The sequence below is a fragment of the Panthera uncia genome, chromosome D1, assembly GCF_023721935.1.
Source record: "Panthera uncia isolate 11264 chromosome D1, Puncia_PCG_1.0, whole genome shotgun sequence".
NCBI lineage: Eukaryota > Metazoa > Chordata > Mammalia > Carnivora > Felidae > Panthera > Panthera uncia.
Window position 1 is genome coordinate 4,974,625 of NC_064808.1, and position 67,712 is coordinate 5,042,336.

The 67,712-nt window shown below is 51.2% G+C and overlaps 5 protein-coding genes and 1 long non-coding RNA gene across 8 annotated transcripts in view; 4 read left to right on the top strand and 2 right to left on the bottom strand.

Moving 5' to 3' along the window:
• Positions 1 to 2,479, top strand: part of CCDC87 (coiled-coil domain containing 87) — a 3,048-nt gene extending 569 nt beyond the window's left edge. Inside the window, 2 exon segments of the mRNA XM_049615775.1 lie at positions 1 to 2,039; positions 2,041 to 2,479. The exon segment at positions 1 to 2,039 is cut by the window's left edge and continues 569 nt beyond it. Coding sequence (XP_049471732.1) covers positions 1 to 2,039; positions 2,041 to 2,064 — 2,063 coding nt within the window. The 3' untranslated portion in view covers positions 2,065 to 2,479.
• A 22,733-nt stretch (positions 2,480 to 25,212) lies between these two features.
• On the top strand, positions 25,213 to 30,317 carry CTSF (cathepsin F). Its single transcript, XM_049615935.1, has 14 exons — positions 25,213 to 25,579; positions 25,796 to 25,894; positions 26,189 to 26,273; positions 26,366 to 26,427; positions 26,554 to 26,629; positions 27,235 to 27,348; positions 27,468 to 27,613; positions 27,702 to 27,798; positions 27,878 to 27,958; positions 28,757 to 28,876; positions 28,956 to 29,020; positions 29,123 to 29,213; positions 29,619 to 29,677; positions 29,760 to 30,317. Exons 1-14 carry the CDS (start codon positions 25,370 to 25,372, stop codon positions 29,832 to 29,834), a joined length of 1,380 nt encoding a protein of 459 aa, XP_049471892.1. The 5' UTR covers positions 25,213 to 25,369; the 3' UTR covers positions 29,835 to 30,317.
• A 159-nt stretch (positions 30,318 to 30,476) lies between these two features.
• Positions 30,477 to 43,893, bottom strand: ACTN3 (actinin alpha 3). Its single transcript, XM_049616218.1, has 21 exons — positions 43,747 to 43,893; positions 39,960 to 40,074; positions 39,665 to 39,784; positions 39,263 to 39,349; positions 39,093 to 39,180; positions 38,557 to 38,635; positions 38,392 to 38,473; positions 37,298 to 37,383; positions 36,923 to 37,015; positions 36,240 to 36,470; positions 35,968 to 36,115; positions 34,658 to 34,808; positions 33,949 to 34,057; positions 33,713 to 33,853; positions 33,267 to 33,449; positions 32,688 to 32,822; positions 32,420 to 32,599; positions 31,849 to 31,995; positions 31,691 to 31,756; positions 30,830 to 30,988; positions 30,477 to 30,746 (listed from the first exon to the last, which is right to left on the bottom strand). The coding sequence occupies exons 1-21, from the start codon at positions 43,891 to 43,893 to the stop codon at positions 30,588 to 30,590; spliced, it is 2,706 nt and encodes a 901-aa protein (XP_049472175.1). The 3' UTR covers positions 30,477 to 30,587.
• Positions 38,319 to 39,997, top strand: LOC125911985 (uncharacterized). The gene is made up of 2 exons (XR_007454565.1): positions 38,319 to 39,124; positions 39,272 to 39,997. It is a non-coding gene; the product is annotated as an uncharacterized LOC125911985 (long non-coding RNA).
• A 580-nt stretch (positions 43,894 to 44,473) lies between the features above and the next one.
• On the top strand, positions 44,474 to 52,306 carry ZDHHC24 (zinc finger DHHC-type containing 24). Of its 2 annotated transcripts, none has more exons than XM_049616142.1 (3): positions 44,474 to 45,090; positions 46,186 to 46,463; positions 49,804 to 52,306. In XM_049616142.1, the coding sequence occupies exons 1-3, from the start codon at positions 44,810 to 44,812 to the stop codon at positions 50,097 to 50,099; spliced, it is 855 nt and encodes a 284-aa protein (XP_049472099.1). In that variant the 5' UTR covers positions 44,474 to 44,809; the 3' UTR covers positions 50,100 to 52,306. The 2 variants fall into 2 exon arrangements, with proteins under 2 accessions (XP_049472099.1, XP_049472108.1); XM_049616151.1 differs by having other exon boundaries at positions 44,994 to 45,299.
• A 3,354-nt stretch (positions 52,307 to 55,660) lies between these two features.
• The window catches only part of BBS1 (Bardet-Biedl syndrome 1), a 20,344-nt gene continuing 8,292 nt past the window's right edge, over positions 55,661 to 67,712 (bottom strand). Inside the window, exons 9-17 of one of the 2 annotated variants that reach the window (XM_049615925.1) lie at positions 67,502 to 67,608; positions 65,555 to 65,675; positions 65,230 to 65,388; positions 63,749 to 63,818; positions 63,107 to 63,265; positions 60,345 to 60,478; positions 59,208 to 59,342; positions 58,502 to 58,588; positions 55,661 to 58,273 (exon numbers count right to left, since the gene is read on the bottom strand). In XM_049615925.1, the coding sequence (XP_049471882.1) occupies positions 58,187 to 58,273; positions 58,502 to 58,588; positions 59,208 to 59,342; positions 60,345 to 60,478; positions 63,107 to 63,265; positions 63,749 to 63,818; positions 65,230 to 65,388; positions 65,555 to 65,675; positions 67,502 to 67,608 (1,059 nt within the window). In that variant the 3' untranslated portion in view covers positions 55,661 to 58,186. Of the gene's footprint in view, positions 58,274 to 58,501; positions 58,589 to 59,128; positions 59,343 to 60,344; positions 60,479 to 63,106; positions 63,266 to 63,748; positions 63,819 to 65,229; positions 65,389 to 65,554; positions 65,676 to 67,501; positions 67,609 to 67,712 lie in introns of those variants that run through there. The other variant, XM_049615916.1, reaches the window with a different exon arrangement.

Genomic DNA, 67,712 nt, shown 5'->3' on the forward strand with positions numbered 1-67,712 from the left:
TTCTTACCAGCCCTGAGGTCTATCATTGCTTGCTCGCCGACTTCCTCACCCTGCTGAAGATAGAGCAGGCCCACCGCGGCATGCACAAGCTGCGCCCTGCAGGCTCTACTGGGGCTTTCAAGCTTTTCCCTAGCCCATTGCTTCACAGCTCCGGCTTCGCCCAAGTACCGTGCTGCACCCTCAACCTGAACTATCTCATCCAACTCAGCCGCCCGCGGGAGTTTCTCAGTGAGCCTGAACTGGATCCACTGAAGGAACTGAAGTCCATCCCGCAACTGAAGAAGAAGAAGCCTCTCCAATGGCTGTCCTCCGTGCAGAAGAAGAGAGAAAGCGACTTCAGTTCCGCACAGATTGTGTCACCGCCCAGGTACTCTGTGACTCCCACCAGCGGGGCTCCCCCTACCTCCCACTTGCCCCTCTGCTCCCAGTTCCAGAGGGGCCAGTCCATGCCCTCTCTGCGGGAGGGCTGGAAGCTAGCAGATGAATTGGGCGTCCCTCCACTCCCCCCTCGCCCCTTAACCCCGTTGGTCCTGGCTCCAGAGAGCAAACCAGAGCTGGCAGGGGACACGGTGGCTGAGGACCTGAAGCAGATGATAAATAATATGAAATTGGAGAGGACTCACTACTCATCACTGGACACAGGCCTGCCCCCACTCGTAGGGGCCCTGACCCGCCGCCCAGCTGCAGCACATCGCCTGGAGGAGCTGCAGAGAATGTTGAAGGGCCTCGAAGAGGAAGAAGCCACTGGGCAGTGCGGCCTCCAGTGCCCCAAATCCCTTCCATTTCAACCACAGCCGGTGACTGTTACTTTGAAGCTAGGAAATCAGGTTGTGGTCCAAGCAGCTGCTGTGCAGGTCTCTGAGAGAAACTTTTTGGACTCCTTCCACATTGACAGGGCCGGAGTTCTATACAACCACCTGGCTGGTGAACTAGAACCCAAACTTATTGAGGAAATGGATGTTGGTTGCTTTGTTGGCAATAACATCAGGGAGGTCTACAAGGAGTTGATGAGCCGTGTCTCTCTTGACCACTTCTCTTTTGACCAGGGACCCCTCATTGAGCCTGCAGCCAATAAAGACTGGTCAACGTATCTGTCCTCGGCCTTTCTACATCAAGAAAAACAGTATCGCATCATCAATCCCAAGTTAGCTGGACTTTATTCCCAGAGAGCAAACATGTTACAGTCCACCTCTGATAAGATATCCTCCCTCACATCACTGCAAGCAAGCAAAGGCTGGGAGAAGTGGTCAAACAAAGCCTCACGGGTGAACTGGTGGAAAACCACCTTGTCTGTGAGTGACTACTTCAAGTACCTCACCAGCCAGGAGACGGATTTCCTCCACGTCATCTTCCAAATGTATGAAGAGGATGTTCCTGTGGAGGTCAAGGCCCCTGTCAGAGAGTCCATAAAGATTCGGCGCCCACCTCCCTTGCAGGAAGATGAAGAACCAGACTTTGTGCCAGGAGAGTGGGACTGGAACACCGTGCTGGGGCACAGGCTAGGAACTAAGAGGAGCGGCCCCCTGGGAGAACCCTACAAAATCCTGAATCTGCAGAAGCGTCTGGAGCGGCTGTGGTCCATGCTTGAGGTCCCGGACAAGGATCGGCTGGACATGGCCATCAAGTACAGCTCCAACGCTCGTCTGAGGCAGCTGCCTTCGTTGGTGAGTGCCTGGGAGCAAGCCCTGAAACCCATTCAGCTGCGGGAAATGTTGATGGGGAAACTGGAATGGTTTGAGCGACAAGCCTCTGACCCCAACCGCTTCTTCCAAAAGACTGACATGGACCTGAGTCGCTTCCTGGAGGAGAATCGGTTCCGCAGCCACCTACACAGAAAGATCAGTCTAGTGCAGACCCCTCTGGCTTCCCTCCTGGAGGAGATTGAGTTAGTTTTTGGTGAGCCAGTGACCTTTAAGGGGCGGCGGTACTTGGACAAGATGAAGCATGACAAGGTGGAGATGCTCTACTGGCTACAGCAGCGGCGACGGGTCCGCCACCTGGCCCGGGCTCAGAAAGCCTCCCACCAGCCAGGGCTGTTCCAGAAGCTCAGCAGCCAGCCTCTGATAGCTCCTGGGAATACTCCCATTATTCTTTGACAAGGCCAAGTGCCCTCAAATCTCCCCCTCACCCCCAAGCATCCAGCAGATCCTCCAGACCCCTTGGGTGCTTTAGAAGATAAAATATCTAGGAGTGCAGGGTTCAGGAACATTGTTTTCCAACTACCAAGGGACTGAGATTAATACTTTATTTTGACGTGAGGTTCTCATAATGCATCCCCAAGCCCAGAAGCCCAGTATACCCCTTTATTTCAAGCCATGCACAATAGAGCCAAAATCTCATATATCAAAAGAACCGAGACCCTCCCTTGGAGTTCATTGTAATGGGAAATGTCAGACAGAGGAAAACCTTCACCTTTGGAACACCTCAGCTTAGCATTTATCATACTACATTAAATTGGCTGATTAGAGTCCCAAATCAAGAGGTTCTGTGGCATGATGCTTATGAGCTATTGCTCTTGGGGTGTCAGGGTGGCTCAGTCAAGCATCTGACTCTTGATTTCAGGTAATGATCTCACGGTTCATGGGCTCGAGCCCCACGTAAGGCTCTGTGCTGACTGCATGGAGCCTGCTTGGGATCCTTTCTTCTTCTCTCTCAGCCTCTCCCCTGCTCATGTGCGTGCTCTCCCTCAAAAATAAATGAATAAACGTTAAGAAAATGATAATAAAAGAGCTGGGGCCCTGGAGTAGGAAATATGGATTTAAATCCTGGCTTTGTAACCTCAGCCAAATTACCTAACTCCTCTGTACCTGGACCATCATATGTCAGATAAAGGGGCTAGGTCCAGCTTGTTACTTACACTTCTAGGATCCTGTTGGTTGAGGTAAAAATCTGTATTACATTTTTACCAGTTAACACAAGCACGTGGTACAAAGAACAAAAGGGTATATACTGAAAAGTGAGTCTCCTTCCCATCCCTACCTCCCATACCCCAGTTCCCCCACTGTGGGACCATCACCAGTTCTTGTGCATCTTTCCATTCTCTTATTCAGCAAATAGTCACCGAGCACCTACTAGGTGACACATGCTTGGTCTGTATCACTAAACAACAAAGATCCCTACCCTTCGTAGAGTATATACCTACGTTACTTGGGAGAAACAGACCATAAACCGTAAACATAGTACCTAAGCACACAGACTAATAGAATGTTAGAAGGCGATAAGCACTGTGGACTAAAGAAAAAGGAGAGTAGGGTAAGAGGAAACAGGGTGAGGGATGTCATTTTAATTAGGGTGGTCAGTGCAGGCCTCACTGGGAAGGTAAGGATTGAACAACGTCTTGAAGGAGGGAAGAAGTGAGCCCTGTAGACATTGAGGATAACCTCCTTGACACCCACTACAAAGCCCTAAGGCAGGCAGGTACCTAGAGTGTTCCAGAAAAGCAAGGAGGATAACTTCGTTGACACCCACTGCACAGCCCTAAGGCAGGTGGGTGCCTGGAGTGTTCCAGAAAAGCAAGGTAGCCAGTGCAGGTGCAGTGGAGCACAGGGGAGATGAGTCAGAGGAGTCAACATGATGCCAAGGGGTAGGTTAGATTATGTAAGGCCTCGTAGGCTAATGTATGAACTAGTTCAGAGAGACCCTGTACATATATGAGCATATATGCTTATGTTATCTATGCATATGTTTATAACTACACCAATAGTAGTAACGCCCTACACTGCTCTCTTGCCCCATTTCTTATTTCACGTAACATGCCTTGAGCTCATTCCATATCCATACACATAGAGCTGCCTTATTCTCTTTGATAGCTATACAGTATTCCACGGTGTGTAATTTTATTTTATTTAACTAGTTCCTCATTCATGGACATTTAAAATGCAAAATGTTCTAGAAAACATCCTTGTTCACCTATTTAGAAGGTGCATCTATTTCTATAGTTTAAATTCCTGGAAGTGGAATTATGTCTAAGCATAAGCATTTGGTGGTAACAATTTGCAGTATCATCAACACTGCATGAGTATATTTCTTTCCCCACTCTCACCAACAGAATGTTATCAAATTTTTCAACCTTTACCATCCAGCAGGTGAAAAACAGTAACTCATTTGAGTTGTGTTCTCATTTCTCTTATGAGTGAAGTTGCATCTTTTCTGTTTAAAAACTGTATTTCCTTCTCTGTAAAACGTCCATGCGCTTTGCCCACTTTGCAACTGGTTTTGACTATTTTTTTCTTGATTTTTCAGAGCTCTTTACGTATTCAGGAAATTTAGCTGACATGTTAGTAGTTAACACTTACTAAGTTCTTACCTTGTTCAGAACACTTTCCTGCATGTTAATCACCATTTTATGCTAAGGAAATGAAGGCTCGAGTAAGTAAAGTTGCTTCCCCAGGGTCATAAAGGTACTAAGTGGGGGATCCAGGACTCAAGCCCAGGACTGACCCCAAAACTCAGAAGCCTGCGTGTGCCTTTTTGGTGTACTGATTCTGTGAGATATGGTAAAAGAGCTCTTAGATACAGCCTGCCTCACCTGCCGGCATAGCATAGGTAGTGTGAACGCCTTCACTCAGCAAACTTTTTCTGTAGAGGGCCAGATAGTAAATATTTTAGGCTTTGTGAGCTATGTGTTCTCTCTCGTGAGCCTCAATTTTGCTTTTGTGGTGTGAAAGCAGTTATAGACAATGTATAGGTACATGGGCGGGGCTGTGTTCCAATAAAATCGTATTTACCAACACAGGGCCAGATTTTGCCCTCATGCTGTAGTTTGCTAACCAAAACGCCAGCACATCAGCCCCTGTAAGAAGCAAAAGACACTCAGGAGGAGTGAGACAGGAAGCTTAGTGTGGCATTTCCCAAAGTGTGTTGCACAGTAAACTAATCCTGGGTGATAGTCCTGGAATAAGGTTTCCATGGTCAAACATTTTTGGGAAACATCACATACACATTTCCGCATTCCCTCAGAGATTGACAGTACGTATTGGCATATTGAAAGCTCTGATAAATCTTGCAAAAAAGACACTTCTTTAACTTTGACCAAAGAACCCTCTTATTGCTCGATAACCATTATGATTACTGGAAAAGTCTTGGGGGAAACAGTATCTCACTGTGAATTAGTCCTTTGGAATTCTCATTGACAGTTCTAGATAGTGTTAGTGCCCAGAGATAGGACAAAGAGGGTACATTCCTAGACACACAGGTCTACTTGGGATATCTGGGCCTCAAGTGGCATAAAAGGGTATCTTAAAACCCAAGACAGGCTTGAGGATGAGAAGCCACAGGAGATGGAGACTCTTAGACCTGCTTCAAAGCACTCCCTCAGTAGATTCTGCCCTTCTACCCGGCATTCAGATGTGGAAATATACAGACCTAGGACCACCTCTCCCAAAGTTCCAGACCTAAACCCGTGGCTGTGTGATCCTCCCTGTGCTGATCCTATTTATGGTTTATGAAGTGCTTTTCACATTCATTCAGCTGAGAATCAGTTGAGTGTAACTTGCTCCTAAAGTGGTAGAGTCTTGACTCAAACCCAGGTTTGGAGACTTCAAATCCTTTGCCTTGGTTGTCTGGCTGCAGTGAGGACCCTTGCTCTGTGCCAAGCCTCCAAGCAGCCACGAGGCCCCTGAGCCCATCCCAGCAAACTCAGCTGTGCTGAGAACTGTTTGTGAAGTGTCATGCTCGGGTGCTTTAGGGATATTATTTCATTTAATCCTGAGAAACAATCTTGCAAAGAAAGAGAAGGCTTTATTACCTCCCTCTAGGGAGACTGGACTCCAGGAAAACTGGATGAAAATCAATCCTCTAAATTCCTGAGGATTTTTGTAGACATTTCAGTTTTGCCCCTGCCAGAGGCCATCAGAAAAATACATTAAATCTGGCTGGGGTGATTTGCTGCAGGCTTTTTGCTGCCCAGGCAAGGGGCAGGGCCTAAGCCCATAAAAGCCCAACGTCTTCTCTATTTGCTACGACATTAAAAGGATGATTTGTTCATTTGTCTGTTTAAGTATATATATTTAGGGGCGCCTGGGTGGCTCAGTTGGTTGAGCATCCAACTTCAGCTCAGGTCTGATCTCACTATTCATGGGTTTCAGCTCTGCGTTGGTCTCTGGGCTGACAGCTTGGAGCCTGGAGGCTGCTTCGGATTCTGGGTCTCCCTCTGTCTCTGCTGCTCCCCTGCTTGCGCTCGGTCTCTCTCTTTCTCAAAACTAAATAAACATTAAACAATTTTTTTAATATATATATTTACCAGTTATCTAAATTAACATTCATCTCATCATATATTAACAGAAATAACACAGTTTTGTAAAAACTAACTTTTCCAAAACAAAAACTGTAGGGAAGACTGGCTGTTTTAGTCTTTTGCAAATCTTTTTAATGTCTGGCTTAATGGGAGATCGCTGGATTCTCCTATCTGTTTCTGCATACATCTGTTGTAATATCAGGGGTCACATAGCCTCTGGAAAAACCCTACTCTTGAAAGAGTGAGGTAGAAAAGGCAAATAATGTCTTAGCAGTATTATGAAAATAGTTTTGACACCATGAAACCCTAGAAAGGGTCTGGGGGCCCTATTTGTAATATTTTGTTGTTGTTTTAAGTAGAAGAAGGGGCAGACGTGGGGCAAGGGCAGTGGTGAGGGTAGTGGTAGGGGCAGAGAGACATTACTGGATCAGGGAACTACTGGGCAGTTGCTGGGGCAACGGCAGTAGAAGCAGGGAGACGGGGAGGGGGGCAGGTTGATCAGGAATATCGGTTTGTTTATAGAATGTCAAGGGCAAGGCCAGAGGGAAAACCACCACTTAAAAGAAAAAAATTGATCATCTGCTGGTCAAACAGACTGGTTTTTGGTGATCTGGCCACTCTGGGAAGCTGAGAACCCGAGAGCCGAAAGCGAGTGCTGAGGCACACGGGTGCTGGTGGGGACCAGATTTGAGCCCAGGTACTTCTAACTCCACTAAGCCCACAGCCCCACCCCTCCTGGCCTTGAGGTTTCTGCGTTTGGTCCACCTTTTCCTTGTACTGTCAATCACCAAGCACTTTTCTTCATGCTGACTCACTTTTTAAGCTTATTTTTTTAAAAAGCAATTTAAACCATATTACCAAATACCTATATAGTGATTGATTATGAAACGCCAGCCTCGGTTCTACACACCTTACATACAGTAATTCATTTAGTCCTCATGGCAATGCAATGAAGCAGGTACTACTATTATTTCAAGGTCCAGATGAGGGAGCTGAGGCACAGAGTGGTTATATAACTTGCCCAAGGTCACACAACTAGGATCATGGCAGAGTCTGAATTCAGACCCAGGGTTCTGACTCCCAAGTACATGCTCCTAACCGCTACACTGTCTCTTATCTTAAAATATAGAAAACAAGTCTGCCCAGTTGAGGCCCACGGGATGAAGCTTCATATGATCAAATTTTACTTTCATTATTGGCTAAACACTGAGGTAATCAGGCTTTCTCGCAGCTCACCTGATTCCCAGAAATGACTCTGAGGCCCTTATCGCTATTCTCTCAGATTTAGAGTGCATTCCCTGAGCCTCTCCCAAGGGCCAGAGGCTCTGCCAGGAGGAGGGAGGTAGGGAACTGGAGGAAATCAGAGAGACGCAGTCCCTGTTGCTGATGAATCTAAAGTTTGGTGAGGAATATAATTTCAACAATGTAGCAAGCGAAGGGTACAGTGGGACCCCACAAAAAGGCCATTCAACAGAGCTGGGGGGGGGGCGGGGTAGGAACAGTGGTAAGTGTGAGAAGTGAGGGAGATGATTCATTTTCAGAAATACCAAATAAAAGCTGTGCTGTCTAGTTAACAATAGGTTTACCACCTATGGGAAATATGTACGAACCTCCCCAACAATGGAGTCCCAAAGCCTTAGACCTTCACTTCCTGGTTCTTCTTCCCCTTTCCGTTTTGCAGGCTTGTTTTTCTCAGGCTTTGCAAAGAGCATGTGCCAAAGAACAAAAGGAGGAGGGAACTGAAAGTCTCTGCATCACCTCAGGGAATATACATTTGTTCCAACCAGACTATGTTTTGCCTTACATGGGCATAGGTGACTTCCGGGTAAGGCTGTAACCTCTGCTGTACTCAGCCAATGAGGAACCAGGGGAGAGATTTGCATTCTAGGAAATAAATTGTCTGCTGTAGCTGCCCTGAGTGTGTCTGTCCATCAGACACCTGCTCTTGCAAGAATGTTGATTAAAGCCCGGCTTCACTGTGCTCCAAGTCTCTGCATCCCTCCTTTGATTGGGTCAGTGGGCTTCCTTCTCGCAGTGAGGGAGAGCTTTCCTGGAGGAGGATACATTCAAGCAAGATCTAGTTTCTAGAAGATTGAGCAGGAGTTGTCAGACACATGGTAGCAGAGGAGAAAGGGAGAACATTCTTTGCTTTCTTGCTTTCTTTCTTTCTTTCTCGGTCTCTCTCTCTCTCTCTCTCTCTCTTTCAGTAGGCTCCATGCCCAACGTGGGACCTGAACTCATGACCGTCACATCAATAGTCACATGCCCTACTGACTGAGCTAGCCAGAAGCCCCAAGGAGGAAAGCTTTCTAAGCCCAGAATGAGCAAAGGTATGGATCACGAGCATGGTGTATGTGGAGGAAATACACATTAACAACCATGAAAGTTCCTGGAAGGAAATGAGGCTGGAGGGGGAGGCAGGGCTTTGTTGTGTGGGTGGTGGCAAGCCATGTATTCCTCAGCAAATGCCTACTGAACACCTGCTCTGTGAAACCACACTAAACAACACAGACAAGGATCCCTCACATTCTGGTGGGCGACACACAGTGGTCATGCAGGTATAACAAATCATCTCTGAGATGGTGACAAATGTTATGAGGGGTAAGAAAAAAAAAGCAAAAAGGGCAATAGAAAGTTCAGAGACTAGCAATTTAAAATAGGGGATCAGAAGAAACACAATAGATGAACATAGGGGAAGGGAAGGAAAAATAAGATAAAAACAGAGAGGGAGGCAAACCATAAGAGATTCTTAAATATGGAGAACAAACTGAGGGAGGTGGGTGGGGAGATGAGCTAAATAGGTGATAGGCATTGAGGGGGGCACTTGTTGGGATGAGCCCTGGGTGTTGTATGTCAGTGATGAATCACTGGGTTCTACTCCTAAAACCAATACTACACTGTGTGTTAACTAACTTGAATTTAAATAAACAATTTTTAAAAATAAATAAATAAAATAGGGATCAGAGGAAGGAGTATTTGAGCAAAGACTGGAAGGAGTGGGAGGAGTCATGTGATATCTGGAGAAAAAACATTCTAGGCGGGGAACTCATGTAAGTGCAAAAGCCCGGAAGTAGGTGTCTGCCTGGTGGGTCTACAGATGCCGGAGTTGCTGGAATGGAGTGAACCAGGTGGAGAAGGCTTGGGAATTAGGTCAGAGAAATAATGGGGTTTAACAGGCTTTAGTCGGAGAGGTGACATTTGGCTGGGCCACGGGTGACGGTTAGCAGGCTGCCAGGCTAGAGGTAAGCAGACCAGGGCAGAGGCTGCCCTGGGGGGAGCAGAACCACTGTGTTGGGCCGATGAACAGGAATAGAGTGTTTTGGAGGCAAATTTGCCAGCATTTGGTGATGAGTGGGTATGGGGAATGGGAGCAGGGAGTCAAGGGTACCTCCTGGGTGTGCCTGGCTTGGGCCGCTGGTGGAGCCCTTCTTGAAATGGGAGTCTGGAGGGCGTGGTGGGAGTGGGGTGGAATGGGGTGAGGGAAGGTGATGAGTTCAGCCCTGAAAAGGTTAAGTTGCCTGCAGAACATCCGAGTGGAGATCCAAGGGCAGATGTTTCTCCTTAGACTCTGCTAAAGATAGGAGCCCTCTCTGAGCAGCACGCTTATACACGTATGTCTTGTGTAGCTCCTCTCATATCTTAAGTCTGTAATTTTCCTAGCTATTTTTAGACTGAAAGTGTCTATCTGGGGCCTAAAATATGTGTAGAAATGATTGGTTTGAAATTTTACCAAGGCTACACTTTTTTAAAAAGCTGTTAATTACTGGGGTGCCTGGGTGGCTCAGTCAGTTAAGTGTCAGACTTCAGCTCAGGTCATGATCTCGTGGTTCATGAGCTCAAGCCCTGCATCAGGCTCTGTGCTGACAGCTCAGAGCCTGGAGACTGCCTTGGATTCTGTGCCTCCCTCTCTGCCCTCCCCCGCTCATGCTCTCTCTTTCTCAAAAATAAATAAATATTTTTTAAAAAGGCTATTAATTATAAACACAAAGTTCACCTAATACCACGGAGTTAGGCATTGCTGTGGACTAAATGTTTGTATCCCCCTAAAGCTCATGTATTGAACCTCTAACCCCCAATGTGACAGTATTTTGGAGATGGGGCCTTTGGGAGGTAATTAGGGTTAGATGAGATGATGAATGAGCCCCCCCCTAAAAAGCAGAGGAAACCAGAGCACCGCCCCACCCCTACGTGAGGACAGAGCAAGAAGGCAGCCAATGGCAAAACAGGAAGTTAGCCTTCACTGGACACCAAATCTTCTGGCATCTGGGGATCTTGGACTTTCCAGCCTCCAGAACCATGAGAAACAAATGTGTGTTGTTTAAGCCACCCAGTCTTTGGTATCTTGTTACTGCAGCCCAAGCTGACCGAAATAGGCATCATCAAGGTATACCCTGGCCAGGAAGCTAGAAGTCCCGCGTTCCGTTCCTTGTGTGACCTTGGGCAAGGGATTTCTTCTCCTTTTCATTCATTCATTTGTTACATATTTGATAAGCACTCTCCGGGTCTGGTGCTGTGCTAGGCCCTGAGGGCACAACAATGAGCAAAGCCAACAAGGTTCCTGACTTCAGGGAGCTCCTGCTCTGGTGGATGAAGACCACAAACAGAGAGTAGAAGTTATGGGGAGAGCGGCCTGGGGAGGCCTGTGGCTCACCCTGACCTGGAGCCTCAGAGACACTCCCCTCCTGCCCTGAAGGGCTCAGCAGAGTGTAGGTTTTGTCCCGGCCCAACCAACCCCTGTGATCTGGGCTTTCTGTGACTCTCCTCTCATTGTACTGTCATCACATTCCCTTAAGACTTCATTAGGCTCACTCGGCAGATGAAGAAATGCTCAAAGACGCAGAGCAATCTGCTGAAGGTCTTATAGTTAATAAGTGATACGTAACAATTTAAAACATGTGCGTCCATGGACACCATCAAGAATATGAAAGACAACTCACAGAATAGAAAGAAATATTTGCAAATTATATATCTGATAAGGGAATTGTAACTAGAATATATTAAAAAAAACCTTACAACTCAACAATAAAAAGACAACCCTTTTTTTTTTTAAATAGGCAAAGCATTTGAGAAAACATTTCTTCAAAGAAGAGATACAAGTGGCCAGTAAACACATAATACGATGCTCAATATCATTATTCATTAGAGAAATGCAAATCAAAATTATCGTGACAGGGGCACCGGGGTGGCTCAGTCGGTTAAGCGTCCGACTTCAGCTCCGATCACGATCTCACGGTTCGTGAGTTCGAGCCCTGTGTCAGGCTCTGTGCTGACAGCTCAGAGCCTAGAGCCTGCCTTGGATTCTGTGTCTCCCTCTCTCTCTCTGTCCCTCCCCTGCTTGCACTGTGTGTGTGTGTCTCTCTCTCAAAAATAAATAAACAGTGAAAAGAATATATCATGAGAAACCATTTCACAAACAAGTGGGTGGCTATGATAATAAAAAGACAACAAGTGTTGACAAAGATGTGGAGAAACTGGAACCCTCAGTAAAGCAGGGCGGCCGCTGTGGTTAATGGCCTGGCAGTTCCCCAGAGTGTTAAACGCGGGGTCACCGCATGTCCTAGCAATTCCAACTTGTAGGGATACACCCAAGGGAAATGAAAGCATATGTCTGCACAAAAATTTGCACACGCATGTTCACAGCAGCGGTACACCCAATGTGGTGGCTCCATCCAGTCAAAAGCTACTCAGCAGCAAAAAGGCACGAAGTGAGGACACACACGACGTCACAGGTGAACCTTGAAGACACGATGCTCCGTGAAAGGAGCCAGGCACAAGAGAACACATATCGTATAATTCCCTTTGTACGAAATACCGAGGGGCGCCTGGGTGGCTCAGCTGGTTAACGTCCCGCTCTTGATTCTGGCTCAGGTCATGACCTTGAGGTTCGTGAGATCGATCCCCCTGTCAGACTCTGTGCTGACAGCGCGGAGCCTGCTTGGGATTCTTCCTCTCCCTCTTTCTCTCTCTCTCTCAAAATAAATAAATAAAGTTAAAAAAAATCCCAGAATAAGCAAATTCATAGAAAAAGTAGAGTAGCAGTTGCCGAGGTCTGAGGGAAGACGGGGAAAATGGGTGGGAAACTGTCAACATTAAAAAGATAAGTGGTAGAGGGCACCTGGGTGGCTCAGTGGGTTAAGCATCTGAATTCAGCTCAGGTCATGATCTCGAAGTTCGCGGGTTCAAGCCCTGTGTTGTGCTCTCTGCTGTCAGCACAGAGCCGCTTCAGATCCTCTGTTTCCCCCTCTCTCTGACCCTCCCTTGCTCGTGCTCTCTCGTTCTCTTTCTTTCTGTGTCTCAAAAATAAATAAATATTAAAAAAATAATAATAAATCATGGTAGAGTCTGGGCAACTCCAGAGCCTGTGTCTTTCTGTTACCATGTGGGGAGGGGAGAATGACACACTGGAAGGTCCTTTTTGACATGGGTACCCCCTTACCTCTGCCAGGGCCCTGTACCCATTGGCTGTCCAGTGGTCCCCATTACCCTTCCCACTCCCCCCCCTCCCCACACCAAACTGTCCTCCAGTCTCCTGATTTGTGTCAGCTTTTACCTCCGAACTCAGTGAAGAGACTAGAGTACTGGTCTGGGAGGGAAGAAGAAAAACCAACCTTAATGACTATCTACTGTATGCTGGACAAGTCACTGTGCCCGGTAGGGAGTTTCCCACAATCCTCTCACTTAATGCTCACAAAGACCTCCTAAATCTCAGGGCTCATATTCTGTTCTCAGCACCAAGCTGCCTTGAAGGCAGTGAGCTGATAGCAGATCCTTTCTTCTTGGTTTACATTCACCAACTGAAGGGGTGGCCGTGGACCGTCTCAGAGGTCCACTCCAGTTCTGACCTGCTCTGTAAACAAGTCAATGAAAGCTACTCACAAAAGTGGGAAGGATTTATGACGCAATAACAACTAATAATTTGAAGGATTTGCCACGTGCCAGGTCATGTTCTGAGGGTGTTTCAGGCATGAACTCCTTCATTCTTCACAATAACCTGCGTAGCATGGACACCAGCCCCTGTTTTGGAGATGAGGAGAAGAGGCGCGCATGGTCAAGTCCCACTGTAGGTAGCCTGATCCAGGGCAAGAACGCAGGCTCTAGGGGAGCTTTGCTGTAGACTTTAGACAACTTAATCTCAGAGTCTCAGAGGCCACGAGCTCAGAGGAACTAGTCTCTGGTGACAAAGGAGCTCCCCTCTGAAACACAGGACTGGCTCAGGTGTTATTTGGAGAATCTGTTTATAGAAAGATACCCACAGAAGACCAAGATTTGGCCCGTGGGGAAGGAGACTGCTGCCTGGAGTCTGGAGCCAGCCTGAGGATTGGGGCAGGAGGGAGCATGGTAGGAGGGCTTCCCAGGGAGGGGCGAGGAGGCTGGCACTGAAGCACACCGTGGGCATACAAGGGAGCCCGGCCCCCAGGGCTCTGGACCAGGACTTGGGGATGTGTGTGCTCTGTGCTTACCTCCAGCAGATGAAAGTCAAGTGACTGTCATTTCCCCCGGGTCTGTATTCCCCCACCCCAGGAGAGTCTCTATGCCAGCCTACCCCACGCCACCTGCCAACAGCTTGGCCCGTGACCGGTCCCACCATGCTGTCAGACAAACCGGACAAATTGGTTTCTTGTGGCCCTTGCACGCAGACTCCCACACTTGCTCGCCACACTCCCACCCCACGAACGGTGGTATTAGCCTAGACTTGGGTCTAGTTTCAGGTTTTAAATTGCTGTACCTCATTTGACCAAATCCTCCAAAATAACAACTTGCTGGCTAGTTAAAACAGAGACTTAAGTGGCTTCCGTTGTGAAAGTTCTTAAGATGTCAGCCTTTCCTTCTAGGCCTGAAGGCCTCACATCTCCTGGAGATGACTTTTTTAAATCAAAAGATGATTCCCGTGGAAGGTGTAGCACAGGGGCACTGAGTAAGCACTAGGTATGCATTATCATTGCTGTTATTGGATGACCTTTCCTAGTTATGCAAGCAGGAGTTAAGGTCATTCTGGGACGAGGGTGTAACAGGAATTTTGGGGGGGCCCTCCAAAGCTGCAGTAGCCTGAGATTTTGGCCACAAAGCAGGGAAGATATGAATCAATTTACGCACGAAGATATAGAGCACTTGCGATTGGAGGCAAGGAAGGTCATTACGCTAACCCTTGGCCTGATGATTCAGCCAGGGAGACCTGCAGGTGGACCATAGCTGTTCAGTCAAGGCTGAGAGATAAACCCACCTCCAGGAAAAAGAGTTTGGGCTGAAGTCCTGGGGCCCAGAATCTCCATCCATCCAGCCATCTGTCCGTCCATCCATCCATCCATCCATCCAGTCACTCAACAAATACTAGGGGAAACCCACTAATGGCCAAGGCAACATCATTTTTTGGCCCTTTTTGGTTCCTCACCCCATATCTTATCATATCTTATAAAATGCACCAATGTCCCATATTAAATAATATTTTGCTATAAAATTTTTTGAAAGGAGTGTTATAATTTTGTTTTTGAAATGATCTGACTTCGTGTAACTTGTTTAAATTGTGATTTGCTGTGAATTTTTAAAATGTTTATTTATATTTGAGAAAAAGAGAGAGTGCGAGTGGGGAGCACAAGCAGGGGAGGGGCAGGGAGAGAGGGGGACAGAGGTTCCAAAACAGGCTCCGTGTGACCTGAGCCAAAGTGGGATGCTTAACCAATTGAGTCACGCAGGCGCCCCTGCTGTGATATTTGTAAGAAATCATCCTATATACTCCAGATGGTCTTGGGTCGAGAAATTATAACTCAAAAATCCTTCTCAGTTATACCAAAATATTTATGAATATCAAGTTTAACAATAAAGTCAATGAGGCATTTAATGAAATATATAGCAATTTTTATTTTTAAGAAACCTGTGGACTCTGTAAAATTTTTTTCCAGACTCTAACATCTTCATAGGCCTTGGAAAGCTAAGAGGCCTAGGGTGTCTGATGGGGAAAATGGCCCCAAGGGTCAGGCATATGAGGATGAAGACAGAAGGGAATCATATAACCAAGGTCCTTGCTCTCAGAAGTTTCCAGTCCAGTGGGAATAAGCAAATAAGGGCATGTTATGATAAATGCTGAAATATATAGTGTTTTGAGAAAAGGGTGGGTTCTTTAGATATCAGTGGTCCTACTCTGAAGAAACAGCATTTAGGCAGAGACTGGACAGTTGGGAAGAAATGTGACCTCTGCAGAGCAAGATGTGACCTCTGCCTTTCTCTCCAGGCAGAAAGGGATGGACAGTACAAAGGCCCTGAGACAGGAGAGCAGTCAGCTTGTAGACAGGGAAGGGGTCACGGTGGCAGGGGCATAGTGAAGGGTAGCACAGGAGACAGGAGATGAGTTCAGACAGGAGGGAGGGACCAGATTGTGCCCAACCTAACAGGTCATGGTATGGAGCTTGGATTTCATTCCAAGTACATGGTATCACTTAGGTTGGGATCTGCAGGGAGCAGATTCTAAGACAGAGTTTGGCAGGCAGGATGTCTGTGAGGGGTGCTCTCAGGACCAACACCAAGAAAAGAGAGGGAAAGTCAAGACCGGGCGGAGATATCGAACGGCTATGCAATTTCAGTGGATATTATTCCTCACCCCTCAGGGGGTTCTGAGGCTAAGGTGACCCTTCAGATTTGTCATTAGGTAGCAGCTGCTTGGGGAGGGGAGCACGACAATCCCTGAGGAGTTGACAGCCGAAGGCAGCTCTCCCAGTAGCTGGACACCAAGTCCATTCACAAAAGGGGCTCTGGTCTGCACACCACAGCCCACACTTGGTCCCGTTTATGTTTAAGGAGGTCCCTCTGGTTGCTTCAGGGAGAGTAAATTATTGGAGGCAAGAGTGGATCCAGTCAGGCAAGCAGTGATTGTGGCTTGGCCATGAAGGGTGGCCATGGGAACGGAGATAAGTGGATGAATTGGGAGATACTGAGAGGTGGAATCCAGATCATTTGAAAATGGGTTAGATGTGGGACATGAAGGAAAGGGAAGAATCACGGACACTTCTGGTCTCTGGACCGAACAACTGGGGGAAACAGCGATGCCATACGCTAAGATAGAGGATTCCGGAAGTGTGGTGGGGATTAAAACGATATGCAGTTTTGGCCAAGTTTGAGATGCAAGAGTTGACGTCAAGAAGGTGGTGTGAGGCTCCGATGCCAGAACTTGGCTTTAATTTTTAGATGCGTGTAGGGAGTGTAAATTCGGGCTAATTTTCGTCCGGTGAGGCCAGACTCTTCTCTGGTCCTGCCTTCCTAAGCCCAGCGATCATGCTTGGGAAGACAGTGGTTGCGTGAGAGGTGGGCGGGCACAGGAATAGGCGTCCCTGAAGTTCTTGCCGGGATGGTGACGCTCGCAACGTCCGGGACCAAACCTCAACAGCGCCACCGCGTGGCGATGATGCGTCACAACAGCAGTGGACTCCCACTCCGGGGCCCTGAGTGGTACCGGAAGACGTCGCCCAGAGCCAGGGCCCTCAAAAATCAGGCCCCACCACTCTGTTTGGCACTGAATAAATCACTGGGGATTCTGGACGACTTAGAGCCCGGAGGGAGAGGAGGAGCCTCAAAATGCAGAGATAGCTAGGCAATGGAGTTTGAGGAATTATCTGAGAAAGAGAAAATGGTTTTAGTATACCGATACCATAAAGAAATCGATTTGCATAGTAATAATGCTGACAACTCCCATTCAATGAGCACATATTCCGGGAGGCTTGATCTCATTCAGTCTACAAGGACGCTGAGGCTCAGAGAGGTGAAAAGATGTGTCTCAAGTCACATACTAGTCAATGGTTGTGGGGCTAGGATTAAAATCCAGTTTAGCCTACCAGTGGATCTTGACTGTGTCCAACAGGCCTTTTAACAACAAATATTTTGCAATGCCCTGTCACATCCCCAGCATCTAGATAGTGCCTAATACATAGCATGCACTTGGTCTATATTTTTTAATGAATGAAGTGAAATTTATAGATAATATCCTATCTACCCACATCATTTTAAAAATCAAGGAAAAATGAAGTGAAAGTAATTTGTGCTACAGAAACCTGCATTTCCACATGCACGTGCTCAGTCAGGATCACATGAGAAGACATAACTGAAGCCATCATTGTGAACTGGGATGGCTCCAAATACAGACTCGTGTTGCCTACAGAGACACAATCTTCTGAAACGGTGAATGTCTTTTGTAAAGATCTGGATTCATACAAGGGAAATTCTCGTAATAAATGCTTCAGTAGAATTCTTGAATAATTCACTGTGTACTAAAACTATGTATGTAATATTATGTGTGTACATATAAACAGAGTTAAGGGTCTCAGTGCAGAGGATTATCAACAGGTTTTTTTCTTTTTCTTTTTTTTTAATGTCTTTTTTTGAGAGAGAGAGAGAGAGAGAGAGAGAGCGTGCGAGCAGAGAAGGGCAGAGAGCGAGGGAGACACAGAATCTGAAGCAGGCTCCAGGCTCTGAGCTGTCAGCACAGAGCCCAATGCAGGGTTCAAACTCACGAACCGTGAGATCATGACCTGAGCTGAAGTTGGACACTTAACCGACTGAACCACCCAGGCACCCCTCAACACGTTTTTTTTTTCCACTTACATATAAATGACCAGTGGGACATTAGAAACTCGTGCAGGACATGGAAGAATTCTCGGTAATGTGGGTCTGTCCCAAACACTGAAGGATGTTAGGAATCTCTGGTCCCCGTCTGCTAAGGACCAGAAGAGCCCCATCAAAGTGAAAACCAAAAGTGCCCCTACAAATTCCCAAATCCCAATTTCCAGGGACAGCAGATCTGCCTTTGAGACCTCTGATCTGTTAAAGCCCCGATGCCTAAACTTTGCTTTGATGGTCTTGTCCTCTTTCGGGGCCCTCCCAAAGACCTGGGCTCCCACACTCTCACTTCTTTATCCCTCCCTTCAGCATTCTCTGCAAGTCGTTTGGTTTTAGTTTGTTTTTCTTTTTTTGTTTTGTTTTTTCGCTAGAAGGTTAGAACTGATGTGATAAATGAGGTACATTTCTATCTTCCTACTTCTACAAAAAAGTCTCGGGCAGGTGAAGTAACTTGCTCATAGACACAGAGCCAATCCGAAGTGGCAGAACCAGAATGAGAACCCAGGTGAGTCAATTTGACTCTAAAGCCTGTGAGTTTTGCCATCTTTTCTAATCCCTCCTCACTGTCTTCCACCTCCCAGTCCCAGAAGATTTCTTTTGTCATGGGGAACCAAGGCTGAAGAAACCCAAGTATCTCACTTACTGGGTAACGTTTCTGTAAGTTGTCCACCACTCTCAAAAGTCAGGAGGTGGGTAGGAGGGGTCTGGAATGAGTTCAGACCGTATAGTTGTTAATTGTCATTCTCATAAAACATTGCTGGAAGGAAACCCTGCTGTTTGCTCCCTTGTCCTAGGAAGGTCAGTTCCATCTGGTCGTGACCTGTGTATTGGGGTCATCTCCTAGATGCTCTCATTTCTTTTTTTTTTTTAAATTTTTTTTCAACGTTTTTTATTTATTTTTGGGACAGAGAGAGACAGAGCATGAACAGGGGAGGGGCAGAGAGAGAGGGAGACACAGAATCGGAAACAGGCTCCGAGCCATCAGCCCAGAGCCTGACGCGGGGCTCGAACTCACGGACCGCGAGATCGTGACCTGAGCTGAAGTCGGACGCTTAACCGACTGAGCCACCCAGGCGCCCCAAAGGATGAAGTTCATTTTAAATTTATGTTCTAGGGGCACCAGGGCGGCTCAGTCAGTTAAGTGTCCAGCTTCAGTTTAGGTGGTGATCTCGCGGTTTGGGAGTTCCAGCCCCGCATCGGGCTCTGTGCTGGCAGCTCAGAGCCTAGAGCCTGCTTCAGATTCTCTCTCTCCCTCGCTCTCTGCCCCTCCCCCACTCGTGCTCTGTCTCTCTCTGTCTTTCAAAAATAAATGCTAAATGGGGCGCCTGGGTGGCTCAGTGGGTTAAGCGTCCGACTTCAGCTCAGGTCATGATCTTGCACTCCGTGAGTTCGAGGCCCGCATCAGGCTCTGGGCTGATGGCTCGGAGCCTGGAGCCTGCTTCTGATTCTGTGTCCCTCTCTCTCTGCCCTTCCCCTGTTCATGCTCTGTCTCTCTCTGTCTCAAAAATAAATAAACGTTAAAAAAAAATTAAAACAAAACAAAACAAAAATAAATACTAAAAACAACTAAAAATAATCAATAAAATATTAAAAAATATATTTAATTTTAATATATATTTAATAAATTTAATATATATTTAATTTAATTTTAATATAAAATATTTTTAAAAATATTTAAAAAATTAAAAAAGTATGAAAAGCATACTTTTTCAAACATGAGTGCTCCTAAGATTGACCACATGTTCCAAATTCCTTACCTAGACCTCCTGAAACAGAACCTGGGACCTTGCATTGTCAATGCCTTTCCCCCCCCTCCCCCACACCCTGTACCTCCCAGCGACAGATCCCTTAGTCCATTTCTTAGTCCATTTCGCCTGCTTGGAGGAAAAATGCTCCCTTTATGCTTTCAATAGCCCTGAGGGGTCTGCAGAGGCCGGTGTGAGAAGCAGAATCCTTACTGGTATTAGGACTGGTTTCAAACCCAGCTCCCATTTACCATTTCTGCAACTTGGGCAAGTTACGGATTCTCTTGTTGCCTGAGTTTCCTCCTGATGGGAAATGTGGGGGTTCAGGAGTGAATGGTCAAGAAAGAATTCTTGAGACGTCTTCGGTGCAAAAAGGGTGTTTTTATTAAACTATGGGGACAGGACCTGTGAGCAGAAAGAGGTGCAGTGGGGTGGTGAGAGTGGATGGTTTTATACCTTCAAGTTGGGAGGGGGTTAGGGCTAGCTGTTGTTGGGAAAAGGTCATTTACTACTGCCTAGTAAAACTCTAGTCACGAGACCCTTCAGAAGTGTGTCAGTGCACCATATGCTTGGAGGATGATCGCTGACATATATGGGGAACCGGGGAGAGAGAGATAAAGGAAGTTTCCCAAGGAATTTTTTACAGGATCCTGGTGGTTGGGCTAATGTCAAGCTAAGGTTGCCTGTTGCTTTTTGCCTGCAGCAACATGTTAACATTGAGGCAGCTGAGCTTTTAAAAAAAATTTTTAAGTTTATTTATTTTGAGAGAGAGAGAGAGAGAGAGAGAGAGAGGGAGGGCATGAGAATGATTGGGGGAGGGGCAGAGAGAGAATCCCAAGCAGGTTCCAAATACGGAGCCCCATGCAGGGCTCGAACCCATGAATCCTGAAATCTTGACGGGAGCCCTAACCAACTGAGCCACCCAGGTACCCTTAATCTAGATTTCTTGATGAGTAAATAACAATGTATACAAGGGTGACTTTCAGTTTCTACTCTCTGTAGTTTTGCTCTTTTCATACGTACACTTCATTCTCCTGTGTCTAAATAGGGGCACCTGGGTGGCTCAGTCTGTTAAGTGTCTGACTGTACCTCAGGTCATGATCTTACATTTCATGACTTTGAGCCCCACATCAGGGTCTGTGCTGACAGCTCAAAGCCTGGAGCCTGCTTTGGATTCTGTGTCTCCCTCTCTCTCTGCCCCTCCCCTGCTCACATGCTCTCTCTCTCTCTCTCTCAAAAATAAATAAACATTAAAAATTAAAAAAAAAAACTAATCTAGACTGCAGACATGCTGTAATCAAAACTGTGGAGTATAGAAAAGCTAACTTAAGTATAAGTGCTTAAACTATGAAATTTCTAAAAAGAAAACAGTAAATAATTTTGATCTTAGGGACGATTATCTTTTCATAAATTGTTACTGAAGTATAATTGACATACTATGTGACATTAGTTTCAGGTTGAGACAATTTTCTTAGATATGACACCAAAAGCGTGATCTATAAAAGAAAAAATATGATAAATTGGATTTCATCAAAATTTAAGTGTAAAAGGTGCATAATCTTTGATCCAGAAATGCCTGGAGCCAGGAATATCTTGTTACACCAGATAGCAAAAAGCTATCAAAGAGGGGGTGGGGCAGAGAGAGAGAGGGAGAGAATCCCAAGCAGTCTCTGCACTGCCAGCGGGGAGCCCGACCAGGGTATGTAACTCACAAACCACAAGATCGTGACCCAAGCCGAAATCAAGAGTCAGACACTTAACCAACTGAGCCACCCAGGTGCCCCAGAGGTAGCTGAACTTCTTGAGGAAGTTCACTCTGCCTGTGTCAAGTACTTCCCCATGGGCTGTAAGTTGTAAGGAAATTTAATTTTTTTCTTTTGCCTTTGTTTTCCCCATCAGTCAGTGGCAGCATACCTGTCTCATAGGGTTGTTGTGGGTTAAATGGGCTAATGCATATACGTGCTGAGAACACTGAGGGCCTAGCACGTAGTTAGTGCTCACGAGATGTGAGCTATCATTTTTACTGTTGTTAATGTTTTTATGTGTGGGGCGCTCTTCTGGGGAACACCAGAACAGATGCTCAGGTGACCCCGATGACCCCCACCTCCTGGTGTCCACATCTTTGTGTAGGCTCTCCCCTCCCCCCTCCCTTGAGTGTGAGAAGCACCTGTGACTTCCTCCAAAACCAGTAGAGTACAGCAGAGTTGACGGACACCAGATCATGTGTATGTGATTATACAAGATTGCAATATCTTTACTTCCCCTTACTGGCTTTGAGGAAGCAAGTGGCCATGTTGGGAAGGCCCACACGGGAAAAAACTGGGGGCAGCTGATAGCCATCAGCCAGCAAACAACTGAGGCCTCAGTCTGGCAGTCCTCAAGGAACCGAATGCTGCCATTAACCACTGAGCTTCCGAGCAGATTCTTCCCGAGGCCAGCCTCCCATGAGACTGCAGGCCTGGCCGTTCATTTTGTGATCATGTTTCACACAGTAACAGATAACTAATATACAACCCCTCACCTCCTGATCTCTTTGCTCCTGCAACTGTCTCCTCTTTCTCCTAAATCATCAACATCCCCCTTTCCATTTGGTCATTCACACCAACCCATAAGCATGCTCGAGTGTCTCGTATCTTAAAAAATACTCTTCCGATGCCTGATGCCTCTTACCTGGCTAGCTACCACCCCGTTTCTCTACTCTCCTCCATGGCAAAACTTCCTGAGATCCTTGTCTCCAGCCATGTCCACATTTCTCAGATTCTCCCCTCAACCCACTGCCGTTAGTGAGGGCTCCGGTGACCTACATGTCAGCCAATCCAAAGGTCACGTGTCTCTCCTCATTATATTGCCTTTTCCGTGGCATTCGACGTAGCCGGCCACTTCCTTTCCTTGAGATGCACTCTCTTCTCCCACTCTGTTGACATCCCCTTCTCGTCCAATGTCGTCTTCTTCCCAGTGTCCTCTGTGGCCTCCCTCTTCCGTCCTCAGCTTCTGAATGTTGGCATGCCCCCGGTTTCGATGCAGGCAGGCCGGGTCCGAGGACACAGAGGGGTGTCTCCTGCAGGACCAGCCAAGAGGGTCCTTGGCTTCATGCGGGATGGAAACCAAACACGGGCCAGCAGCAGGCGAAAGCAGAGTTTACTGAACATAAAGAGCAGATACAGATGGAGTGCCCGGGGAGGCTTGGAAAGGAAAAAAGGAGCATGAGTCTCGTCTTTGCTTGTGATCTGGTCCTCGCCTCCCACCAGGCGTCCAGGAACTGATGGGGCGAGGACAAGTGCTCAGGCGTCCTCCTTAACTCATTCAGGCCCTGAGTCAGGGGTCTTGAAGTGTATGGCCCCTCCCAGTTACTCCTTAGCTGTTATCTCTCATGCTGGAAGACTCCAAAGAAATCATGAACTCCTCAACCTTCACAAGGAGGACACATTTTAAGGCATATGTAAGGTGGGGGTGTGGGTTCTGGCCTGAAGAGAAGGAGGAAAAGGAGCAAAGAAAACTCAGCTTTTTCTCTCAGGAGGTCCCATCAGCTTCCTCCCTGGTGAGATTTCCCTTCCAGGTTGTTGTGAGAATTGCCCAAGGGAACATATGTGCTCCTTAAAAAAATATGCCTCACCTCCACCCACTCTATTAATTATAATTATGCTCTCTTGCCTCACTCTGGTGAGAAAATGAGCCACCCTCCCCCCCCCCACCCCAGACACTTGTCAAGTGGCTCCAGTGTCAAGGGAACAAACTTTGAGGAAGATGACTGTTTCCCACAAAGGCCAATGTGGATTTCTGTTATCCTGAGTCTAAGAAAAGCCCATGGCTTCTGCTGGTGCCTTAGAAATCCCTATTTTAAATTCATTCAGCCTCAGACCTCTCAGGAGATGAAGTGTGTGTGAGCGTGGGTATGTGATCTTCCGTAGACACAGGTAGGAGGCCTGGGTCAACGATAGCAGGCGTTTCCGAGATTCTTCTAGCCATAGTAACACCATTTTATCCTTCTAGAAAGTGAAGCTATGCATTAAACAACAGTTGGGTGACATCATGCCCACTCCGGGGCATGCCAAAGGAGTCACTAATTCATTCAACAAACATTTATTATGCAGGTTTTGTGTCCGGCGCTGTACTATGTGTTGAGGAAACAGCAGTGAGCAGGACAAGGTCCCAGCCCTTACAAGCTCCTGGCCAACTGGAAGACATCCACAAGTGAAGAGGAAATTGCAGTCCAGCATGAAAGGAAGTTCACAGGGCTTGGCATCTAGGAGTACAGCGACAGTGGCGGCTAGTCCGGCCAGGGGCAGTGGGGTGGATCAAGGATGGCTTCCTGTTGGAAGTGTCCTCTCAACTGAGAACTGAAAGATGTCTGGGTGTAGGGCAGAGGGAAGAGCAGTGTGAAGCTTCCGAGGTGTGCCTGACCTTGAACTTCTGAGGAGATGCAAATAGATCGAGGCTGGGGTTTCAAGTGTGAGGCACAGGGTAAGGACCCAGGCAAGACGGAACCTCGAGGGGCTTGGGAAGCCGCATTAAGGATCTGGGACTGTCTCCTGTAAGACACACAAGGGGAGCCCCCGGGAGCTTAAACTGGGAACAGCATAACTGGGAGAGAAAAGTATCTGCTGGAATCCTTCAGGCCATGCCCTCTCAGACCACAGCCAGGAAGGAGCTCAAAGCTGGCCCTGGTCTGGCTCCAGCACTTATTTCTGAGTAGCTGGACAGTCACTTCACCTTTTTAGACCTCTGCTGCTGTAACAAGTCAGATTTGGATCAGGTGACCTTTGATATTAGTTCTTCACACTCTCCAAGCCCACACACCCTCCATCCCCTTCTGGGATTTCCTCAATTCCCTTAAACTCTCACTTCCCTGCTTCTCTCCCTAGCTGGGAACACCTTGTGGGACAATTTCTCTTTCTCATCTGGCTCTCACTAGAGTGGGAGCTCCAAGCAGTCAGCACTATGCCTAACACATCTGTTCATGCATCCTCTTACCAGGCCCTGGAACACAGCTGTGAACGCTTGAATGAACCAAAGACAACCTCCCACCTTCCTTTAGTAGTTACCTAATGCTTGCATGTTTGTGTTTGATCCTCACAATGGCCTGAGGCACTGCCAGTCCAGGGGAGATTACCTGCCATTTTGCTGATTGGCAAAGGGGCCTCAAAGAGGGGCAGCTGAGCCGTGAACCCAGGTTCTAAAGCCAACTCTCCAGGTTCAAGTCCAGCTCTATCACTTACCGGGTGTTTAGTAAACCATTTAATCTCGCTAAGCTTCTATTTCCTCAATTATAAAATGAGGATAATACCTACTTCACGGATTGCTACAACGATAAAAGGGAGATGGGATATAATGAGTAACATACAATAAGCATGCAATAAATGTTAGTTACCATTTTCATTCTCAGCCTAGCGTCCGTTCCTCTCCCCAAACAATAGCTCTAAGACCCAAAAGGATTATTCCAAGACTGCAGCGCGGGCCATGGGTCTACGTACAGAACTGCTGCCAGGCTGCGTTGTACCCCCTCCTCCCGCCCCCCACCCTACCTCTCCCCGCCCCCTCCCCATCTCCTCCCCGTTCCCTTTCCCCTCCCCGCTGTGGCTCCAATCCGCCTTGCGGCCAGCGCGCCCCACGTGCCTCACGTAAATAACCGAGTGCGCAGGCGCCCGGGACCCGCGCCCGTTGGCCGGCGCCCCGCCGCCCCGGGATCAGGGGGAGGGACGCTGGCCCCTCTGGCCGCGGGCCGCTCCGCCCCGTCGGTTGGTCCCGGTCTGTCCGTCGGTGCGTCCGGGCCTCCGGCTTCGCCCTCGCCATGGCGCCCTGGCTGCCGCTGCTGTCGCTGCTGGGGTTGCTCCCCGGCGCTTCTCCCGCCCCGCCCCACCGAGCAGCCGACGCTCGGGCCCGGGAGGCGGCGTACCCGGAGCTACTGGGGCCCGCCCGCTTCGCCCTGGAGATGTACAACCGCGGCCGGGCTGCCGGGACGCGGGCGGCGCTGGGGGCCGTGCGCGGTCGCGTCCGCCGGGTGAGGACGCGCCGGGGGCGGGGGCTCCCCAGTGCGGGTGCGCGGGGCCCCGGTCAGTGGGTTGGCAACTTTGGTCTGGACCAGGGGTGTGGGCGCTGGACGCCCGAGAGACGAACCTCTGGTAATCGGGGAAAGGGAAGGGGGTACGGCGGGGTCGTGGGAAGGACGGGCTGAGGAGGGAATGGATGTGCCTACTTCGCCCGCCGCTCCATCCAGGCGGGCGAGGGGTCCCTGTACTCCCTGAAGGCGACCCTGGAGGAGCCTCCCTGCAACGACCCCACGGTGTGCCAGCTCCCGGTGTCCAAGAAAACCCTGGTGAGTGACGGGGCTCCTGTAATTCCCCGCCCCCACAATGCGTCTGGGTCAAGTCAAGGGGAAGGGATGAGAGGCACCAACTATCCAGCGTCGAGTCACTTCACAGGCCCTGAAGGCTAGAGACTGAAATGCTCTAAAAGGGGGTGGTGGTGACAGGGTGCTGGGTGTGCCTCACTCTACACTGTGGGGGCGATTGCCTTGGAGGCGGTCTTCACCTGAGGACCTTCCAGCTGCATCTTGCCAAGGCCTTGTTCCCATACCAGCCCCCAGACTCGCTTCCTCCTCTCCCTCCAGCTCTGCAGCTTTGAAGTCCTGGATGAGCTGGGAAAACACATGCTGCTGAGGCGGGACTGTGGCCCAGTGGATACCAAGGTTACAGGTGCTGGGATAGCCCAAGGATACTGGCATAGTTCAGATAAGACTTCATTCAGGGTTCAGCCTTGATTTCTCCTCTGTTCCAACCCCATTCAGATGACAGAAATGAGACTTTAAGTTCAGTCCTTCCACTGTTGAACAAGGACCCCCTACCCCAGGTGAGGAACCGATTTCCATGTAGGAAGTTGGCTGCTGCTTTATTTACCCCCTCTTTCCCTCACCCTGGCCTGGGCTCCCTGGTCAACTGAGAAGGACTCCTTGTGAAGACCCCTGTGCCTTTCCAGGATTTTTCTGTGAAGATGGCTTCAATCTTCAAGGAGTTTGTTACCACCTATAATCGGACATATGGGACACAGGAAGGTGAGGACCCAGCCTTGGCTGTACCTGTCCCAATCAGATCAGGACATTCCCCTCCCCCCACTTGGTATCTTGGTGTTGGGAAGGGGAAGGACACAAGAGGCAGTGCCTCCTTTCAGAGACCCCTAAGTCCCCGAGTTCTTGCCCACCCTTCCAGGACTGGACAGCTACCTCAGGTACCTGGTCCCTTCTCCCATCTGATTTTCCTGGTCAGAAAGCATGGGCCTTAATCATTCTGGATAGAGTGGAATGGGGCAAAGACCAGATTTTCTCTGCTGGTGCCCCCACTTCCCTGGCATGGTAGCCGTTCCCCATGACCTCCTATCTAAGGATGCCCTTAGGAGACCATTTTGGTTCTGCCTTCACTCCTAGGATACCGTCACCCCAGCGTTGCCCCCAAAGTTGATCACACCTCCTGCTCATCGCTTGTGGGTCTGGGCCTCCCCTCACCTCCAGCCCTCCCCAGGGTCTGTCCTTAAAAAGAGCTTCAGGCCTGATCCTGAGCCCACCTCCTCCCAAGGGAGACAAGTGCTAGTTAGTCCTAGTGCCCCTCCTTTTATGATCTGCCTGGGGTCTGAGACTTTCCTCTCCTGCTCCTTGGTTCTCAGAAGCCCAGTGGCGCATGTCTGTCTTTTCCAACAACATGGTCCGAGCGCAGAAGATCCAGGCACTGGACCGTGGCACAGCTCAGTATGGGATCACCAAGTTCAGTGACCTTACAGGTAGAAGTGGTGGCCAGAGCTCTCGTGGAGCCTGAAAGAGTCAGGGCCTACTCCCACAGCCCCGGATCAGGGCTGCCTAATACTTTTCCCTGCCATCCCCTGCCCACCTTTGCCCACAGAGGAGGAGTTCCGCACCATCTATCTGAATCCTCTCCTAAAAGAGAACCACAACAAGATGATGCGTCTGGCCAAATCCATTGGTGACCGTGCCCCACCTGAGTGGGACTGGAGGACCAAGGGGGCTGTCACCAACGTCAAGAATCAGGTTGGACCCCTAAGAAGCAATGGTGGGACAGGAAGACTACCTTGGGGTTGGGAAGGGACCCAGGCCTGACTTTGTCCATATCTTGCAGGGCATGTGTGGCTCCTGCTGGGCCTTCTCAGTCACCGGCAATGTGGAGGGCCAGTGGTTCCTAAAACAGGGGGACCTGCTCTCCCTCTCTGAGCAGGGTGAGCATCCCACTCTACATACCTGTCCCCAGCCCAGCCCCTCCAGAGGGCTCCTCAGGACCAGCCTTCTGTCTCCTAGAGCTCTTGGACTGTGACAAGGTGGACAAGGCCTGCCTGGGTGGCTTGCCCTCCAACGCCTACTTGGCCATAAAGAATCTGGGTATGCATTCATGGGATCAGGATGGGCAGTGGGAGCCACTTTTGCCTCCAAAAGAAGTCACTTTGTGAGGGGGAGATATAGGAGCATGGAAGTCATGTGAACTGGGTTCAGGTCTTAATGCTGGCCCTTAACAAAGACCTTGAGCAAGGCAGCTCTTTGAGAGCCTCGGTTGCCTCCTCTGTGAAATGGGGATGATCTTGCTCACTTCATAGGATTGCCTTGAGTATCAAGTGAGGAAATACATATAAAGTTTCCGGTGCATAGCAGGGGTTCTTGGTGTTTTTGCTGCTTGGAGGTCTGTATTTCCGTAATACCACTAACCCAAGTAGCACACACCTCACCCTTTAGAAGAGGTATTAAACTGGCAATTCAGTTCAGGGGTGGGCTGCAGTGGCACAGGGCTGAGGGGCTGAGGGACTGAGGTGGCTGTACAGAGACTGGGGACCTGGCAGGTGTCTGGACCAAATTGGGAACAGACTGTCTGAGCAGGACAAGCAAGCCATGGTGAAGAGTCCCAGGAATGCCAGGATGAATGAAGATCAGAAGTTGGGAATTGAGTTCCATCTTAGCCACATTTCTCGCTGGTTACTCCCCCATCCCGCTTAGTCTCTGTTTTGTCATCTCTAGAGAGAGGCTGTTGTTCAGAGGGCATGGCCTTGGTCTGGGATGGACGAGGACCTTGAGACCTCACATATAAGGGGCTGATTATAGCTCCTGGCCAGAAGACAAGTGTATGGTAAACGGGGGTCCATCTTTTCTCTCCCCTCCCCACCCCACCCCACCCCCACCATTCCCTAGGAGGGCTGGAGACAGAGGATGACTACAGCTACAGTGGCCACTTGCAGACCTGCAGTTTCTCTGCAAAGAAGGCCAAGGTCTACATCAACGACTCAGTAGAGCTGAGCCAGAATGAGCAGAGTGAGTAAGGGACAGGGTAGGGACAGGCCAGGTGGGGCTGGGGCCTGTGTGTCCCTGATGCTGTCCCTCCCCGTCTCAGAGCTGGCGGCCTGGCTGGCCAAGAAGGGCCCCATCTCCGTTGCCATCAATGCCTTTGGCATGCAGGTAAGGTCCCTGTCTCTTGCCTGTCTCTTGCTGACTCCTTTCCCACTTCTCCTTGGAGTTGGCTCCCTACTCCTTATTCTCGCCTCCCCCCCCCCACCCCAGTTCTACCGCCGCGGGATCTCCCACCCACTGCGGCCCCTCTGCAGCCCCTGGCTCATCGACCATGCAGTGCTGCTCGTGGGCTACGGCAACCGTGAGTTCCACTGACGCCCTCTCTGCCCATCCGCCCCAGCTACAGGCAGAGATTGGACCACAGCAGCTCAGGGCCTTTGGAGGGGGAAATTGAGGGAATGCCTAGGAACCCTGTCCTACTCCTGCTTTGGGCCACGGGCCAGGCAGGAGCCCTCGGTCCCTTCTGTGGATGGCAAAGCTGAGGTAGTGGAAGGTTGAACTGAACTGTTACAGATGAATAATCTGCCAGAGGAAGACGGCCGGGTGCCCTCCCCAAGCCCCAGAGCCGCACCAGGAGGGTGGCAGGTGTGGGCCTGTCTTGTTTTCTGCTCTTTTCCTAGTGTCTGTCACAGTAGGCTACAGCAGATACTGGGAGAGGGCCAAGTGCTGGGGGCCCTGACTCCTTGCCCTCTGCCCTGCTCCTCAGGCTCTGGCATCCCCTTCTGGGCCATCAAGAACAGTTGGGGCACTGACTGGGGTGAGGAGGTGAGTCTTGTCCCCTTGGCCGTGGCTCTCCAGCTCCTATCCTGCCCTAGTGCCCTTACCAGCTCCCCTGACTCTCTGCCAGGGTTACTACTACTTGTATCGTGGGTCTGGGGCCTGTGGCGTGAACGCCATGGCCAGCTCGGCCGTGGTGAACTGAGGAGCATCAGCACAGGACCTGGTGCTGACCAGAGCAGCCCCTTCCTCAGCCTGACCTGCGTGTCCAGGCCCCTCCCCGGGAGGCACAGCTGGCTGAGTGATGGCCACCGGCTTACCTCAGGGTGAGAAGGCACTGGGCTAGGGCAAAACCCCTACCCCTCTCCACTCCACCCCACTCCTACCCTGAAGTTCCCCAGCTGCACCTTTGTAGACTTGTGGTAGCTAGGAGGCTCTTGAGCTGAAGGATGATGCCCCTGCAGTTGATGCTGGGGCAAGAACCTTGGGCTTGGATAAGGAATGGGTGGGAAGAAAATATTCTGGTCTTAAACCCAGCTCTGTCTTCAGCTGGCTCTGGCTTCCCGTCCCGGCTTTCCTCTGATGCTATAAATTCCCCTGGATTTAGGGACAGTGTTTCCTTCCACATCTAGAGAAACTGTTGTAACTACCTTTTTCTAACAGCAATAAAGAGGTGTCCTAGGCCCCAGTGTGGTGTGATTGTTCAGTACCTTTGGGCAAAGAGGGGTGGTAGGGATCCCTGGAAGGTTAAGGTTGGGCAGCTGATCCTGCTCAGGAGCATGAGGGCCCAGTGTCTGCTTCTGGAACCAAAAGGAGATGGAGAGAGGCTCACGGATGGCTCTTTATTCAGAAGTACGTGGCTGGCCGTTCTCTGAGGCCTTTGCTCCAAGAGATGGATGGAATCAGCCAGAGGGAGTCTCCTCTCTCTGACTCACGTAGAGAACCTTAGGGATTGAGGTCAGAGGTCACTCTCCCCATAGAGGGCACTGGAGAAGGCCACATAGTCCAGAGCACCAGCTGGAGCCCCGGAGCCTTTGTAGGGTGCCATACGGCGGATGCAATACTCGGCCTGCTCAGCTGGGAGCTCCCGCCGCAGCTCCTCAGGGGTGATGTAGTTCTGGGGGAGAAAAGGTTATTGAGGACCCCCAGATCCTGTTCCCTGTCCCAGCCCGCCAGCCCTCTCCACCACCCAGGACTCACCTTATCTCCTGCCAGGATCTTGAAGGAGGCCACAACTTGCTCAGCTGTGTCGGTCTCGGCTGTCTCTCGTGTCATGAAGTCAATGAATGCCTGGAAGGTCACAACTCCGGCTGCGTTGGGGTCCACCATGGTCATAATGCGAGCAAACTCCACTTCTCCCTGCAGGGATAGAGGCCAGGCACCATGCCCATGGGTGCTGAAGCCAGAGGACTCCTGATGTCCCTTTCTGGGGACTGTCCAGCTTTGGCTTGATGACCCCAGTTACAAAGTGCTCTCTTCCCTCCATAGATGGTGCCGCAGCTTAGCTCTGGCTTTATAGGAAGTCCTTTCTACTAAGCTAAAAACTGCTTCCTGTTCCTGGCAATGTCCCCTATTGCCCTTTGGTCCTGATCTTTTTTTCTGGAGCTCTCTGTAGTGCTGTTTCTCTGGGGGGAAATGTTGCAAGCTGAGGCGCTTTTGTTTTTTTCTTTTAAAACTTATTTTTATTTTTGAGAGAGAATCTTAAGCAGGCTCCATGCTCAGCACAGAGCCCAACACAGGGCTCAGTCCCAGGACCCTGGGATCGTGACAGCCAAAATCAAGAGTTAGACACTCAAACAACTGAGGCACCCAGGGATACCACAAGCTCAGGCTTTCGAGTCACGTAGAACCAGATCCAAATGCTAGCTGTGTCCTTGAGCAAGTTAATTCACCTCTCTGAGCCTTTGATGGCCCTGCGTGAAATGAGGTAATTCTGCCCAGCCCGGGTGGGTTTGATGAGGAGATGAAGTGCACGTGGAGGGGGGAGGGGTGCAGTAGGTGATCGGTATGCAGGAGAGAGGCACTGATGGGGCTCCTGCGATGCGGGCTGGGGGCACTCACCAGGTCATAGCCCATGGAGATGAGGCAAGCTCGGAAGTCGTCAGGCTCCATCATCCCATTCCGCTTCTGTAGCGCATGAGTGGATGTCAGGCTTGGCCTGCCAACCCCCCGCCCTGGCCCCCAGGTCCACCACCCCACAGGGCTGGGCCCCTGCTGACCCGGTCAAAGTGGTTGAAGGACGCCCGGAACTCGTTGAGCTGCTCCTGGCTCAGGCCCTTGGCGTCTCGGGTCAGTACCTGGTTCTCCACCTCATTGATAGTGCGGGCGATGGAGGTGAGCAGCTGCTCCCAGCCTACGCGGATGTGCTGCGGGGTCGGCGGTGGGCCAAGTCAGCGGGCGGCCAGTGCCTGGCCGCTGGCGCTAGCTTCACTTCCAATCTGCTGTGTGCCCCTGGGAGAGTCTTCCACCTTATTGGGGCTGTGTCCCTATCTGGAGGTTCCACTGAGTGGCCTCCAGCAGCCCTTCCTGCCTTGCAGTCTGGCGACTTGTTTCGTATTAAGTGTTGATCAACCGATCGTGGCGAGCCCTGGCCTGGCTTTAGACTCCTGTGTGACTCTGGACTGGTCACTTCCCCTCTCCAGATCTCAGTATCCCCATGGATACACTGGGGGACCTGGACAAGCTGAACTGGGGACCCTCCTGCGGCAGACGTGCTGTGTCCGGCCACGGCTGCCCCAGGCTTCCCTGGCCAGTGCCACTTCCCCTCTCTCCTCAGCAAGTGGATCCCACCTCCATGCTGTAGACGGTGTGCTTGTTGTCGAACACCAGGCTCTCCTGCAGAAGCTGATGGTCGCCCTCCAGCCGGTCAATGTTGCTCTTGTAGTTGATGATGTTCTGCTCCTGTTGCCGCAGCCCAGCCATCTGTTCCTCCAGAGACCCGGCCATCCCTGCTGCTAGGCGCCCCACCTCCTGTAGGGGGACCCAGGCGGGATGTGAGCTCCCTGTGGCCTGGCCCTGGCCCCACTCCCCCAGCTCGACCGCACCACCCAGGCCTTACCTCCACCTTCGCCTGGATCCAGGGCCCAACAGCATTGGCTTGAGCTGCAAACTGTCTCCGGAGCCTCTCGTTCACCTGCTGCCGGGCCAGCTCCTCCTGCAGCGTCTGGTCACGGCTGGGCACCAGCTTTCGGACCTAGGAAGGAGGGTGCTTGTGCGTGGGTCAGCTCTGGGAGCGAGAAAATGGCTTTGAGGGGAGGTGGGCTCCGACCCCTAAAACAGCCCCTGCAGCTCTGAGCCAAGATGTCTGGGCTATATGGACAAGCTCTTGGACAAGTCATTTGACCTCTTGTTTCCTCATCTGGGAAATGGTGCTGATGATATAACTGATAGCTAACCTAGGTTGTTTTATAAAGATGTCCACACTCAGGCTCAATACAGGAAAATGCTGCTGTTATAGCCATTTTACAGATGGGGCCATGACAGGAAGGGTGACTTATCCAGGGCTACATGAAGTCTGAGAGACCCCAGATCCCAAGGCGGACTTGGTTCTCCATATCTTGGGACATCTGAGGTTTCAGGGCAGTTAGAATGCACAGGAGTGGGTGGGAGGCAGGGAGAGGTCACAGGCAGTACTGACCATATCCCACTTAGCGTTGATGTCCTGCGGTGTGAGGTTGATGTAGGGGTTGGTGGAGCTGGGCCGCAGCCCGTACGTTTGGCAGATCTTCTGGATCTCACCCTGGATACCCAGGATGGCCCCTCTTTCTCGGTCAGCCTCGGGCAACGTAGCCTTGAATTGGTCGTGTGCAGTCAGCAGGCTCTGGGAACGACAGGAAGGAAGCGTCAGCCAGCACCCTTCACTTCCCACAGGCAACAGGGCAGCAGCGTGCTCCAGGCCACCCAGCAGGTCCCCGGCAGGGCTGGCTCAACCCAGGCCTCCAGTCTCCCAGCCTAACACTTGGGAACTGGGGTTTCCCTCCCACCCCCCTTCCCCAGGAACCCAAAAGAACGGCTGACGGGATTCGAGGCCAGCTTCCCCATCATCCCATCCAGCACCCCCGCACCCAGAACCCCCATGTCCACCTGGGTCTCCTCCACTGAGTGCACCAGCCACACATCCTGCAGGTCCTCCACGGCACCATCCAGCCAGTTGTTGAAGGGTGCCGCCCGCCGGGCAAACTCCAGCTGCAGCTGGTCAATGGTCTCCAGGAGCTTCTCCATCCGCTAGGAGCCATGGGGATGGTGAGTCAGCAGCCTGCCCACAGGCCCCTCACCAGCCTCCGGTCTCCAGCCCCCAGTTCCCTGGCCCCCAAGCCCACCTCCAGCGCGTCCCTCCTCTTCTGGGTCAGTGTGCCCAGGTTGTCCCACTGGTCACAGATGGCCTGGCAACGGCTGTTCACCGAGGCCGCATCATGGTAGTCCAGCTCACTGGGGGCGAGAAAAGGGATGATGGTGGGGTCAGACCACAGCCCAGATTTCCACCTGACTGTCCTCCTGGGACTGGAACCTGTGCCCCAGATGAAGGCGGGGGTGTCAGGGGAGGTGTGGGGGAAGCAGGGCAGTCCTGGGGGGGAGATGGGGGTTCCAGTGCGATCCCTGGGTAGGGGGTGTCGGCAGATCCTCAGCTCCGGTCCCTCGGGGAGCTCGGATGTGGGAGGTGGGTCGTGTTTGAAGGGTGGGATTGCTCGAGAAGGGGCGGATGTCCTGGAGGTGGGGGGCGTGGTCAAGGCTGACGGGGAGGTTTTGGGAGAACCGGCCACGGAGCTGAAGGGGGCTGAAGGGGGCGGTCAGGTTAGGGGTGGCCCAGGAGGGTGAGGCAGGCCAAGCACGGGTAGGAAGTGCGGGTCCCAGGTGGGGACAGGACAGGATTACGGGAGGAGGGGAGGAGCAAGTGGTGACGGGGAAAGACGTGAGCACCAAGGCAGGGCTGCTGACTTGAGGAGGGCAGCGGGGAGCCCGGCGGGCGGAGGGACGAAGCCAGGTAGGGGCGTTGTCACCGGGGCGAGCCGGGAGGCGGGCCACGCCTACTTGAGCTCCTGGGCCAGAGCGGCGATGTGCTCCACGCGGTCCTGGTGCGCCGCCAGGTCGCTCTCAAAGGCCTCGTGGCGCCGCAGCAACGCCCGCACCTCCTGCAGCGAGGCCGACTCGTAGTCGCGCTGGCTCAGCATGTCCTCCTTCCCTGCTCAGAGAAAGGACCGGCTCGGGTCACCCAGCGGCGGCCACGGCGGGAGAGGGGGTTCGAGCGAGGCTGCGTGACCTTGGAGATTCCTCATCTGTGAAATGCAGGTGATCACACCTGCCCGGCCTATCGGCCTATCGGCCTATCGTAGGGGTTTGTTCTGCGGCGCTAGGGTGATAAAGTGAAGTGAAGCTCCTGTTCCAGGGCATGACCTGTAAATCACGTCAGGGTCCCCGGATCCTGCACGTTTCAGGGTGGCCCTTGGTACAGTTCGGGTATTACTGCATATCGAACTACCTCCAAGCGACTAATGAGCCCCTGACCTTTGCTCACCAGTTTCCCCAGTGCCTGCCACAGTGCCTGACCCTTGGTAGACCTTCTAGGAATATTTGTTGGATGAATGAATGATGAATATAAAAGTGCTTTCAGAGTGAATTATCATAATTACACAGATAAAACTATAATAATAATAATTGCAGCAGCGACAATTTGTTGAGTACCTTTGCATCTTGCCGAGCTGGTAACAGGCTTAAAGATTCAGAAACCCCTTAAGAGTCACAAAATAGCTGTATATTTAGGGAGTTTTTATATCAAAGCATTGTTATTCTTTGTGCCCATAATCCATTATCAGATGTTTGTTCATTATTTTTATTTGTTTGTTTGTTTGTTTGTTTATATATTTATTTATTTTGTTCATTATTTTTGACAGAATTCATTTATTTGTAGGATTAACATCCCTGGTAGAGTACGGAATGAATGTTTTCGTACAGAGTGTTATATTTGACTCGTGCAGTATTTTGCCATCAATACGCTTTGAGTATAACATAATTGCTGTTAGCATTGAGGACTCACCTGCTACATGTACAAATAAAATGCTAAATGACAGATTAATCAGAGCAGACCTACAGAAGGCCAGAGCTGGGAGACAGGGGGTGAAGTTCACAGATGAAGAAACCGTGGCACAAAGAGGAGAAGGGACTTGGTCGCACAGCAAGTCAGGGTAGGACTAGAAAACAGGTCCCCGTCCCCACCCCCACCCCACCTCCCTAGCTCCTGGCAGAACAAGTGCTCCTGACCTGCGCATTTTGCCAGGATCCCCCCTCCCCCACCTGCCAGTTTTCACCCCAGGACAGACCCGAGCCCCATGAGGTGTACCCACCCCGGGTCCAGGTTTCGTGCAAGGAGGCCTTCTGCTGGAATTTCTCAGCCAGGTGCTGGAGCCGCTGCAGGCGACGGATCTCCGAGAGCAGCCAGTCCTCGTAGCCTTTCTCCACCTGCTCCAGCCCACGCCATGCGTTGGCGATGTCCTGTGGGACAGGCAGAGGTGTCTTCCATCATGGTATGCCCATTGTACAGACGGGGACACAGAGCCCAATGTCGCCCAGAGGATGTGGGCAGAACGGGGGTCACCCCATCCCCGGCCTGGCTCACCGAGACGAGCTTGCCCTCCGAGGGCATGAAGGCGGGCCGGTGGCTCAGCCGCAGCTTGGTCTGCAGCGTATTGAAGTTGATTTCCAGCTGGCACTTCTCCTGCACTCGGGGCGGCTTGTGCAGGCGCCGGTAGTCCCGGAAGTCCTCCAGCTTGCGCTGCATGGCACTCATGCTGGGCTCGCCCGCACGGTTCTCCAGCCACGGTATGGTGCGGCGGATCCACTCCAGCAGCTGCCGGGGCCAGGCAGGTGCAGCGCAGAGAGCTCTGAGCCAGTCTGCTCACCCCTTCCACCCCTGTCCACCCACACCCCGGGCTGTGGCCGGAAGGAGGGGCCTCCAGCAGAATGGGGGTCCCGGCTAATCAGGGAAGGAGTGGGATGGTAAATGTCTGAGTCCAGGGACCAGCATAGGCTAGCACAGAGCAAAGGGTCATGAGATTGCCTAAATGTGAGTGAACAGATAAATGAATGAGTAAAGCAATGAGTGATGAGGGAATCAGTGAATGACCAGGAGCTCGGACAGGCAGCAGAGGGCAGGAGACGAGTGAAGACGGCAGGAAGAGGCTGGAGGAGGCCAAGGCCAAGGCCCTGGGGTGAGGGAGGCTCTGTGGGCCCGGGCTTGGGCCAGGGTTGGCGGAGCACAGGTAGGGGAAGGGGAAGGGCCCTCTCTGGCCTCAGTCTCACCTCACTGGCAAGCTTCTCGTACTCCTCCATCAGCTTCTCGTTCTCCTGGTTCACAGCCAGCACCTTACAGATCCTGTTGGCAGCCGTCTCTGCCTGTCACGGGAGGCCGAAAAGGTGGGCACTAGAATGAGCTACTGCTTTCCCTGACACAGCTTTCCTCTGTAAAGCCCTTAAAATTTGGCTCCGTGCAGATAGGGGAGCACATCTTTCAGGATGAGGAGGGAGCTCCCAGACCAGATGCCTCTGCTTCTGAGTTCCCCAGAGCCTGAGCATATGTGGCTGGGACAGTGGCACTCCCACCCACATGGGGCCCAGCACCTCCAAATGTCGGACCACAAGCCCAGCCCAGGCAGCAGGAGCGGGGGGCCCCCTTACCTGCTCAGCCCCGGCGAAGGCGTGGTAGAAGCAGGAAACGTAGGTCATGATGGCCTTCTCATCAGGCTTTGGGGTGTTCACGATGTCTAGGGGACAGCAGCGAGATACAGGTATTTATTGCCCAAAGCCAGGCTTGAGGAATGGGCTCACGCCCCTAACAAGGCAGAGAGCTCCCTCGAGACGGTAAGGGTGGAGACATCTAGTCACAGTTACCAACCGCCAGCGACCCCAAACCTAGCGTCTGCCTCTTCCCTGGAGCCCTCCCCAATCACCCCAGTGTCCAGCAACCTGCCCCTCTGTGGGGTGAGAAAAGCGTAAGGGAGCGGGTGAGTGAGCAGACACGCGGCCCTCAAGAAGCACCAGCCCACACTGCCCGGTGTCTCTAACCATCCCATCCCTCTGTGGGTCCACCTGTCTTCTGTCTTTTCCCCAAGTCCTCATCCATTGGTGTCCACAGACCCAGGGCACGAGGCACAGTAGGTGCTCAGAAAATGTTTGCTGCGGGGCGCCTGGGTGGCTCAGTCGGTTAAGCGTCCGACTTCGGCTCAGGTCACGATCTCGCGGTCTGTGAGTTCGAGCCCCGCGTCGGGCTCTGTGCTGACTGCTCAGAGCCTGGAGCCCGTTTCGGATTCTGTGTCTCCCTCTCTCTCTCTGACCCTCCCCCGTTCATGCTCTGTCTCTCTCTGTCTCAAAAATAAATAAATGTTAAAAAAAATTTTAAAAAAAAAAAAAAAGAAAATGTTTGCTGCTTCAATTGACTGAAGACTTGACTGGGCACAGGGACAAGAGGCAGGGCCTGCCCTTAAGGAGCTCCATGCTCCCAGGTACCCAGGTCACAGATCTGAGACAGAAGGTGGCACCATGAGGGAAGAAGAGGAGAGGCTGCTTCCACTGGCTGGTGAGGGGTAGGCAGGCATGATAGAGGGCTCCTGGAGAAGGGGGCCTTGGGCAGGAAGGATTCTGATGGAGATGGGGGGGGAAGGGGGAGGGGAGAGAATTCCAGGAGGAGGGAAGAGCAGGGGCAAAGGTGAGAGGGTGGGACCACGCCATTGGTCAGTAAGTGGAGTCCTCGCCCAGGCTAGACTTCCTCTCACCTTCGGCATCCAACATCCTGGGGATGTCCAAGTATTTCTCCGCCACCTCAAAGGCAGTGTTTAGGTTGCCAATGGGGTCATCCTAGATGGGCAGGAGCAGGGACAGGTGAAATGGCAGCTGAGGGCAGAGGTGGGAAGTCGGGGGTGGGAGTGACAGAGGCCTACCTTGCGCAGTTTGGCATAGTCGATGAGGTCAGGGCGGTGTCGGTGGATGAGAGCACAGAGAGCCAGGCCATCCTTCCAGCTGGACAGACAGAAGTGGGGGTCAGTCCCGGATTCGAGCTGAGGCTCTGTGCTTCCCTCACTCCAGGAGCATCCCCATCAGGACAGCCTCATCAGTAAAATGGAGTTGTCTAAACTCCTTGGCTTGGCATTTGAAGCCTTTCGTTACCAGAGCTGGACCATCTCCTCCAAGCTTATCATGATTCCTTCACATACCCTGTCCTTGGGCCACACCAATATCTAGATGTTTTTGCTTACAAGGTCCCCTCTGGCTGGAATGCGGTTCCAGGGATGCCCCCAATGCACCCTCCCTCACCCTCCTGGATTCCATCGCAACATCGACTGAGTCCTCCTATTTTCAGACACTGTGCCAGGAACTTGGCTGTGACCTCTCCTCTCCTGGGGCTTGTGATAGGGGCCAGCTCTGTGCCCCAGAGCCCCGCAGAGGCCCGCGTGCATGTGCTGACCGGCTGACAGACCTGGTGTGGAAGTTCTGCACATTGACGTTGCGGTACGGCGCTGTCTTCCGCTGGCACCACAGGAGCAAGCCTTCCTTGGCCGAGGTTTCTGGGTGGGGATGGGGAGAGATATTAGCTGGGGAGAGGGGTCTGGGCCAGCCCTCCCACTCTATCGCTTCCCCACCACTCACCCTCCACAGAGATGTCCTGGATGGCGAAGCGAAGGATGATGGTCCAGATCATGCCCAGGGTCATCTTCAGGTTCCCGTCAACAATCTCTGCAGGGTGGGGAGTGGGGACAGATTCCAGCCGACATTCAAGGCCTGTACCACCTCAGCTGCCTTCCCTCCTGCTCCGCTCTCCGGCCCTTGTCCCCCATCCCAGAGCCGGTACCTAGTAAGTGTTCAATCCCGGAACACCTACTAGCGCCAGGTCCTGTGCCGGCACTTTGGGCACGTTTGCCCCTTAACAGCCCCTCCCAAGAGGCATGGATGGTCGACTCCGTGGGTGAAGAGACTGAGGCTCACAGAAGCGACTTGACGCCGGGACCGCCCTCCAACCCCCTCCCAGGTCTTCTCCTGCCACCTCCCTACCTTCGGCACCAATGGACACCAGCTTAACCCCCTTGCTGGCAATGAAGTCCAGGGCCTTGTTGACATTGGCGATCTTGTGGAAGCGCATCTTGCCTTTGTCTGGCCTGGGTAGCCTCTCTCCTGGGTGTAAGAGGAGAGGTCAAGGGTCAAAGGTCACAAGAAAAAGCTGAAGACCCTGTCCTCAAACTTCCCCCTCCCCCACTTCATCCCCTCCAGCACTCTGCTGCCGCGTTCCCCCAGCTCTCCGGATTCTCCTAGGTCCCAGGGCCCCTGTGCATTGATTTGCGCCCCTCACCTGAAATGACCTCCAAGAGCAACATGAGTTTGAGGCCATTGCGGAAATCCTCCTCGATGTTTTCAATCTGGGTGCCGGCCTTGCGCAGGTGTGAGTTGCACCAGGCAGTGAAGGTCTGGGGGGCAGAGGACAGCACTTAGACCCTAGCGCCGGCTCTGGGGGACATCAGGGTAGATCTCAGAGCCCGGGCCCCAGATTCAAGTCCTGGCCCAGCCACTGACTTGCCATGCAAGTCCTTGTCTCTCTCTGAGCTTTAATTCTCCTGGAAAAGGAAAAGTGGGCGCTGGGGCCCACACAGGTCCCACTTTGGACCTGGGACACACCAGTTCCGGTCAGTCTCAAGCACCTGAGGGGGATTTAGAAAAATTGTAAAGCATACGCTCCAAAGTGTGGGGCCCTCCCACACACAAGGGCCAATGCAGGGTGATACCGCCCTTCTAAGGCCTGAAAAATTCTGGACTGAAGCATGTCCGGCTCTGAGGGTTGTGCCTGAGGAACTGTGCACCCGTGTTACTATTATCTCAGCCCCACTGCCCTCCCAGGGCTGTTGTGAATTGGCCTCCAAGTAGAACGTGAGGGTGCGAGAGCTTTGCAGGTCGCAGAGGATCATCTGGGCACAAGCGCGGCCTAACACGGCTCCTGGAGGTGACTGCCCTTCCCGTCTCCCTAGAGTCATCCTCAGCCTCAGCCTCTGTCTGGGAGGGGGGGGGGGGGGGGCTGCTGTGCAGTTGGGTGTATATTGGGGATGGGCGTGACCTGGTGCAGCCTGGTGCACAAGTTTCCACCAACCTGTCAAGCCTTCAAGCCCTGGATTCTGCCATTAGCCACAGAGTCCTTGGTAGAATCTATCCTTGGGCTCCAACTCACTCACTGTGGCCCAGGGTGCACCCCTTGCCCTTTCTTGGGCTCAGTCTCCCCATTTGTACAATTAATCGCCCAGACTTCACGATGTCCCCAGGTCCTTCTTCCTCCAATCTGGCAGGATTCTAGAATCCAGAGCATTCCCCCACCACAGAGCAATGAATTCTGGGAGGTGGCCCTGGAAGTCAATTGGAATTGTTTCCCTCAGATAGCTTCCCTTCCCCAGACCAGCTTTTCAGCTGTCCTTAGAGCTGGACGTGAAAGATGATGCTTTAAATACTTGAAGGACTGTCGTTGCTAAGGAAAGAAAGTGAGCTTCCCGTCACTGGAGGTATACAAGTGAGTCTGAGCACTACTGGTTGGGGCCCCAAGCATAGGAGAAGGCAGTCGGATTCTCTGTAGTTCCCTCCAAACCCAGAGTCTGAGATGCTCTGGGTCTAGATAAGGCAGGGAGGAGAGGCAGGACTGGGTGGGGGTTCCATGGCGGAGGAAGGGGCATTCTTTCCTTTGACAAACATGACTCTTAATGAGATGTGGTCCCTGCCGTAAAGGAGCTCACGGTCCATTAAAGAGTCACGTTGGTCTGAGAAGTGCTGGGAGAGACTAGTGTCGGGGAGAGGAGGGAAAGAACTCTTCAAATCAGATGGGGGGCCTCCTGGAGGAGGCTACTATCTGATCTGAGCTGCAATGGAAGGGCAGGAATTATTCAGACAGAGAAGGGCAGGCAAGGGCACGCCAGGCAGGGCCAGCGCCACAGGCAAACGCTCAGCAGGGAGAAACAGCTGTGAGGTCTGTGGGGCTATAGCTATCTGGGTGCCGCTGGAATGAAGCTGGGGGTGTTGGGGTATAAGTGGTGAGAAGCAGGCCGGAGGGGCGGCAGGGGCCAGGTCATGCACGATCTTGGGTGCTAAGCCAGGGACTTTCAACTTGATCCTGAGGGCAACAGGGAAGAGAGGGAAGCTTTCAGGCAGAGGGAGGTGGGCAGAAAAGTGTCTTAGAAAGCTCTTTCTGGTTACAGAGTGGAGGCAAACGGCTTGGCAGAGCAGAAGGGAGAGGTGAGGAGGTGGTGCCCAGGACCAGGGTGAGAGAGGAAGGGTGCCAGTGAGGCGGCATAGGGCAGGATCAGACAGATGGGGTAGAAACACTTTTCCTTGCTGAACTGTAAGCTCCCTGAGGCAGAGGTTTTGTTTTGTTTCCTGCTGAATTCCTGACGCCTAAAACAGCACCTGGCCCATAGTAGGATCTCCCTAAGAAATACTGAATGAATGTTTTTGAATGAGGTTGAACGAAGAGGACTCAGGCATCGAGCAGGAGCAGGAAGGAGTGCTCCAAGACCCAGAGGAAGTGCAGGGGTGGAGTGGGGCTGAGGATGAGCATAGAGATGCTCAAGTTGGAGGAGAAAGAAACTCTGGAATGGCCAACTCCCAGAGATGCTGATTAATTTCCGGAGCATCTATGTTGTGCAGCCGTTGAATGAATGGATGAGGTGGGTGGCTCTAGGTTGAGTTAGAAGGATATCCCTGATATTTCGTTAAGTGATGAAGGCAAGTTACAGACTAGCACGTGTCTAATGAAGGGCGGGCGGACCTGGACCTGAGAGAAACATGGTGGGTGGGGTAGGGATAGGAGTTGCGGCAGAACAGATGGCAGCTGGAGCCAGGGGCAGGGATGACATCACCGGGAGATGGCCAGACCCAAGGACCGCAGCCTTGCTCGGAGACAGGTGCAGGAGGAGCTTGAGGGGAAACGTGTCACCGGGGGCACCCCAGCCTAGTCAGCTGAGCCTCCCAGACTCTGGGGTCATCTCCTGTCATCTAACCCAGCAGGAGTGCTCTGATTCTAAACCCTAGGATTCTCAGATCCTGCAAATTCCACTGAGCACTCCTGTTCCCTGCCCTTTCCTGGAGTCGCACACTGTTGGCAAATGCTGAGCGGGGTCCGATGACTTCATGGTGTCCTCCCTACCCCTGGCCTGCCACTCCCCAAAGTTTCCTCACTCCAGCCCGGATCATTTTCTCTTTTGGGAACCCAGGTGTTCTGCCCCCTCCACTTGGGAAAGTCTGGGAGTGAAAATAGATCAGGGAGGGGGCCCGAGTGCCCTACAAGGCTGGGCCTGGGCAGCAGCTGCCCGTGTGCCCCACTCCAGCTCCCTCAAGGCGCTGCCTCAGCACAAAGTGTCCATCTGGCCGGAGCGTCAGGTTACTGTGTAAGGGGACCCAGGCTCCCCTCCTCCTTGACCCTGTGGCCTTTTCAGCAGACTTAGGGCCTCTGGGGTGGGAAGGGGTATCTTGAGAAGGAGTGGGGGTGGGGCAGACAAGGGGCAAGGACTCTCAGGTTGGGTGGGGGGTCCTGCTTTATGACAGCATATGATTTGGGTTCTATCTCTGCCCCTTTCGGGGCTTCAGTTCCTCATTTGACAATTGGGATGGAGTCGAAATGAACCCCAGGGTGGAGAGAATAGAGAGAAGAGAGTGGGGAGGGGTCTGGGATGGTTCCCTCCTCCCGCACACTCCCAGGCCCACCAGTTGCCCAGCTGCAAGTCCTCTGGGTGGGGTCTAGGATATTTAACTAGAGGGTTGGTGGTGTGGGGAGAAAGACTATTCTCCCCACGCTCCCCAAACTTGGATCTCCTGGGCTTCACCCAATCCTTTTTCGCCAACAGAAGTGGGGCAGTGGGCACTGGGTAATGAACCCTGAGGGGTGGGGACCCCAGAAACTCTACTGGTTATCCTAAACCCCTCATGAGCGCTCCCAGCCCTCTCTTCCAGCCCTAGGGGACGGCAGAGGACTGATGGGCAGAGCCTGGGCTAGGGAGTGGCTCTCCGGGTTAAGACAGGCTCTGCCCCAGACCTGCTGAGATGCCAAGGACAAACCGCCCGTCTTCTCAGGCCTCAGTTTTGCCATGTGGAAATGGGTGAGCACTCACTTTCCGCTGCTGCTTCTCCCAGGCCGGGTCCAGCAGTAGGTCGCGGTCCCAGTCCTCCTCCTGTTCCATGTACTCGCCGCCCCCGCCGCCGCCCGCGAAGGGCCCCTCCCTGACCCCCAGACCCTCGGGCTGCATAACCATCATCATCTTGCTCGGGCTCCTGGCTCCGCTGCGCTCGGCGCTCTCCAGAACACCGGGGCCGCGTTAAGTAGCTCCCCGCCCAGCCCCGGATCGGATTCGCGCTAAATATGGGGGAGGAGGGAGGGGCCGGATGGGGGCGAGGGCGCTCGGGTCGGGACCTGGCGAGAGGTTGCCCTGGGGCCAGGGGACTGCAGGATTTGGGGGTGCTGGGGGGATCCCATGGCGGAGATTCGGGGTTCCCGTCCCGGCTCCGCCTCTTGGGTGCTGTGTGGCCGTAGGAAAGCCACGGCCCTCTCTGTTTCCTCATGTGTACAACGGAGATGACGATAATAACAGTGACTGTAGACCGCTCTAGAAGCTGCCCCTTAGGCCTCCTCCTGACCCTCTCCTTGCGCGGTGCTGGTGGGAAACATAGAGCCCTATCCCCATTTCACAGTCAGAAACAGCGAGGCGCTGAGCTGTTTGAATGTTTTCTGGGGTGATGGAGACACTCGGGCATGGGAAGGGGTTCCAGGCCAGCTGGATGAGCCGATGCAGGGCTATTAATATCGGGGCGGCTGGGGGTTGAGGGGGAATGAATGTGCTGAGCCGGGAAACCCCGATGCCACCGAGTCTGCAACTCAATCCTCCAAACCAGCCAGCGAGAGCAGAGGGCGTAGCTTCGGTGGAGGGGCGTGGCCTCCGCTGGCGGGCGGAGCTATAACGTGCTGTCCTTCCCTGCTCCAGCGCCAACGGGATTCCAAGCTTCTCGCTGGCTCGTTCGGCCGTCCAATCACATGTCTGCATCTTCGGGCCGCTCCCTGTGACTCTAAGCCCCCTTCGAGCTTCTATTGGTCGTAGAGGGCGTCCGTCTGCCATTATCCCCGCCCCAATACGGAAGCGGTGGTGTACTAGGGACCCGATAGCCGGTGGGGTCTAGGCCATGGGGCAGCCCTGGGCGGCGGGGAGCGCGGAGGGGGCGCCCGCGCGGCTGCCCCTCGTGCTCACTGCGCTGTGGGCCACGGCTGTGGGCTTGGAGCTGGCCTATGTGCTAGTTCTGGGTCCCGGGCCACCCCCGCTGGGACCCCTGGCTCGGGCCTTGCAGCTAGTGCTGGCCGCCTTCCAGCTGCTCAACCTGCTGGGCAACGTGGGGCTCTTCCTGCGCTCCGATCCCAGCATCCGGGGCGTGATGCTGGCCGGCCGCGGTCTGGGCCAGGGCTGGGCGTGAGTGGGGCGCGGGATCTGGCGAGGGGGGAAAGCAGGAGGAGCCTTGGACTGGGGGAGGCGCCCTAGGACCTGAAGATGTTAGAACCAGATTATAATAGGATCCGCTTGTTAGAGCCGGAACACTCTTTTAGAACCTGGATGGTAGATCCTGAAGACGTATCATTCATTCACTTGCAAATATTTAATGAGCACCTGCTATGTGCAAGGTACTGTTCCGGCCACTGGAGGTACAATAAAATAGATTCCTGACACCCTGGAGCTGATTTCAGTGGGGGAGGGGGCAGATGATTAGTTACAGGCATGATAAATTAGCAAATTCTATAGAATGTTAGAAGATGTTGGTGGTATGGAAACAAAAAGAGCAGAGTAAACGGTGTGCAGGTTGCAGTTTGAAATAGGGTAGTCAAGGTAGGTATTTGCACAGACTTGAAGGAGGTGGGGGAGTTAGCCATGTGGGGATCTGGGGGAAGAGCATTCCAGGCAGAGGGAATAGACAGTGGAAAGACTCTGAGGCAGTTATGTGCCTTGCATGTTCCTGGAACAGCAAGAAGGCCATGGTGGCTGGTGTGGAGTGAGAGGGGGAGGAGAGAGGTTGGAGATGGAAAGACCTTGCAGGACACTGAAGGCTTTGCTTTTACTGGCAGTGAGATGGATAGCCACTGAAGGGTTTTGAGCAGAGGAGAAGGGCACGACTTAGACTTCTAAGGATCAGTCTGGGTGCTGGCGTGAGACTAGACTAGGAGGAAACAAAGCTGGAATCAGGGAGAATAATTAAGAGTCTGTTGCAGTAATCCAGTGATCTTTTGGTGACTTGGACCAACGTGGTGAGCACAGAGGAAGTGAGAAGTTTGCTCCTGGGTGTTAGAGGCCTTAGGACTGGATGTCTGAGCTGCAGGAGCCCTCGGACCTGCAGTGCTAGAACTGGAAGGGCCCAGGAAGTGGTGTTCAGCCTGCATTTATGTATGATGAACTTGAGGCTTAGTGAGGACAGCGGCTGTGCCTGCTTCCCCAGGATGGGCTCAGAGGCTGATCGGGCCTGACGAGGTGCTCAGAGCTGCTGGGGGAACTGACTCTGTGGTTCCTTCTCTGCAGTTACTGCTACCAGTGCCAAAGCCAGGTGCCACCACGCAGTGGGCATTGCTCTGCCTGCCGCGTCTGCATCCTTCGTCGGGATCACCACTGTCGCCTGCTGGGCCGCTGCGTGGGATTCCGCAACTACCGGCCCTTCCTGTGCCTGTTGCTTCATGCTGCGGGTGTCCTGCTCCACGTCTCTGTGCTGCTGGGTCCTGCCCTGTCGGCCCTCCTGCGAGCCCACGCACCCCTCCACATCGCGGCCCTCCTCCTGCTGCCCTGGCTCATGCTGCTCACAGGTGGGGAGCTTTGCAGTGGGCCATTCTGGTGGGGGATGGGATTTCTGGCTGGTTCCCCTGGTAGCGCCCTGGGGACCCAGTCCCAGTGTCATTTATGGGGGGTGAGGGCAGCCCGGGATTCAGCTGGGTGTGCAGTACAGTAAAATACAGGGCCTTGACACAGGTACAGAGTTCTGGCTGGGAGAATCGGGGAAGGGTTCTAGGTGTGGGCACAGAAGGAAAGACTAGTGGGGATTCAGGACATAGGTTGGGATGGGGAGGGAGCATTCTAAGTGGGGGTGCATTCTGAGTGAGGGGAGCAGCCTGAGCAAAGGCATAGAGGTTGGGCAGGGAGTAGGTTCAGACTGGATGGTGGAGGTCCTGGATGCTGGTGTGAGGAGATAGCCAGCCCTGACTTGACTGGACAGTAGGGAGCCAGTGAAGTTTATAGTCAGGGGAAGCTCCAGGCTTTGGAAGTTGGGAGGAGAGGACATGGATCAGGAGGTTGATGGAGAGGCCATGTTCTGGATGACAGACTTCTTCCTCTTTCTTCTGACGACCCCCCGCCTCCCTGAGATAAAATCCACCCCCCCCTATTTTTTTTTTATACTATTTGTTGTCTCCCCCTGAAATGCTTTGAGGTTTCTCTCCCTTGACTCCTTCCTCCCGACTCCTCCGTGGTGCCCTTTGTAACCTTGTCCTGCGGTTACTAAACTCCATGACCATTCAGTGGTCACTGTGTCTCCTTCTCCTCTCCAAACCCCAGTCTGTCCCAAGGGCCCCTCCCTGCAGCCTGGGGGGAGGCCTTGGAAGGCCCAGTGGGGATCTCAGTGTCTTCCTCTGCCCACTGGCTCCCTGAGCAGCCTCCTTGATGACCCCCAAGCCCTCCAGCTACACCTCCCTGTGGCCATTGCCCTCTGAGCCCTGGGCCCTGGTGAAATCCTGGGTGTCTGAAAGTCTGGGTGAATGGCCCAATCAATGTCCCCGTTGCTCAGCCTCTTGCCCTTCTCCTCCATTTGACTCCCTCCCTCTACTCCCACATCCACCCTAGACCTTGTCAGAGGCCAAACTGTGTCAGAGCCAACACCTCCCAAATCACGCTATGAGCCTGTCACCCCTTTCTCTGCTCCCCACCTCCTCTCCTTCTCGCCAGCTCTCACTCTGACACTCCAGGACACCTGCTTCGTGAGCGCCTGGCCCTCACCTTTCTGTCCATCAGCCCTCCCCACGTCACTGCCCCCACATCCAGCTTAGAATCCTCATTCTCACCATTCTTCTGCCAACATCTCAATCCTCTTGCTCTGTCTGCCTCCCGCTGTGCCTTCCTGGCTTCTCTGTGTCTGCCCCTGGCTGCTGCCAGCTTCCAGAGATGCTCGGTACTTCATGGCAGTTGGTACCATGCCGTGTTCATGGCTGTGGACCCCAGCAGATCCAACCTGACTGCCTCCGGCTTCTCCTGATGTCTGGCCCGTCCTTCCTGCTCAGAAGCCTCGCTGTGGGCCTGCTCTCCTCCTGCCAACCCAGGCTCTCTCTGCATGCTTCCTCTGGGTTTTCCCATCGGTACAAAGCCTCTCTTCACCCCACATCCTCCTCCTCCCTAGCTCTTGCCTCCTGGCTCTTCTCCTGTCAGCAGCCAAGCTGCTGCTACTGCTGCTTTTTTTTCTTCTTCTTTTAATGTTTATTTATTTATTTTTTAGAGAGAAAGGGAGAGAGAGAGAGAGAGAGAGAGAGAGAGCAAGCGGGGGAGAGAGCAGAGAGGGAGACAGAGAATCCCAAGCAGTTTTGAGCTGTCAGTGCAGAACCTGACGTGGGGCTCAAACTCAAACCATGAGATCATGACCTGAGCTGAAGTCAAGATTCAGACAGATGCTTAAAAGTCAGACGCTTAACCGACTGAGCCACCCAGGCACCCCTAGCAGCCAAGCTTCTTGAAGGACTTGCCCGGGTACAAGACCTTTCTGCCTCAAGACTGCTGACCTCCAACCTCCTGGATGGCCTGTATCCTGGATTCTCCAACAGCCCTTCCTGCATCCTGTTTCCTTCTTTCTTTCTGGTTTCCCTCTCTCTTCTTTTTTTTTTTTTTTTAATTTATTTATTTTGAGAGAGAGAGAGAAAAAGAGAGAGTGGGGGAGGGGCAGAGAGAATCCCAAGCAGGCTGCACACCAGTAGTCGCCGAGCCTGACTCAGGGCTCAGACTCACGAACTGTGAGATCATGACCTGAGCCGAGATCAAGAGTCGGACGCTTAACTGAGCCACCCAGGCGTCCCTTCCCTCTCTCTTCTTGGTTGGGTCCCAGAGGACCTGCTGCTGAGGTCATGGTGTTGATTCCATCTTACTCTACACTCTGGTGGGTTTCGGAACTGCCTGTGCTCCAACCGCCTGCGGATCTGCATGTCCAGCCTGGGCTTCTCTCCTGAGCTTCCAGAACCATCCATGCATGGGTCTCCCAGACGCCCCTCCATCCTGCCTCAGGACCTTCAGACAGAATGTTTTCTCCCCTCTTCACCTAGCAGATACCTCCTTCAGGCACCACCCAAGATGTCGCTTTATTAAAACAGATGAAACCCACTTCCTTTAGCCTAATACATCTGCTTGGCATTTCCCCACACAGCCTCTTTTTTATTGAAGTAGAATTCCTATAACATGAAATTCGTCCTTTTAACCACTTTCTAGAATACAATTCAGTGGCATTCAGTACATTCACAATGTTGTGCAACCGTCACCACTATCTAATTCCAGAACATTTTCCTCACCCCCAAAGGAAAGCCTGTGCCATTAAACAGTCCCTCCCCATTCCTCCCTTGAATCCCCCAGGCCCTGGTAACCACTGATCTACGGTCTTGTCTCTTTGGATTTGCCTGTTTGGGACGTTTCACGTGAATGGCGTCATAGAATATGTGACTTTGGCGTCTGGCTGCTTTCAGTGAGCACAGTGTTTCATGACTTCCTGTAGTTCATTTGTTCAGCGGATACTTAGTACCTACTGTGGGCTGGGAGGTGCTGTGTTTTTCCATCGTAACACACATCACTGCTGTGATTAAGTAACTGAGAAGCGATCTCTTAAACGTCTGTCTGTGAACTCCCGGGGGTTAGGGGTCCTGTCTGCTGTTCATCTTGGTGCCTGGTACCATGTCTCGTACCCGGGAGGTGCTCACAAGTTTATGATGAATGGAAGTCAGATCTTGGGTAAGGAGCTGTGTCTGCCCAGGTCACCAATGGGGGCTGGCTAAGGAACAGCCAGAGTGTTTGCTGAGCAGAGGAACGAGCCCCTGCTTCGCAGTAGAAGGTGAGGGCAGGAGCTGGGCTTTGGGAGGACTGGGCCCGCTGCTGCTCCCTGACCCTCTTGCTTTCTCCTTGCAGGCAGAGTGTCTCTGGCGCAGTTTGCCCTGGCCTTTGTGACCGACACGTGTGTGGCAGGTGCACTGTTGTGCGGGGCTGGGCTGCTCTTCCATGGGATGCTGTTGCTGCGGGGCCAGACCACGTGGGAGTGGGCTCGGGGCCAGCACTCTTATGATCTGGGCCCTTGCCACAACCTGCAGGCGGCCCTGGGGCCCCGCTGGGTCCTTGTCTGGCTCTGGCCCTTCCTGGCCTCCCCCTTGCCCGGAGACGGGATCACCTTCCAGACTGCAGCTGATGTGGGCCTCACAGCCTCCTGACTCCAGGAAGAGCCAGAGCTGTTCGGGAAGAGGGGAGCGGGAGAGGGGGCTCCTAACTCATCTCAGGCCCATCCCTAACCTCAGGAGGGGAGGTGCACTGGTACTTAATGCCTTTTGGCAACTCCAGTCCCATCCTTGGCCTTGCCCCTGCCCAGCTTGGACTCCAGTGTCCAGGGCTTGGGCCCTGCAGCTCTGCCTCATTGGCCCTCTGGCAGAGTGGCAGGTTTGGCAAGGGGCTGCTTGGCCAGCCTAGTCACCCCTTTGCCAAGTTAATAAAGCGCCCACTTGGTTCTTGGACTCCCTCCATCTTTCTAGGTTTCTGGTTCCTCTCACTGTCAGGCCTGGGACCCACAGAATGCCTGAGGGCATGAGGGGCCAGGGCTCTGCCTCCTGTGGCCTTGGTGGGGGCCAGAGCTGGGGCACAGCAGGCCAGGGCTGCATGTAGGGACCCAGGGAAAGAGAATGCAACATTCTTTCCCTGGTTCAGTGCTTTATAATTAGAAGCATCTCCACGACACTCACTGTGCCTCTTTTTGACTAATCTGGTACCGGAGGCAGCAGTTATGAGAGTTGATGGGATGAGATCATGGGGCAGTGAATGGAGGAGTCAGGATTTGAACCCAGATATTTGTGCTTTCTCCTTCGTCCTTACACAGCTGAGGAAAGTGTGTAGGCAAAACCGAGGCAGAGAAATCAGGTGGAGATGTTCAAGCATCTGAAGGATGATGCTCAGAAGGCCAAGCTCTTCCTCTCTGGAGCTACCTGTTAAACATTTTTATTTAAATATAGTAAATAGACTTCCTGTTAAATGTGGCAGGTTTAAACACATGGGTTTACCTCTGTTTCCTCTTAAAATCTAAAATGAGAGTAAAGAAATAAAACAGGTATAAATTTACAAGGAGAGAGAAAGTAGGAGGGAGACAGTAATAGACCAAAGGACCTGATGATGTTTTGAAACATGGGAAATGGATGGAGGCTCATAAACTCTCTTAGCAGAGAATTAGAAATTAATTAAATGTTCCTAGAAGGAGGGGCCAAGAAGCAGCCAAATTGTCCCCCAGAGCCCTGGAGGCTCAGGAACTCTCCTGGCACCATGAAAGGCAAGGTTTGGGACGGACAGTAGGGGGACTGATCCAAAGGGCAACTGGGTTGCCCTCCCCCCAGGGCACTCCCTACCCCTGGCAGCCAAGCAGCTATCCTCCTAGGGTAGAGATGGGTGCTATTCGAAGAAGCTTTGGGTCTCAGGGGCACTGGGGGAGGGTGGGGGGGGAGGGGTTGGACCCAAAACGGGGTTAAGTGAAAAAGTCTACAGATGCTGCCAAGGGTGGGGGGTTGTCATCCCGTGACACGGCAGGCTTGTCACCCAGGAACCCTCAGAGAAGTCCATCCTTCTGACAGGCCCTGCCCATGCCCACAGAGGTTTGAGCTGCTAGGGCTTCGTTTTTTCCAAATGGCATGTTCAAGAACTATTTTGTAACTGTTAGGAATGTGGTGTGCCTGGCACTCTGTGCTGCTTTACCCCTCCAGAATACTTTTTTCTTTCCTTTCTTTTTCTTTCTTTCTTCCTTTCTCTTCTTTCTTTCTTTTTTAATTAAATAGTAAGGAGAGGCAAGAAGATATTTATAAAATAAAGAGAAACTCCCTCCCCAGCCCCATTTAAGAAGAGATGGAACCCACTTCTTTGAAGTCCCCGCTGTGCCCTCCCTGGTCGAGAAAACACTGTGCTGTCTTCACCATTCCCTTGCTTTGCCTTGTAATTGCATTACCTAGGTCTGTATCGGTTTTGCATGTTTTTGAATTTTATATAAATGGAATCATACCGTTTATTCAGTCACTCAGTATTATGTTTCTGAGATTTATCCAAATCAATGTGTATAGCTGTGGGGCATTCCTTTTCCTTGCTGGATAGTGAGCCACTGAATCTACCGCAATTTATTTGTCCCATTTTGTCTCACGGGTCATTTTATCTGCCCCTGTTGTGTGACTCCCTAAGATCCATCCGTGGTCCTTGCTCTTCCACATAAATTTTAGAATCCACTTGTTAAGTTCCACCAATAAAAATCCCTTTGAGATTGTGAATGGAACCCAACTGAATTTACAGATCGGTTTGGGGAAAATCAGCATCTATATGAAATTGCATTTTTCAGTCATGAACATGGTGTATCTATTAGATGTTTTCAATAAAATTATATACTTTTTCTCATAAAGATCATGCCTCTTTTGGTCAGATTTCTTTTTTAATGTTTATTTATTTTTGAGAGAGAGACAGTGTGAGGAGGGGACAGGCAGGAGAGGGAGACACAGAATCCGAAGCAGGCTCCAGGCTCTGAGCTGTCAGCACACAGACCGACATGGGGCTCGAACCCACGGACTGTGAGATCATGGCCTGAGCTGAGGTCAGACGCTTAACCTACTGAGCCACTTGGGCGCCCCACATTGCTTCCTTTTTTATTCATTTTTGAGAGACAGCAAGAGCGCATGAGTGGGGGAGGGGCAGAGACAGAGGGAGAGAGAATCCCAAGCTGGCTTTGCACTGTCAGTGCAGAACCTGACTCGGGGCCCGAACTCACTTACCGTGAGACCATGCCCTGAGCCAAAACCAAGAGCCAGACGCTTAACCGACTTAGCCACCCAGGCGCCCCATGGTTAGATTTATTAAGTATTTGATAATGTTTTGTTATTATACATGGTTTATGCAAATAGATTGTGTACAGCAAACCAAAAACTTACCATTAACTTATAAACTCTTCTGAGTTTTCTATGTTTACAATAAAATAATCTGTGAGAAGACAGTTTTGTTTTTCCTTTAAAATTTTTATACCTCTTAATCTTCTTGCCCCTCCTGTATGGGTAGAGGAAAAGTAGTGGGCACCCTGACTTGTTTCTGGCCTTTGAAGAAATCATTTCAATATTTCACTATAAAATATGTTCACGGTGGGTTTAAAACAGATGCCCCTTCCTGTTGGGATGAGCACTGGGTGTTGTATGGAAACTAATTTGACAAATTTCATTAAATAAATAAATAATAAAACAGATGCCCCTTAAGTTCCCTTCTAGTCCAAATACATTAAAATAATCTGTATCCTTTTACTTTCAATTGTCTTGTAAAATCAGCCTACAGATGGGGGCGCCTGGCTGGCTTAGTGGAGCGTGTGACTCAATCTCAGGATTGTGGGTTTGAGCCTCAACATTGGGTGTAGAGGTTATTAAAAAAAAATCTTAGAAAGAAGAGATCAACCTATAAATGGATTTTTAAATCTAGACAACACTGTCTTCCAGTTGAAACATTTATATTTATCGTAATTGATGTACCTGGAAAGATTTCTACTTTGTTATTTGTCCCACCTTTTCTTCGCTTTTAGTTTATCACCCTTCTTACTTAAAGTTACTTTTTACTGGGTACAGAATTCTAGGTTAATAGTTATTTCCTCTCATATGTTGAAAATATTCCTTTGGTCTCCATTGTTGCTATTAATAACATCAGCTGTTATCTATTTGTTGTTACCCCTTTGAAGACACTTTTGTCTCCAACACTTTTAAGACTTTTTTGTCTTTGACATTCTGCAGTTTACTGTGATGTGCCCAAGTGGTGTTGTCTTTGTATTTACCCTAATGGTATTCCTTGGGTTTCCTGATTCTATGAATTGTCTTTCATCTGTTCTAGAAAATTCTTAGCCACACCTTCACCTGTTTTCTCTGCCTCTACTGAAACTGATTGGACCTCTCTACTCCATCCTCCTTGTCTCTTAATAACTCATATTTTTTGTTTTTTGCATTCTGGATTATTTCCACATATCTTTAGGTCTTTCTTCAGCTCTGAAACCAATCTATTTAGTTTTTTTTTTTTTTTCTAAGTGGTTGTGCCGACTCTTCCATTGAGTTTTACATGTCAAATATCTTATTTCTCCTTCTAGTTGTTTGCTTTTCAGATTTGCTTGGTCATTTTATATGCTCTCTACTTCTATTTTAGGATCTTTTTCTTTAAATATATCAAAAACACACATCTTATATTGTTTGGTAATTCCAGTACTTTTTTTTTTTTTAATTTTTAATGTTTATTTTTGAGAGAGAGAAAGAGAGAGCATGAGCGGGGAAGGGGCAGAGAGAGGGAGACACAGAATCCGAAACAGGCTCCAGGCTCCGAGCTGTCAGCACAGAGCCCGACGCGGGGCTCGAACTCACGGACCCTGAGATCATGACCTGAACCGAAGTCGGATGCTCAACCGACGGAGCCACCAAGTCACTCCTTAAATTGCCCTTCTTTTTCTTGTTTCCCAGAGTGGAAACTTCTAAATTACTGATTTCAGATCAATGCTACCAGTTTCCCTCTAAGCACTGCTTTTGCTGTATCCCACAAATTTGGTAAGTGTGTTTTCATTTTCATTTAGTTTAAAATATTTTTAAACTTCCCTTGAGATTTCTTTTTGACCCACATGTTATTTAGAAGGGTGTTGTTTCATCTCCACGTATTTGGGGGAAATGATGAAAATTTAGGGGATTTTCCAGTTACCCTTCTGTTAGTGATTTCTAGTTTAATTCCATTTTGACCTGAGAAATGTATTATTCCACTGTAATATTATTTCCAGTCTTTTAAATCTGTGAAGGCCTACGTTATGGACCAGAATGTGGTCTGTCTTGGTGAATGTTCCACGTGAGCTTGAGAAAAATGTGTATTCTGCTGATGTTGAAATAAGTCTATAGAAGTCACTTGTTGACTGATGGTTTGGTGACCTCTATATCTTTTCAAAGACATTATAAAGATTGACCACAGAACAGAAAGAGCTGAGAATTAAAATAGTGGAATTTTAAAAAACAGTTCCAGAGAAGAGCTGAAAGAAAAATTGTTAGAACATAGGATAGAAAGACAATATGAGAGAAGAGAGAAGAAAAACAGACAATCATTCCTGTTCTCTCTGGAATTCCCATTTATCAGGTGCTCGGTTAGTGAGAATTCCAGAGAGAAGAGAGAAAATGGGAGGAAATCGTTTAAGAAACAAAATTTTGTAGAAGTGAGGGATATACATTTCCACCTCAGAGCACAACAAATAACGACACACATGTAAGTCATGTCCTGACATTTCAGAACAAGAAGGCCAGGAGCAAAAATGGCATGCAACTTCTCAACAGCATTACCAAAAATCAGAGCACAAGGGAATACCGCCGTAAAAATGATTTTCTTGCATGAAAACTATTTTCAACTTCAAATTTTATGACCTGCTATCACACATGTATGTGAATGGGATAAAGAAATTTTTAGACAGTGTACTAAACTAAACTTTTTTAACTCTAGTGACTTTTTAAAGGCAGTACTGTGGATACACTCCACCAAATGAGGGGTAAAAGAACTGTAAGGATGAAGAGAAGGGGCCCAGGAGTCAGAGGCTCTAGTCAGGAGAAATAGTCTGCAGTAGTTCTAGAGAGCAAACAGTCCTCACTGAGGCAGGGGATGATGGAAAGTATCCAGAAAAACAAACTGTCAGAATGGATGAGGGAAGAATGAACAATTGCTACATACAGAAAACTAACCAAATGGAAAAAAAAAGGCAATTATTAACTCCATGAAAAATTAAAAGGTAATTTAATTATATCCCAATTTTGGCTCTGCAGGGAATAACTTTCATATAGTAAGATAAACAGCCATCTAAACAGTAAGTATTGATTTACCTAAAAACTGGGGAGAAAAAGCGCAAAGTACTCCACAAGAGAGCTAAAGCCTCGCCTTTTACAATAGGGACGCAACAGATAGTGTCTAGAATGATAAATCAAGCAAGAGTAGTATAAGCATATTTTTAAGATAAATAGCTAATGGATACCTGGCTGGCTCAGTCAGTGGAGTATGCGACTCGTGATCTTGGGGTTGAGTTCAAGCCCCACCACTGGATGCAGAGATTACTTAAAAAAATAGCTAAGAGAACTGAAAATGATTGTAGCAAGGGAGCAGTAGTGGGGAATGGGGAGAATTCCATAGTACTAAGTAGGTACGTGGTTTTAGATAAATACTTTTTTAAAAGATAATAACTTCCCTCATCCCTAATGTACACAATCTCCTGGAGCTCCAACCAGTGAGTGCACTGGGTGCCATGACTGTTCCTGGTTTCATATTGCTTTATGTATACTTGTCCACATCAGTGCAGTTCATGTATTTTTAATAATAGATACATAGTATTACATCACACAAACTCTCTTTAGGTGCTGGGCATAGGAAGCTTCTCCACTTCCATCATCATGAATAGCTACAAACTAGACTTGGTGTTCCGAGCTCACACAGTCATCACATGATCGGGGAAGAAGAGATTGTATGGTCATATGGCCCAGTGAAGAGCTAGCCCAGCCCCAGTGACAGAGCTCCAGAGATAAGGGGCTTACTACCTTCTAGAGCAGGCCTTTCCATCTCTGCCAAGCTCTCTTAGGAAGCTCTGCAGGTTAAACCTCCCGCTTCGTCCAACTGTGACTCACTTGGCTTGATCTAGAGACCCTTCACCACCCTGACCCAATTAATCTATGTCTACAAGCGGCCAGGCTCTGCACAGAGGAGGGGGATGGGCTCTTTCTTTGGCCCATACCCCATTCTTTCTTAACCTGGCCCCAGAATGCATTCCTTGGGAGGGTTTGGGGTGAGCTGAGAGCTGTGTCACCCCAATCCCTTGCTGGGGTCCTGGACAAGAGGTTATTGCCCGGCCATGGCAGTTAGTGTGGGGCCCTTGGTCTCAAGGGCAAAAGCCCTGCAGTTACTCCTGTCAAATCCCCCCTTTCTGGAGTGGAGTCCTCATTTCCTCTAGAGCGGCTGCCAAGCTCACAGGATGCTAGAGCTCAATTTGGTCACAAACTGCCTCATTTTACATGTGGGGAAACTACAGCCTAGAAGGATTTGGTTACTTCCCACAAGCCTGAGGTACCATATGCTAGGCTGTACCTGGTCATACAGAGGAAAAGACAGGTGCTCAGGGAGCAGGGTTCCTGGCTCCTAAGTGGCTCAAGGTGGCCCTGGTAGCACCAGCCTGACACTGGCCAGGGCTCAGGAGGCACTGAGGTCCGGGACTGTGGGTCTAGGGCCTTTGTGGTCTGAACATGTGCTTTCCCTCAGTCTTTAGCCTCACTCAACACCTCTGGTCCATGCCATTCCAGCTAATGCCACTGCCCAGTAAACTTTCCACTTACGTGATTGATCTGGGCTCCAGGGCACAGAAGAGCAGTTCTGGGCTTCTGCCTCCTGTGCCACCTCCCCAGGGGCCGGAAACGCCTCTCCTGCGCACCCCAGCCCCACTTGTGCTCTAACTGAGCCTTCCTCTCCTGGGACGCTCTTTCTGGACACGAGCGACCAAGTCAGGAGCGGCAGTTGTGTGGTGTTCAGAAGCCCGGTGGGGGCTGGGGCCACTAGCTCCTGGCATGGGCGCCCTATGCTTTCCTGGCACCACCTCCTCCCTTGGCGATCTTCATGGAGCATCACAGGCCTGAGACTTTGGCTGAGCCCAAGATTTCAGGAAAGGCCCCTGTGGGGAGGCAACTACTCCCTAGGCTCCCTTGTTTGGCTCACAAGGAGAAATCAGAGCATGTGTTTTGCCTGTAATCTGGACCAGCATCAGACAAGCCTCTGGAACCCCAGGGAGCAACAGGGGGCTCAGTCTCACCCAAGAAAAGCCTCTGATTACCCCAGGCCAGGCCGTGGCCAATTCTGGCCTGGGCCTGCAGCAACCCAGGAGTAATGTGCCTACAGAAAGCAGCAAAGGAGAAGGCTGGGCCCGAGCCCCCTCATCTCACCTTGACCACTTCAGAGATCTTCCTTCGGCCCTGGGGGTGATTTCTGGACAAAAGTGGGGAGGATGAAGGGCAGCAGTAGTCCGGTGGGCAAATGCCTGGGTTTTCCTGAGGGGGAAGGAGCTGAACCTCCTGGGTACTCACTGACCTGCTGCTATCGGTCACCCAGCAGTCAGGGTGGTGAGAAAGGGGACACTTAGGAGAGGAGAAGGAAACCGTGGCCCCAACATACTGCTGCTCGGGGACTGGGCCATTGACTCTGCCCAGCTGAGTGGAAGCGGCTGAATCTTCCTGGTCCCGATTCTACAGGGGCTTTAACACCAGTCCAGGGGTCAAGCGGCTGCCAGCCCCTCGCTCACGGGCATGTTGATGTGGGCACTCAGGAGGGGTGCACTCTGGCCTTCACGAAGCACCAGCACCTACGGAGGAAGTGCCGTGGCAGTAGGGGCATGCCCCCTTTACTTCCTGCTCCCTGCAAAGGCCAAGCCCAGCCTGGTCTGCACTGGTCCCCGTGACAGGCCACCAGGGCTCTGTCAAAGGGGATGGGGAGGCTGCAGACACCCACCCGGACCTGGCAGCCATGTGGGGGCCTTGTCCACCTCACTCTCACTGTCTCCCCGACGTGGTACCAACAGTGGGCGACCTACCTTGATCATGTCCGAGATGCCTTTGTCACTGAGACTCTCCACAAAGGTCTCTAGTGGGTAGCTGAGCCCTGGCACCAGCAAGGGGACCTAGGTTTGGCGACAGACAGGTAAGGAAATCAGCTCTCATGCCTGGACAGTGTTTGGCAGATTCCAAAGCACTCTCACACCTGCTATAGCAGCTGAATTCAGCATAGGCCTGGCAGGGCGGGTGGGGCTGATGGGCCCATTCACAGGGCATATGGGTTCAGTGAGGGGAGTGGACGCTCGAGGACCACATGTATGTCCAGGATTAAACTCAGACCAATCCCAGAGTCTTTCTCAGCCTCTGGTCCTCCCAACTTAGGATCAAATTGGATCTGGGGGGGAAATTAGGCCCTTCACTCTGTGGAAAATTTTCCTTGGGGCAGAAAGAGGCTCCCATTCCCACCGCAGGCATGGCTGCGAGGCAGGATGGGCTCTGGGTTCTGGCTCTTCTCCTAGAACCTTCTGTGTGGCTCCTTGAGACCTCTCTCAGGCCGGGAGAAAAGCAGCCAAGGCAGGTCTTGGGCATTCTCCCCAGGGGAGGACCCTGCCATACCCCAGCCTGGTCTGTGGCTGTGGCCACCTGCCAGCTCCCTCACCACTGACCTGTTAGGGCTCTGTGGGCACCTAATCAGGCCCCAGCCTGGTCTTCCTCAATCCATGTCTCAGTGGGGCAGCCCAGTACCTTGAAGAAGGCCCGGGGCAGGGCGTAGAGCACCTCGTTGTACAGGAAGCAGACCAGCAGCCCCAGGATGGGTCGGGCTGCTGAGGTGTTCTGCAGGTGAAGTGTGAGCTTAAAGGTGGGACCCAGGCCCTGAACCTGTGGAGAAGGTGGGGTGGGTGGAGGAAGCCCTTAGGAACAGTGGCCTTGGGCACTGAATCCCACGTGCCCTGGCCCTGTCCTCCTGCTTTGTCATCAATGTTCTCGAGTTACTCTCTGCCAACTGCTCTAATGTATCGTCCTGCCCCTCAAAAGGCCCCTCAGAAGGCCAGAGGCTAGTTCCTGTTTGTACAGGGATCAGCAAAGGCCAAGTGGGGGAAGGGGCTTGACGTAGACTGCTCAGGAAGCTGGTCAGAGGCAGAGCTGGCCCAGAGATGAAAGCCCAGCTCCCACCTATGGCCTCACCACTGTCCCTGCTGCTCTCTTCCCAGGATCTGACTTCCTCCCACTCTCACCCTAGGGTAGGCACAGGGATTTCATGTTCCTCCCTTTCATTCTCAGTTGCTTTGTAGCCTCTCCCTCTATCTATCTACTTCCTTTAGGGAAAGAGAAATTGGAAACCCATTTGAGTCAGACAGCACGCCTCTGGGACCCATTTAGCCCAGATGACCTTGAGGTTTCTTGTGTCTGAGTGCAGGGTCTCCTCCTCCCGTGCACGTCTCAGGACTTCCCTTCCCTGTAGCAGGCAGTCCTAGGCCCCAAGCTGCCCACAGTTACTGAAACAAACAGCTTTCTTCCTTGTACCATAGCCGTCAGAGTCCCTCCAGTCCTGGGAAGAAATGTCCCAAGGTGACTACTTGTGTGCCCTGCCCCAAATGCGGGGGCTTGTTTTGAGGCACGGCATGGGCTGAAGGAGCTGGAGAGTGTGGCCCACTCCACGGCCCGCTGAGGGGAAGAGGCAGCACAGCAGAGGGGAGGAGAGAGAGCACTCTCCTACAGGAAGACAGACACTTGGTCTCTGGGCCTCTGGGAGGGGAGAAGGGGGCACAAGGCCTAGTGGGCTCAGAACTGGCTCTGGGGCTGAGGGGTTCCTACCCACCCTTGCCCTCTGCCCCTCTGGCCCTGAGGTGGCCTGACTGCCCCCTAGCCCTGGGTGCTCACCACAGCGTGCAGCTTGAGGGGCTCCCGGGCTGTCACAGATACAGGATTCAGGCTGGACTCAAGGGCCTGCACGTAGGCGCGGGCAGTCCGGAGGCGCAGCAGGTAGAGGTCGGTCTGGAAGGTCCGGTGCATGGCTGAGGAGAGGCGCACAAAGGGCTGGTGCCGGAGGGAAGGAGGGAAGGAGGGGGCAGAGGCAGGGGAGAGGGTGTCTTGCGCGGGCTGCTGTTCAGACAGCACAAGAGGAAGGCAGGGGCCGCAGGAGCTGGGAACGTGGGAAAGGGAGGACCAAGGTGCAATAGCCTGGCCTCGGTCCGGTGACACTGGACGCTGTGGGCCACACGCTGGCTGCCTCCTGCTTTCTGGTTTCCTACCACTGCACAATCCCACTCTCCGGGATGGCTCCTTCGATTTCGCCCTAAGGGCTAGTGTTCCCTTAAGTCTTGTCCTTGGTCCTCTTCCTCTATGCCCTGCCCCGGCTGTGAGCACTCCACTGAGGAACAGCTTCGAGCTCCTGAGGGTGGGGACTTGTCACTACCGAGGCTGCAGTGCCCCGCTCAGGACCGGGCCCACGTCCACTCTCAGTCCTGCTTCCAGCTGCCTGATGGTCACCACCCGGACGTCCCATCGACATCTCGAACTCAACACCGCGGACACGCACGTCATTCCCCCGACTCCGTCACTGCGTCCCCATCCACCAACGTGCCCAGGCTCACCTCTCACGGTTACTCATTTGCCAAGGTCTGAGGACTCTTCCTCAAAGCCGCCTCCAGAGCCCATGCCCTCTTCGTTCCCCCGGGACCCTCTTCCAGGCTTAGCACACTGGCTTGCCAGTTGGTCCTCGCCCTTCCACGCGTGTCAGGCGCCTCCCACCCCTCAGAGGTCTCATGTCTGGACGTTAGCCTGTTAGCCCGTCTATTAGTCTTTCCTTTTTCCTCTAGTACTTTTACAACTTATTTTTAATTTACTCAGAATTCATTTTTGTGTCTGGTACGAAGCAGAGTTCGAACTTTTTTTTTTCTAGAAGCATGCAGTCCCAATTATGTTTTTTGGACAGGCTTTCCTTTCCCCACTAATTTGAAACAACACCTTTAACATAAACTGACTTTTCCCATACACGAGGGTCTGTTTCCGGACTTTCTAAATGTGCCCTGGATCGATATCAATCTCCGTATCACACCACAGCTGCTAATTCCTACAGCTTTCTAGTTCATATAGTTCCTTCTGCTGAGAGGCTATGTCCCCTCATTCTTTTTTTTTTTTTTTATTTTTTTTTTTTTTGGGGGGGGGGGGGGCGGTGTGGTGGTGGAAGGGGCAGAGAGAGAATCCCAAGCAGACTCTGCACCATCAGCCCAGAGCCTGAGGAGGGGCTCAAACCCACGATGATGAGATCGTGACCTGAGCCAAAATCAAGAGTTGGATGCTTAACTGACGGAACCACCCAGACACGCCAAAGGTCCCCTCATTCTTAAATTCCATCCCCCAATTTCTTAGATTTACTGAAAATCAACTGGTCAAGTCCTCAAAATAAACCCTATAGGGATTTTCACTGTAACGTTGCTATGTTCCTAGATTAATTTTAGAAGCTGTTAATTAATCAGCAGCTTTAAAGCATTAGGTCTTGCTACCCTGAGAGTCTCATCATTGAAATATTCAGATGGTCTTTTACGTTCTTGAGAGCAGTTTTATAACTTTCTTTCTTAGACTGACATTTTCTAGGGATTTTGTTGCCATTGTGAATGGAAACTTTGGATTTTCCAACTTGGTATATACCAAATTATTGAATTTTGCATATTTTACATTTGGTCACTTTAGAGAACTTCCTAATTATTTCTTGAATGTTTCAATTGTTTCTCTTGGATTCTCTCAGCTACAACAGCCTGCTAGCTCTTTTATCCTCTAATTTACCCTTCAAAACTATCAGCAAGGTCTCTTTATAAGACAGAGCTGGTCGAGTCACTGTATTTTTCGGCTTAACATCTTTCCCAGCCCCCACTACCTAGAATCAACCAAACATCTTAGCTTTGCACTCCAGGCCCTTTCGGAGCCAGCTCTGCCCTGCCTTTCCAGCCCCTGCTCTGGCCCCCCTGGCCTTCCTGCACTACACCCGCGACCACGTGGAAGATGCCACTTAAATCCAGGTAGGATCCTGTGACTCTACTCACGCCTCTGCCTGAATCTCCCTTCCCTATCCTTCTCTGTCTGCTGGACTTATAATCATTTTAGGGTGAAGTCCAGTGTCACCTCTCTCTAAAGCCTCTCCCAGGCGCCCAGGCAAACTTCCTCACCCTTGTGAGTCTCAACAGCCCTTTGCAGAGACCTCTTCTACATCTGTCACGCATGTGAAATTAGCAAGGTAGACTGAGTTCCTAAGGTAGGTTTCTAAACCTATTTCAAGGCATTTGGCACAAGGCCTGGCATAATCCTGGGTACCGAATGAAGGGAAGAATGAATGAAAGAGCAAGAAAAACTGAATAGGAAAAGGAAGAACCCTGGTCAAATTCAGCTTCTCTCATGAGAATTCCTGCATCTAGAAGCAAGTGTTCTCTCCTCTGCATTCGAAGGGCGTGTGCCCTCACCCACAGGATCTCCCACCTTGGGGCAGTTATTGGAGGCAGGGGACACCTCCTAGGCTGTCTCTGGACTTCCAGAGGCAGGAAAGCTGCCTGGTTGCCCAGTGCTTGGGGCACCCAGGCGGGTTCACCCAGTTCTTGCTGCTTTAGAGCAATGGAGAAGGAAGAGGCAGGACCTGGCCTGAGACTCACCGGTGCCAGCCTCCCGCTCTCGCAGCGTCTGATCCACGTAAAGCCGGGTCTTTCGGGGCACGTTGAGTTTCAAGGCCTGGGCTGGTGGGGGGCCCGCCTCACCTCCCCCTTCCACAAACACTGCCGTACGCTTCAGGATCTTGATAATCAGGCCACCGCCTAGGGAAATGGACAGACAGAAACAGATCTGTCCTCCCCAGTTCTACCCTACATTCCCATTCTTTCCTCCCCAAACAATCTGCCTCATTATAGACCCAATTCTGTCCATGTTTGTCGTCCTGCTGAGATTCTGGGTATCTAGAAGGAATAAAGGATGTTTTAATGTCCTACTATCCATCCGTTCATTCAGTAGTTACTTATTAACTATTGTGATGTTAATAGTTAATTAACATAATAAATGTTGATTAAATATTGTGATGTCTCCTCAGACACTGAGGAGACTGGGGTGAACTGGAGACACTGGCGCCTGGGAAGTGAAACCAAACTGCTGATGAGCTGGCCTCAGACAGGACATGTGTCTACAAGCCTTGCTTCCCAAACCCAGGCCTGCCTATGCTTCACGTCCACATCTTCTTTCCTAGGATCTAGCCTGTCACCTTTGCGTCTAACTCTAAAACTCTTGCCAGGTCTAAGTCTGCTCACCTCGTGTGGTCATGATGAGGGTGTTATCTTCCCGTCCATACCGGCCAAAACAAAGGCTGGTCACTGCATCCTGTGGTGGAGACACCAGGACTTAGTTGGGAAAATACCATGGAGAGGAGAGCAAGACTGGGGTGGAGTGATAAGGCTGGGAGACCCCAGATATGATATAATAAAGAGATGTGAGGTAAGGCCTGGGGCGATGCTGCCTCTGACATATTTCCTCTATTTCTCATCTCCCATCCAATCTCACTGCCGCAGTCACAGTTCCAGACTGAATGTCATTGGGCTTCTGGGGTCACCTTTCTAACAGGTCCCCAACCTGGTCTTTCTCCTTAATCTGTCCTTCACACTGATGCCTTTCAAAAATATAAACAGGATCGTGTCTATTTTCTGCCAAAAAAATTCCCATGGCTTTTGTCCTCCTGGTTAGAACAACTTAAGGCCTTCCACATCAGACTCCAACCTCCCTTTACTGTCCCTCTCCTCTTTACCCTCCTCCCACCCCTACAGCAGGCCTATAGTTCAAACCAACTGCTCTCAAACTTTACACATACACACACACACACGTTTCACATGTGATATAACCTGAGCTTTCTTTCCTTTTTAATGCTTATTTATTTTTGAGAGAGAGAGAGAGAGAGGAACAGAGACAGAGTATGAGCAGGCAAAGGGTAGAGAGAGAGAGGGAGACGCAGAATCCGAAGCAGATTCCAGGCTCAGAGCTGTCAGCACGGAGCGTGATGTGGGGCTCGAACCCACGAACTGTGAGATCATGACCTGAGCTGAAGCTGGACGCTTAACTGACTGAGCTATCCCGGTGCCCCTCTTTTTCTTTTCTTAAGTAGACTCCACGCCCAATGTGGGGCTTAAATTTCCGACCCTGAGATCAAGAGTCACGTGCTCTACCCAGCCAGCCAGGTGCCCCCTCTGAGCTTTCTTTTTTATGTTGCTGGTTGTGGCCCGTTAAATTAATTTAATGACCCACAACTTAGTGTTTGAAAAACTCTAATCCAAATTCCTCGAGCCACCTGTATTCCTTAATCAAGAACATTCATGCCTCTCAGCCTTTGTTCATGCTGTTTTCAGTCTGGAATATTCTTTATGTATTCACTTGGCAAATTGTTTCAAGGCCCAGAGGAACTGTCACTTGCTATGAAATGGCTTGTGAGTTCCACCCCCATTTATCCTTCACCACCACCCCCAGTTGCTAGGCCCCTCTGTGCTTTTTCAGTACTTTGTTCCGCTTTAGACTTGCTTGTATTTGAATTAGCGGTGTCTCTGGCTAGCTGTCATCTTAAATTATAAATTCCCTGAAGGCAGGATTTAGACATTGTTTTATCCCCCACATGGGCTGTGCACATGAGATGCTCAACAAATGTTTCTGAGATACATCAAAAGTCAAGGGCATCGGGTGGGGATCAGGAGAGGCAGCTAAGAAGCCCCAGAGGTGGGACCAGAACAAAGAGGAGTCAGCAGCTCACCGGGGTGCGGATGACATTGAGCAGGGTCTTATCATGGTAAATGCGGACTTCTCCATTGGCCAGCCCAGCCATGACGGCCTGCAGGCCCCGGGAGTGCTGCTCCAGGAGATTCATGGTCAAGATGGCTGCTGGCATTTGCACTGTCCACAGCTTTTTACCCTGGGAGAGAAGAGCTTCTTACCCTGGGAGCGTTCAGGACACAGCGTGGAAAGAAGGGGTGGCTGGAGTTGCAGGGAAAGAGACACCAGAAGGAATCGCTTGCTAAGGGGGACCAGAGACACACACATGGAGGGGCTGGGGGATGATGCTTGCCCAAAGGCCACACCTTGTGGGTGAAGCCATGCAGGCTGTCTTGGGTGCTGCCCACCACCAGGACCTTGTGTACCCGGACAAGCCCCACAGGCTGGGCGCTCAGCTCGATGCAGTACTTGGGGCGCTTGGAGTCTCTGTGGAATAAAGACACACTCTCCAATCTCCAGAGCCTCTTCAAGCCTCGCCTTCCCTGGCCGACACTCCTCTTTCTAAGCCCCACAGACTATCCCTGAAGGAACCTTGGCCCCAAAGTAGATGACCATAGTATTGTTTCCACGTTTACCACTTAGCAGCTGTGTGACCTTGGATAACGTGAAGTGTGTTTTCTTTCCCAGTCTCCCTGCTGCCTTTACTACAGTGATTTGTGTGATAACCTGGCATTTAATGGTTTACAGTGAGTGCACTTAGGCTAGGTGAAGTGCCACTGGACTTAGGCAGTGTAGCAATTTATCAGAAATGCATGAGAAGTCTGCTATGTGTAGATGCACTGTTTTCAGTTTCCCAGCTTCTAAATCTTTCTCTTATCAAGAAAGGAGGGGTAATTCCTGCCTACTAATCACAGGCTATGGCTCCCCTTTCTTCATATGATGGCCATAAGATGATCATATCCCATCTGATGACCCATCCGAGAGCCTCCCTCTGGTCTCTGGTCCTCCTTCCAATCTACTCTCCACCCAGCAGAGTAATCTCTTAAAAATATAAATGGCTCATAATATTCTTCTGATTAAACCCCATAAGAGTTTTCAAACTCAAAATCTTTATCATGTCCTAACAGGCCATGCCTGGTCTGCACACATCTCTTTCCACCCTCCCCCCTGCCCATCAAGCTTGAGGAGCACATGGCAATGTCTTTTCTATCTTGAATTTGCTTAAGTTTTCTCTGCTTACAACACTTCTTCCCCACTTTTGGAATAACTGGCTCCTTCTTAACCTTCCAAATTATCTCCATAGACAGGTGTTCACTGATCACCTTGGCCCTATTATTTTTGCCCACTGAGCTTGCATTTTTCCTCCAAAGCATGCATCCAATTCAAAATACATCTTGCTTTGTTGACTTTAACATCTGTCTTCCCCTGAGGGCAGGGCCAATGTTTAGTTTATATCATTTATTTTTTTTTTAATTTTTTTTTTTTTAATTTTTTTTTTCAACGTTTTTTTTTATTTATTTTTGGGACAGAGAGAGACAGAGCATGAACGGGGGAGGGGCAGAGAGAGAGGGAGACACAGAATCGGAAACAGGCTCCAGGCTCCGAGCCATCAGCCCAGAGCCTGACGCGGGGCTCGAACTCACAGACCGCGAGATCGTGACCTGGCTGAAGTCGGACGCTTAACCGACTGCGCCACCCAGGTGCCCCTAAATTTTTTTTTTTAACGTTTATTTATTTTTGAGACAGAGAGAGACAGAGCATGAACGGGGGAGGGTCAGACAGAGGGAGACACAGAATCTGAAACAGGCTCTGGGCTCTGAGCTGTCAGCACAGGGGCCCGATGCGGGGCTCGAACTCACGGACCGCTAGATCGTGACCTGAGCCGAAGTCGGAGCTCAACCGACTGAGCCACCCAGGTGCCCCTAGTTTATATCATTTAGCAATACATCCTCTATGCTTTATATAATGCTTAAAACATGGTAGGTCCTCCAAAATATTTCTTTAATTAGAAAATGATTATCAGCCTAATGCATAAAGAAGTGTCACATACCTATAAAGCAATACAGCAAATGGGAGGCTGTTTTTGTTTCTTCCCATCACTGACTGCACTGCTCACGTGCTACAGCCACCTTACCCAGTCTCTCACTTTGCCTGCTCATCACACAAGCCTGCAGGTGGCCCCCTATGCACGTGAGCTCACCTTCCTAGCCAAGTTCCCAGCTCTTTCCACTCCCAAATACCAGCCCCAAAGCCCCTGAAACCAGCCGGTTTCTGAATGTTCCTTCTGGCCCCACAGACCACGATGCAGTTACCTTCTCAGGATATAGATGTTCCCGTTGCGGCAGGCAGCAGCAAGCCGGAACTCCACATCAAACTGGCCAGAAACATCCAGGAAGACGGGGACGCTGGGTAGGCTCATCTGCAAAGGAGAGGCTCAAACATCCCAATTTTTCTGGTGCCCATCTTTCCCTACCTTGAAATAACGCCTGTGAGTTGGTTCCTTGTCCAAAGTCCCAATCTCCT

Excerpts from the sequence above, each read along its gene's own strand:
- CTSF (XM_049615935.1), top strand. The coding sequence starts at position 25,370 with ATGGCGCCCTGGCTGCCGCTGCTGTCGCTGCTGGGGTTGCTCCCCGGC. Across the intron at positions 25,895-26,188 it reads CGGTGTCCAAGAAAACCCTG|CTCTGCAGCTTTGAAGTCCT; the intron begins GTGAGTGACGGG and ends CTCTCCCTCCAG. Across the intron at positions 27,614-27,701 it reads TCACCAACGTCAAGAATCAG|GGCATGTGTGGCTCCTGCTG; the intron begins GTTGGACCCCTA and ends CATATCTTGCAG.
- ZDHHC24 (XM_049616142.1), top strand. The coding sequence starts at position 44,810 with ATGGGGCAGCCCTGGGCGGCGGGGAGCGCGGAGGGGGCGCCCGCGCGG. Across the intron at positions 45,091-46,185 it reads GGTCTGGGCCAGGGCTGGGC|TTACTGCTACCAGTGCCAAA; the intron begins GTGAGTGGGGCG and ends CCTTCTCTGCAG. Across the intron at positions 46,464-49,803 it reads CTGGCTCATGCTGCTCACAG|GCAGAGTGTCTCTGGCGCAG; the intron begins GTGGGGAGCTTT and ends TTCTCCTTGCAG.
- ACTN3 (XM_049616218.1), bottom strand. The coding sequence starts at position 43,893 with ATGATGATGGTTATGCAGCCCGAGGGTCTGGGGGTCAGGGAGGGGCCC. Across the intron at positions 39,785-39,959 it reads GCTCTTGGAGGTCATTTCAG|GAGAGAGGCTACCCAGGCCA; the intron begins GTGAGGGGCGCA and ends TCTTACACCCAG. Across the intron at positions 33,450-33,712 it reads ACTCAGTGGAGGAGACCCAG|AGCCTGCTGACTGCACACGA; the intron begins GTGGACATGGGG and ends TGTCGTTCCCAG.